Below are 51,656 nucleotides of genomic sequence, written 5' to 3' on the forward strand. Positions count from 1 at the left end.
CCCCTGCCTCCCGCTTACTTCAAAACTGTTCTGTGCATTTGCCAGGCGCTTTCCCTACCGAACTGCACACAAACTTTCTGTGCATCTCATTTGCGTGCAATTTCCTTTGAGCATTGATTGCTATTACTTCATTGTTCAGCTGTGGCTATAAATGCACGCAGCTATTGGTGACTTTTAAGCAGCGGCCCCTGAGACGTTAGGGTGGGGTGTGGGTGAAGTCATGATTTATGCTCATAATGTACATGCTAATATTTGCAGCTGCTCTTGAGCAGGTGTAGTATCCATGCCTTCAATCTAGATGTGATTTCTGCAGGGTCTGTTCTAGTATTTTATAAAGACACCAGTATGTCTTATGTGTTTTTTTTTAATAGCTTAAAATAGGTATCTTACTGCCCAGTTAATGTAAGTGCCCTGTTAGAAAATTACTCTCACAGTATGTACCAAATCAGAGTGCAGGGCCATTTAATGAGTATTTGATGGTATGCACTGGTGATCATCCAACCACCATTAACCACTTTCTTGGGATCACAAAAGAGCTTTTATCTGATGGACCACAATTTTTTTACATTCTGTAGGGCAGCAGTTCACAAAACGTACCCACTACGATCCTGTTTTTTAATACCTGAAAAATCAGATGATCCCATTTGCTGGGCAAAACAAAATAGGAAGAGGTGGTCAGCAGGGTTGTGAGTCAGTATGCATTCACAGACCCTATCCCTCTGCACCAAGTTCTAGTCCAGGGATGGGCAACCAAGCTCCTTAAGGAGTTATTCAAAGTCGTTAAATGGCGGGAGGATTGTGTAAAATTGCAAGAGGACCTTATGAGACTGGGCGTCTAAATGGCAGATGACTTTTAATGTGAGCAAGTGCAAAGTGATGCATGTGGGAAAGAGGAACCCGAATTATAGCTACATCATGCAAGGTTCCACGTTAGGAGTCACAGACCAAAAAGGGATCTAGGTGTCGTCATTGATGATATGTTGAAACCTTCCACTCAATGTGCTGCTGCGGCTAAAAAAGCAAATAGAATGTTAGGTATTATTAGGAAAGGAATGGAAAACAAAAAATGAGGATGTTATAATGCCCTTGTATCGCTCTATGGTGCAACTGCACCTCGAATATTGTGTTCAATTCTGGTCGCCGCATCTCAAAAAAGATATAGTGGAATTAGAAAAGGTGCAGAGAAGGGCGACGAAAACGATAAAGGGGATGGGACGACTTCCCTATGAGGAAAGGCTAAAGCAGCTAGGGCACTTCAGCTTGGAGAAAAGACGGCAGAGGGGAGATATGATAGAGGTCTATAAAATGAATGGAGTTGAACGGGTAGATGTGAAGCGTCTGTTCACGCTTTCCAAAAATACTAGGACTAGGGGGCATGCGATGATGCTACAATGTAGTAAATTTAAAACAAATCAGAGAAACCTTTTCTTCACTCAACGTGTAATTAAACTCTGGACTTCGTTGCCAGAGAATGTGGTAAAGGCGGTTAGCTTAGCAGAGTTTAATAAAGGTTTGGACGGCTTCCTAAAGGAAAAGTCCATAGACCATTATTAAATTGGACTTGGGGAAAATCCCCTATTTCTGGGATAAGCAGTATAAAATCTTTAAAAAAAATTTTTTTATTTATAACCATTTAAATCTTTACAAGCGACAAAACAACTTGCTGGAAATACAGAGAAAGTAATATGTAGGAATTATTTCAGTCAGGTAATTCTATTCTCTTTCTTAGACCACTAAGTAGGGAGAGTGAAACAAGATAAGGAGATCAATTAAACAGTAAACAGAAAAAAAAAAACGTGGTATTAACCTGATTATCCCCAGATATTACTCGTCTAATTCATTATTCCACATTGATCATCTGGTTGGCTTCTTCAAGGCCAATACGGTGTATAGTGAAATCATAGTATAAAATCTTTCCTACTTTTTTGGGATCTTGCCAGGTATTTGTGACTTGGCCACTGTTGGAAACAGGATGCTGGGCTTGATGGACTTTTGGTCTTTCCCAGTATGGCAGTACTTATGAGGGCCACAGCCCAGTCAGGTTTTCAGGATTTCCACAATGAATATGCATGAAATCTATTTGATTTGCACTGGGTTGTGGCCCTCAAGGACCGTGGTTGCCTACCTCTGTTCTAGTCTAATAGGAAGCCGTGTGGGAAGAATAGATGGGACCTTTGAGTACATGTTGACTATCTGTGGATGGACAGCTAGAGCGAAGGAGGAATGGGGGGTAAGCCGGCTAATCTAATGGTCATCCAGAGAGGGCAGAATGGATGTCCGCATTGGTGGGGTGGAGGGGGAAATCTTGTTTTCCCTGACTCCACCGATTTTCTGACCCCAAGTGGGAGTCATTACCTACAGTCTGGGAACAAACTGCATTTGCCCTTTTAGTTCAAGTAAATATCTGATGGGTAGTGTCTGCCCTCTTTTTTTCTTTATAACATTTCTAGACTGATATGATGGACTTCAATATTTGTTCGGTGTCAACCTTTTCACTCTCATACTGTCATTGCTGAAGTTCATTAAAATGCTCTCTCGTGGGTTTTCTGAATCTTTAGAAGCAGCCACTTTAGCAACCGTGTCAACAATTACATCACATGTGCATTGGGACTGATCATTTCATTTTGTATATTGCTAGTGTCCTTCAAATCTGGCTGTGCCTAGAGAGCTGCTTGGTGGGGGTGGGGGGTGGGAGGGGTTGAGCATCTCTAAGCTACTGAAGGGAAACCTATTTGTGGCTGGAGAAAGTCAAAGAAGACATCTTGCCGCATTTGTTATTTCATCAGTCTTATTTCACTCCGTTCACCTCTAAAAAGACAAATCACCTCAGCAGTATGATTAAAAATATAATTTGTTGAGTGATATTAAAAAAAAAAATAATGGTTCATCTGTTATTATACGACAAAAATGGAAAAAATAAAAATGAAAAAAAAAAAGTTTCAGAAGCTGAAAATTAAACTCGATCTTCTGTCTTCTTCTCTCTGTGCTTCTCCTCTCCCTGGTAGACTTCTTCAATCTGGGTCCTCTTCTTCCAACTTTCTTCTCTACTGTCTCCACAGTAAACTCAAATGGATGGGTTTCTTGTAGGTGAAGAAAGGCTTGGTCCCCTCACCTTGCCATGCAGGTGAAAGGAGGCAAGATCTGTACTCCTCCTTAGCTGTGCTGTCTACCCTGGGCCTTAGCACCACAGGTCCCTACTGACTAGGGAAGCTCTGCACCCCCTCATGTCCCCTGGAATAGGGAAAAGAACAATGACATAACTCCTCTTTTTAGGGTGTCTCCTGGTATCTCTATTGGGGTGCAGATTTCCCTGGGATCCTGTTTGTATTCCCTTGCCACCCTTGGTTAGTGCTTGGGGTCTACTCTCCACAAGGACTAAGTCCTTTGACTCTTGGGCACTCGATCGCTTGCTGGGAAGTACACAGAGAGGAAGGAAGAAGACAAGATTCCCTCTAATACTCCCTTTTATTAGGACTGTGAAGGAAATCATAGGTCTATGTTTACTGCTATTATGAATTGTACAGTCGGTGAAGGAATGTTGAGGGGGTATGGTAGCAAGGCCGTGGCAAGCATACAAGGGGGGGGGGGTCTGCTCAAAAATGAGATGATCTTGTAGAAGTTATGTAAATAATGGGGATGTGTCTTGTAAAATACCTGGCATATAGTGTAGCCCTATCATACAGGTACAAACTGATTTTTGGGCAGAATTTGTTTTTCTCAAAAGTGTGTGAAGATGTGAGAGGTCAGACATTGATCTCTTCAAGCTACCTCTTGACTGACTTTTGCTAACTACGTAGATCTAGACTGTATCATTTTATGCACCTTCTACCAAAATAGGATGTCGCTCATTAGTGAAGTGCAGTTAACAAGATTAGCAAGTGTATGCACTAACAAGCCATGTATGTATTATCCTGGGTTATACTTATGGAAATCACAGTATTGTAACGCTATATAAGGTGCAGCACTATGCTTGTTAGTTCAGATAGAGAATCTGATTGCTGAATCCCCGTTTCTCAGTGCAGATACAATAAACACTTTCTTATAATGCTATGGCAACTGGTTATTTAATTCTCTACCAGTGTTGGTAGATAGGAATCTGGAGACTTTGAATTGGACTGTTTCGGATTGACCAGGGATACCGGTTACCGCTTGGCGCCAGGTTAGAAAATGTCTTCTTACTACGGTGCTGTGTATGGCTGGGTTTTCTCTGTGGTCTCTTCAATACCTCTTGATCTCTCACTTTCTTTCCTCCTAGTACAAAGCCAATATAGCATTATAGAAACATTTAAGGTGGTTTATTTCAATTATTTGGCCAAATATTTCAGCTTGCACTTTTGTTATTTGCACCTCACAGCTGGGAATTTATCTGTTCTTATCTCAGTGTTTCAATCTCAGGGTTGATCTCAGTCTGAACGATGTTCGAACCCCCCCTCCCCCCTCCGGGTGATGGCCCTCTTTTCTGGTTGAGGGGCTCCTGGGTCTGTCCCATCAACTGCTACATTTCTAACTCTTCCACTGACCTTCCAGCTAGAAACTTCCTCACACATACTCTTGACCAGATTCTGGGGTAACTAGTACCCCTGCCAGACAATTTAATTCATTTATCTACAGTATTCTAGAAAAAGCACAATTGCATGTACTGCTTAACACTATGACATATGGAGGTGTATTTTCAAAGCACTTAGAATTACAAAGTTCCACACCAGTACATAAGTATTGCCATACTGGAAAAGACCAAAGGTCCATCAAGACCAGCATCCTGTTTCCAACAGCGGCCAATCCAGATCACAAATACCTGGCAAGATCCCAAAAAAGTACAAAAGATTTTATACTGCTTATCCCAGAAATTTTATACTGCTTATCCCAGAAGTCTAAGTGCTTTGAAAATAAGCCCCATAGTGACCACAAGGTTATAATTAACAAGAAAGTGCTTGCTTGATAGAGGGTAAGCAGTACCTCTTGCTGAAATACTACATAGGAGTTTCTTTACGTTCAGCAATCATTGTTGTGACTTGACTTCTGATTTTTCTATTTGGAAAGCACTGACGTGTAAAGTGCAGTCATGATCATGGGTGGCAGATCTGAATAGTGCTTGTTACTTTACCTCTTCAAGGTGAGATGGTTTGTGTGTGACAGCCATATAAAAGAAGCTCTCCCCCTCCCTCCTGCTGCCGGCTTTAATAGTTTGGGGGTTGGAGGCAGTGGCTGGACACTTCTCATTCTCTTTGTATGTTCCCTTGTGATGTCTTAGCTAGGCTTCTGACAAGCTGTCCAGCAGTCTCTCATCATTTGTTTCAAACCTCATTAATGCTGCAAATACAAGTTCATTGAAGGTCAGCTTGGGAACTTCTGAAATGAGACCAAAAAAATCCCATATTGCTTTTTATTCAGCCAGCTCCAGTGTATTCACTGTTTTTCTCTGCTCTCTAGTACCCCCCCCCCCCCCCCGTCTCAATTTGTGCATTTTCTCTTCTTCCCCCTCTCCCCCCAGCTCAGCCAGGACAGTGTAGCATGAGATTAGCCAGCTTGTTTTACTGCCTCCTCTGCTAGGAGCTGTTTTCCTTACCATCTTTAAAGGGGCTTTAGTGGCTGTATGAAGATATTAATGAAGGTCCATTGATTCCCCTGTCCTCAGCCTTTTCCCCTCAGCCTGGTCCAGCTAAGGACTTTACATGACAGGAGCTGTCTTCATACAGTAGATGTCTTGAACTTGCCCTCTTCCTCAGCAGTAGCATCAGAGCTCTTCAGAGCCAGGTTCCACTGCACTCATTCAACTCCATCTTCCAGTACCTCCCTTACATCTACAGTTAGAGCCCCTGAGCAGCTATTGATATTTCATCCTGTTTTATTTTATTTATTGCATTTGTATCCCACATTTTCCCACCTCTTTGCAGGCTCAATGTGGCTTACAATACATCATGAATAGTGGAAATATATAAGAAGATATACATTTAGTATAACAGAAGGATCTTGGGTAACATGATAGTAGTTTGACAAGCAAATATTGGACGGCAGTTCTGGATATATGTATAGGAGTTCATATTTGTTGATCTTTGTTGTATGCCTTGTTAAAGAGATGATGTTGCAGCAATAGGAGCAACATACATTTTGAGATAATTTCAGGAGCAATGAAGAAAATTTGATCTAGCCTCTTATGTTCAACAGCTATTGGCCTGATTTTGTTCTCATGGAAGGGTAATCAAGATCATGGACCTGGTGCATTCATTTTCAGTCCAGGTGGTAGACCAAGGGATATAATTATGAGAGCTCATTACTTCTGAGCAGTGTTTCTGTAGCCGGTCCTGTAGCATCCTCTATTAATGCTGGTTTCCCAGATTATTTACAAAATTTGCATGCACATCTATCTCAAGCAGGATCGGCTAAAGGGACAGTGGCGCCTTTAGCCAACTTTTGGTTTGATGCCCTCCCATTGGCACGTACCCCCCACCTCAGGCCATCCTCCCTCCCCAGATTACCTTTAAAGTCAGTTCCTCCTCCTGAATGCCAAGAACATTTTACCTGATGCTACCTGCATCGGCTCCTGCATCTTCCCTCTATCGTGGAAACATGAAGTTATGTCACAGAAGGGGTGGGGTGTGGCATGGCAGAAGGAAGACGCCGGGGCTGGTGTGGGTAGTGTTAAGTAAAATGCTGTCAGTATTTGGGAGGGGGAAACTGCCTTTAAAAGTAGATGGGAGGAAAGTGGCCTGAGACAGAAGAAGAGGGTTGCTGGCTCTTTTGTTCCTGCATACACAATGCTGCCAGGTAAGCTCCGGCCCAACTTAACCTATAAGGGTCAGTGACATCACGGGCTCAAGCATTTGGTGCCCTATATCTCCAGCGCCCTGGGCCAGAGCCTCACCTGATCCATAGGTTAAGTCGGCCCTGATCTCAGTTATAGTTGTGGGAATCCTGAAAACCAGCCCTGCTGGAAGAGGAAGCAGGTGTTAATTCCAGGACTGGCTTGAGGACCATGGCCTTAGAGAAGTCAATATTGTGAAGATATGCAATAATTTTAACTTTGAAGGGCAACATCTTGGTAGTAGTTATAACCTTAGCATAGCTGTGCTGCCCTGTCCCAGCCCCTTAACACTCTGAACCCAAATTAATAAATAACACATTCCTATTGTAATTAAGTGGGAGCAACTTGGTCGCAGCTTTATTAAAAGACACCAATCAAAAGCAGGATACCTGAGTCACACTGTAAGCTGTTAAAAACTACAATTAAAGCACCTAGGCCGCCGCCATAAGCAAGACTGACAAATGCGTTCTGTGCTGTACCCAGGACGGTCCTGCCATGCATCAAGGCGTGTCCAACCCAGGTGCAGCGAAACCATCTGCACCAAACTGCAACTTGATGAATTAGCGCTCCTTCAATCACTCAGGCTTTGGTATTCCCGCCCTCCAAGTTGCGACATGTATAAAACAACAGAAACAATAAATAAGCAAGGGGTGGGTGGGAGGGGAGGCTGCTTCCGTTTGTGTCCTCGGGGACGAAGAAGGTGCACCCAGCAACCCTGTGAGCTTGAAGCCCACCACACTGGCCCCTCCTTCCTAGCAGGGAGCCCCTTTAGGGGCAAACGCTCTCTTCCAGCTGCCAGGGTTCCCAGCCTATCACAGCTCGCCCTCCCCCTCAGTCCAGGGTATGGGTGCATGGGTGGACAGTGCCATGTTATGGGCAGCTCTGTGCACGCTGGCCCTCCATCTTATTATTTTCATTGTGAGAAGGATAATATGATTCTTTTCCCAACTGAAGTTAAAGTATACTTCTTGGAATTTGTTTTGCCTAATGAACATTCATACTAAGAAGAGGAAACAATTTGAAATGTGGAAGAAATGGACTTGCTCAAATTGTGCAGCACCTCTCCCGAAGCAGTCAGCCAAAAGTGTTCAATATGTGTGTGTGTGGGGGGGGGGGGGGGGGGGGGCAGCAAGGGCTGTGGAGGAGACTCTGGTGAACAACTTTCTCAGTCTGACCCAGACCCAGGCGTTGGATAGAGTGTGGATAATAGTCCTCCATTCCTCTTGGTCTTCGGTGACATAAATGGGTAGGCTTGCAGACTCGGTACAATCAAATTTTTCGCATACATATTTATTGTGGATAGCCTGGAAACCCAACTGGTTGGAGGGTCACCAAACAAGGGCTGGGCTTTTTTTTTTTTTTTTTTTACTAAGCTGTGATAAGGTGTAATGTGGAGCAAGCTTGGACGTTCTGCTGTAATTTCAGCATGTGCACTTAACGCCACTCATAGAGGTGGTGGTAAAGGCTTCCTTGCACCCCCTGTGGTAAATGTTTTTTAAAACTCCAGAAGCGCCGGAAATGGCGTGCGCTGGAGGCGGAACTACCGTCGGCGGCTGCATTAGGCAAGTGATAATTCTGGATTGCTACGCAGCAACGCTTTAGTAAAAATAGGCACTTGCTTCCTTTTGCCATTGCAAGGCAGAACTGTCCATTACTGGCAGTTTCCCTACTGCTAAACTTGTAACTAGACAGAGCTAATTTTGAACCTCTATCTATAAAGGCATCTTATGTGAGACTTACATAACAAGAGAAATAACCAGACACTTTATTTACATTCTGAATCTTGTCTTATGTTATTTTTCTTTACATTATTTCTTTGCTACAATTACTGTTAGGTAAGAATGGATTTTTTAAGCTGTTTTCTTTGCACGATGATCTGCGGTCTGTATTTTATAGTCTGTGGAGCCTGGCTTGATAGATATTGTAATAGTTGTGACATCGTTGTCTTTTGCTTTCTTATTGCAGGATATTGTAACCTCTGTTTTTTCATTGGTATTCACACTTGAATTCTCTGTATCCCTGTAAAAAAGCACATAAGCAAAGAATTCAAAAATATATAAATTTCCCATTTCATCTTTCTAAAAGTACACAACTGCAGGAAATGTTGATCAGTTTGCAGTATTCCCTCACACTTACAAGACTGGGGGCTGCTCCATTTCTACATATAGGGGTGAATTCTATATATGGCGCTGAAAAAAAGCGCTATTCTATAAGCCACGCTTAAAGTTTGGCGTGGTTTATAGAATAGCGTTTATGCTCGGGAATTGTGCCTAACATTAGGTGCAACTATTTGCACCAACTGAAATGTGCACGCAAGTGTACACTTACCTGCAAAAATGATATTTGGTAAATTCACGTGTAAGTGCGTGCAAATGCAGACGCCCAGTTACAGAATTGCCCTTATAGGGGGAATTCTATTATTGACATTCAAAAATGGGCACCAGAAAAGACTGGCGCTTCTATAAAGAGCATGTGCCATTTATAGAATAGTGCTTAGTACAGATTCCCGTGCCAAACTTACGCCTGCTGATTTCTGCTGTAAATGCTGGCACCCACGTTGGGCATGGAGACCTATTATTCTGTAACACTGTGGGCAACTGTTTGGAATGACCCTGACCCCGCCCATACAGCTCGTGGTCCTAGAGAAAATAAATTATTTGTAGACTGAAACCTTTTAAGAGATAATGCCTTAGTTTTGACCTAGTAGGTCCTCCTGCTCCTTTATCAGTCCAGCCCAATCAGAACTAGCATTGGAATCTGGCACTGCAAGCCTTCATTTGCAATAACCTGGAGATTTCCCCCATATTTTTATCCCTCTCCCAAAATACCTCACAGCAGTGATGATGCTGGGGTGGGGACTTCACACTATGATGCCTTCCAGGGCACTGCGATAATTGGCCTTTAATCCAGCTGTTACATGTCAGCCTTAAGCAATGACTAGGACTGCCGTCTCTGGGATGCAGAAGACAAAACTTGGGGGTTTAACTAGGGTCAGTGAATGGCATGCACCACTTCCTGTAGGCTCTTTCTAGCAATAATCCACGGATGGCATACTAAAGGGGTATCTCTCTTTTTTTTTTTTTCATCTGCAGAAGGATAGGAGCCAGTTCTGTGGGTGCTTGAGCACCCCCAATATTGAACAAGCTCCTTGACTATGTCCAGTAAGAGGTCATTTCTGTTGGGTTTAACACCCCCCAATAATTTTGAAAAGTTGGCTTCTAATTATCTGAGTGTTCTTAAATGTTGTGCATATTGTCATTGTTGGAGTAATTTTATGCTAGCTCAGTAAAAAGGAAGTCCTGCCTAGAGGATCTTTTCCTGGGGAAGCACTTGGGCTTGATGCTTTATGGATGTTGGTGTCTAACCTTTCCCGCAGCCATTTTGAGACCAAGCCATGCCTGGAGGTATTTGGAATTTCTCCTGAAGCAGCCTTTTGGCGAAACTCTGCTGAGAGCGACTGCTACTTTTGTCTTTATCTGGGATTTGTTTCATTAAGATGATGATGCTTTGATAAATACCACTGTTTGGCTGTGTGTAGACATTTTTCCTGATGACAGACTGTTTTTAATCCTCTGAGTTTTGGGTGGCTTTGTACTCATTTCATATGCATTTTGACATTTTTTGTATAAGTCTAAGTGGAGTCTTGTTTTTTTGACTGATGATTGGCCTTTGCATGAGGTTGGCTTTTGGCTGTTTTGCAGTTTTTTCTGAGGTCTTTTTCTTCTCCACTTTTTTGAGGGGAGTTAAATTTATATTGTTGTGCACATTTGATGTGTCTAGTCACTCTGTATATAAGCTGCAATTGAGCTGGATTTTCTTACTTATTCCTATTATTGCTATGCTTTCCTTTGGGTAATTTTATAACAGAGCATCTATGTGAAAAGTTTAAAATGATGCCTATTTTATGGAGGCAACCTAGATGCCTTGGTGCTTTTATAAGATTGGCGCATATGATGAGCCCCTGTAGAACACAAATGTTCTCGTACAAAATTACACTTGCACTGAGGAAGGTGTAAATATATATGTGTTCTCATGTATGAAGCAGGACCCACATGTTTTCAGTGTAAGGGATGAGGAAAATTGTGGAGTCACTATTTCTACCTTCAGGTTAGAGGAATGGGCTTCCTGTCTAAATAAGTGGTTGCTCCTTGTATTGGTTTTCGGAAGGAACAATGTAAAGCCTTATTTTTTTTTTAATATAGAGAGATTTTGAATTTGCTGATGACGGAGAGGAGTTTTTCCTATCTACGGTTGGTTAGACCTGGAACCTAGGGGAGAGCCTCCCAGGCCTAACCAGTGGCATTTAAAAGGAGTAAAGACCAAAGCGAGGGTCTGGAAATGTGGAAGTCCAGGCAAGTTTGAAGAAATTTGGAGTCAGCAGGGAGTCTGGTGGGATCTAGTCAGCAGCCTCTCAAGGATTCCAGGTGGTGTGTGATGTTTCCTTAGGGGCTGGTGGGACCTGGTCAAGGTGCATCCCATTAGACTGTTTCCAGAGTAGATAATGTGAGACCAAACCCCTGGTGCTGGGTCAGTCACATAAAAGACCATAGACCCACCCTTGGACACCTTTCCTAATTTAGGAGTAGTACCATCAGTTTGATTTACAAAAAGCAATGAATAGTGCACTCATCCACTGAAATTGCAGCAGGACAGGACTGCTAAGAGGTCATTTGACTTTGCCAGCTGAAAGCTATTCATCAGCATTGGGCTATATCTGTCAGAGCCCATTCCTACCCCAGAAGGGATGTATAAAGTTGGCACAGACTAAGAAAGTGAACTCTTGCACCTAACCCATATACCTCAATTACCACCTATTGAGGGTCTTACAAGAATTGGGCAATGCTGAATATTGCCCACCAAAAAAGAAAATTATTACAAATATGCTGACCAAGTCAGTGTCCAGAGACCACAGCAGTTACTTCAAAGAGATGATAAACCTTGGGAATAATCCTGCAGCTATGAAGAAGGTGTGTTGGAAAACGTAAATAGATTATCTCCACACAGAGAGGATGATACAGTAAACTTGCATTAGAGCTGTGCATTGACAGCTTAGTGCACAGTTTCCTAACACAAGCATATTGTCAAATTTTTGCTCACCTACGCAGTAGGCAAATAATACAGCAAGAGCCTCGATAATCAAGGGAGAGAAATTCTGGCGAGGGACAGAGATCATATCAAATACATAATATTCCACAGTTTCAGAGCCACCGTCCAAGGTCCCAAGATGGACCACGTTGCGTATAGGCTTCATCAGGGAACCTTTTACTCATGTCAGCACTCCTCAAAAACCTTCTCCTACTTCTCTCCATTCTGTGGAAGGACGAGTAAAGGTTCCTTGAATCTTATGCAAAACATGGTCCATGTTGGGACCTGTGTATAGTGGCTCTGAAATCTCATAGAGGCATTTAAGATAAGTATATATTTTTAATAGCAATTGAAAATGAATTTAAAAAATTGAAAGTGTGCTATGATTAAAATATGTTGAGATGTTCAAGTTGAATATAAACTGGGACTACCTTTCAATGTTTATTCGCTTAACATTGCAAACTCAAACTCTGGGCCCGATGCACAAAGGGGATCATATGCAAATAATCTGCATGGATCTCCTTGTGCATTTGTCTCTGTTTGCAACTCCGAGCTGTCAAACGCATTTGACAACTCCAATGCAGACCCTGACCCCCCCCCCCCCCCCCCCCGCTGACCTCCCCACTGACTCCCCTCACACTGCCAAGGAACAAATACTTGGTGGTCCAGTAGACCCCTGAACCCCCCACACCTGCTCCCGGCCCCTTATGCAAGCAATCCCTGTTGGTCCAGTGAACCCCGACCCCCTGCACCCCATACCAACCCTCCCCTCTCAAAGCAAGGATAGCTCTGGTGGTCTTGTGACTATTTGCATAGGGTTTTCGGTAGCTGCTAATGGCACATATTAGAGCCACAGAAAACCCCTTTGTGCATTACTGGCTAGATAACATTTGCTTTAGGCTGGCTACAACCAGTCTAAAGCAAATGTTAACAGTACAGCAACCTTTGTGCATTGGGCCCTCTGTGTGTTTGGGAGGGAAGGAGTTGCCTAGCAAACCTACCTAACTTCTCTTCCTTCACCAGTTTTTCTTTGTTGTTTATCCCTTACAATACTAATTCAATGTTAGCTATCTTATCCTAAGCTGTCTAGTTCAGTATGTTAATTACGAAGTCCATTTAAGGCCATCATCTGATTCTTCAAACCATGGGTGCCAACATTTCAAAATTAATGGGGGGCACCAAATACAGTAAAAAAAAAAAAAAGATTCCTCCCTGGACATAGTGAAGGGGTTTGTTCAATACTGGGGGTGTTCAGTACACACTGGCACTCACAGAGGTGGCCCCTATGCTCCAAACATAATAGCTCTGAGAATACTCTCTTAAAATATATAGAGGGGTAATGGGTTCTATATGGGTTTAATGAAGTGGCATAACCATGGGGAGGGGGGCCTGGGCCCCCTCACTTTCAGCTCGGGACCTGTCTGCTTTAGGATGCCAAGCCCCACCAACCGAAGACCTCTCCTGCCTGAGTCATGCCTGCAGCAGCACTTATTCAACAAGTGCACTTCGCTGCCAATGCCAGTTCTCTCACGCATGTTCAGTTCAGGTCTGATTGAGCATGTGTGGGGGAGCTGGCATTAGCGGCTGCTACAGGTGCGACTCAGGCAGGAGAGGTATTTGGCTGGTGGGGTTTGAAATCACCACCAGCTCAGGGGATTTGGAGGGTGGAGACTGGGGTGGGGGAGAGAGAATTGCATGCCCATCCACCTTGGGCTAAGGCCCACCCAGAATTGGCCATCTGGCTACACCACTGGCTTAATGATATCAGGCTTGGGGTATTATGGTTTTCATTACCATCTTTACACTGATGACTCTCAGATCTACATCTCCACCCCTGAAATCTCAACCTTAATCCAGGACAAAATCTCTGCCTGCTTGTCTGACATTGCTGCCTGGATGTCTCAACGCCATCTCAAATTAAACATGGCTAAAACTGAACTTCTCATTTTTTCCCCTAAACCCTCCTCCCCTCTTCCCCCATTCTCTATCTCTGTTAATGGCTCTCATATCCTCCCTGTCTCCTCGGCTCGTAACCTTGGAGTCATCTTCGACTCCTCTCTCTCCTTCTCTGCTCATATTCAACAAATCTCCAAAACCTGTCGCTTTTTTATCTTCAACATTAGCAAAATTCGCCCCTTCCTTTCTGAACACGCCACCAAACCCTTATTCACACCCTTGTTACTTCTCGCTTGGACTATTGTAATTTACTTCTCACTGGTCTTCCACTCAATCATCTTTCTCCTCTCCAATCTGTCCAGAATTCTGCAGCTCGACTTATTTTCCGCCAGAATCGTTATGCCCACTCCTCAAGTCACTTCACTGGTTCCCTGTCCGCTTCTGTATACAGTTCAAACTCCTCTTACTGACCTTTAAATGCATCCACTCTATGACCCCTCATTACCTCTCCTCTCTCCCTACACTCCTCCCCGTGGACTCCGCTCTCTGAACAAATCTCTCTTGTCGTCCCCCTTCTCCTCCACCGCTAACTGCAGACTTCGTTCCTTTTGTCTTGCGGCACCTTATGCCTGGAACCGTCTTCCCGAACCTGTATGTCTAGCTCCATCTCTACCTGTTTTTAAATCTATGCTGAAAGCTAACCTTTTCACTACTGTCTTTGGCTCCTAACCGCTACTCATTTGCCCTCCTCCTCCCCTGGTCCTCTTTACCCTGTATTTCCCTTGCCCGTAATGTCTTGTCTGTCTGTTTTATCTTGATTGTAAGCTCTTTGAGCAGGGACTGTCTCTCTGTGTCAGGTGTTCAGCGCTGAATGCGTCTGGTAGTGCCATATAAATGCTATTAGTAGTAGTAGTATCAGCTGCAAACACAGACCTGTCAAGGTCATCTTCAGTATCGTCTTGCCTCATTACGATAGCCCCAATTTTCTGCAGTATCCATTCCAGATAATACTGTGTGCTACTGTACACGCCGGGGCTCTGGGCACTGGCACAGTCACGGCCCCAGCTGGTAATCCCTATTACATAGTACTTGGAAGTGATGGGGTCTTCACACATTAGTGGCCCTCCACTATCTCCCTAAGAAGAAAGAGAGGCAGTCATTGACGGGCAGAAGAGGAGAGAGTCAACATCATCCCCTTCCACCAAAAGGAAAGTTTTTTAAAGAAGAAATCCAGCAGAATAGTTGACCTTTACAGATGCATATTTCAGGTCTACTATGGCCCTTCCCAATGCCTTAGAACCTTCATCTTCACTCCCTGTCATCGAAGACCACTAATATGTCAGGTTTTTGGATATCTCTAATGAATATGCATGAGAGAGATTTGCATGCCTACTACCTCCATTATATGTAAATCTACTTATGAATATACGTTAGGGGTATTCTGAAAACCTGACCAGTTGGCAGCCCGGGCGTGAAGAGCAAGGTCTTAGAAGACTTGAAAGCTTGTCTCTTTAAACATACATTAGCTCTATACAATCATTTCACAATCCTTGTTCTGTTGACACTATGGACAGTCTATTGCCCTCTACTTAGACTCAGGCTAATATCTACATATCCAGGACTGAGCTTAGATCAAAGTGGATACACCTATATATATATATATATATATATATATGTGTGTGTGTGTGTGTGTGTGTGTACGGGGTGGGTGGGTGTAATTCTATAAGGGGTGCCAAAATGCAGGCTGCTAAGTGCTAATTCTGTAACGGCATCTGGGCACCTAGATTCTGTAATAGAATACTAGTGTAAATCGACATTTATATTCCAACATTTAGGCACGCCCATTTATGCCAGGTCTATAGCAGATGTAAATGCGCATGCCTAAATGTGCCACTTTAGCACATAAATGACCAGTATTCTATAACCTAAGCCTGTAATTGTTTGACATGCCCATGCCCCACCCCTACTGCACACGCCCCCTTGCAGTTACACACTGGGGCTCATTTTCAAAGCACTTAGCCTTACAAAGCTGCACTGTAACCTATGGAAATTTGTAAGTCTAAGTGCTTTGAAAATACACCTCACTATGTCCTGCACGTATATATCAAGTCTACCATTCTGTGCCTAAATCTAAGTGTATTCCATAACAATGCACATAACTTAATTGGCTTAACAAGCCAATTGTTTAACAGTACTTAACAAGCAATCATGAGCACTAATTGGCAATAATTAGAATTTACATGCATAACTTGCTAAGCGTATGCTGTAATGAATTTCCCCTAAATTTTAAAGCACGCAGTTCAAAAGAGGCATGGCCATGGGCGAGGAAATGGGTGTTTCGTGGGCGTTCACAAATTTAGGTGCATTGTTCTAGAATATGGCCCAGTCCACGTAAATCTATGCGCATGGATTTACGCCACATTTTCATTGGTGTAAATCAGTAGTTCCCAAACCTCGACCTGGAGGCGCCCCAGGCAGTCAGGTTTTCAGGATAACCACAATGAATATTAATGGAGAGATTTGCATGTAGTAGAGGCAGAGCATGCAAACTCGTGAATATTCATTGTGAATATCCTGAAAACTTGACTGGCTGGGGTGCCTCCAGGACCAGGTTTGGGAGGAATCACTGGTGTAAATGGATGTGCGTGGTTTTAGGCGCTGGGATATTAACTAAGTGTATTCTATATACTGCGCCTAAATCTTATAGAATACTCTTAGGTGAAAATGATTTGTGCGTGGATTTTCCATATGCCATATATAGAATCTCCCCCTATGCAACTTGTGAGTTCACATTATAGAGTAACACTGTATGCTCACATAGCATGTACGTGACATTCACACTCATACTCACCAATATTCTATAATCTTAACACACAAATGGTGCTTATGTTTAGGTGCTAAGATCATAGAATTCAGGGGATTCTATACATGACACAGAATCCAGGTAACCTTTGAGGGTGGGAGTGTGTACATCTTTGCTGGGCACACTCTGCACACAACACAGATTAAATGAAGGTGTGTACACTCTTTCCACACTGTTGCAGCCAATATGCATATGTCATGATGCACAGGGTAGACATCACGTAACTATCGGGGAACAGTTGCCCTTCTCCATAGCTCTCAGGGCAATTAAATCTGGTAATTGTATAAATGTTATTTTTTTTTTCACTCTACTTTGGTTTCTGTAACTGCAGTGGATTTTATAATAAAGTTACAGCTTTGTTAATACCTCTGCTCTGTGGTCTTATGCATTTTATATAACTGGTATGGTAGTCTTTGGAAACAGACACTGTGCACTTAAGGATTATGGACAGTAGACTATGAGTGTGTATATACATCCATACTCTGCCAAGCGAGCATATTATGGATAGTAGCAAAGGGTTTGTTTGTACGTACACATCCATGCACATTCCGTACATGATACCTTTTACAATATTAAGCCCAGGGTAACAGGGATGGATGTGTATATCCATACTCTTTCTGACCATAATACAAGATATAGAGAGGTAAGTAATGCCACACTGGGAAAGACCAAGGGTCCATCGAGCCCAGCATCCTGTCCACGACAGCGGCCAATCCAGGCCAAGGGCACCTGGCAAGCTTCCCAAACGTACAAACATTCTATACAATCAAGCCATTGTGACATCACTAATGAGGTTGGCTCTTATTGGTGGAATGAGCCACTATGACATCACAATAGGTTAAATCACTGCTCTATGTAATAAAAGTGAGCCAAGTAGAGGACCTAAGTACATAAGTAATGCCACACTGGGAAAAGACCAAGGGTCCATCGAGCCCAGCATCCTGTCCACGACAGCGGCCAATCCAGGCCAAGGGCACCTGGCGAGTTTCCCAAACGTACAAACATTCTATACATCTTATTCCTGGAATTGTGGATTTTTTCCAAGTCCATTTAGTAGTGGTTTATGGACTTGTCCTTTAGGAAACCGTCTAACCCCTGTTTTAAAATCTGCTAAGCTAACCGCCTTCACCACGTTCTCCGGCAACAAATTCCAAAGTTTAATTATGCGTTGGGTGGAGAAATATTTTCTCAGATTTTTTAAAAATTTACTACACTGTAAAGGTGAATATACCTTTACATTCTTTACTTACAATAATACCCTGCTAAACAAGAACATTGTATCTGCAGTAAATCGCATTTCAAGCCCAGGAAATAGGGCAACTTCCAATATTTCTATTTCAGGTCATGCACTAATGTTGGCATTAGCTCATATAACCTGAAAAAAATTGATGAGGGAACACTTACTGCCTCCTATTTAGAAGCTGCTAAGAGATCCCATGTTATGGACGTGCTAACCAGTTAGCACATGGTAATTGGAACGCATTGGCTGGTAAGTTTTTTTTTTTTTTTCATGTGCACCAAGGCTTAACATCCACATTAGTGCTTAACATCCTTTAATAGATATATTCCTTAATGAACTTTGCTGTACTTTGTCATCAAATAAGCAAACAGTTAATATACAAGCCTATGATGATAAGAAACATAAATTACGCATGTTGATTAAAAAGACATATGTCTTGTACTAGTGTGTTTGTTCTTTTGTTAACAAGTAATGCATTATATCCACCGACAAGACCTGGGACATGTGATGTTGCCACCAGATTATCTAATTTGTTCAAAGTATCATTTTTCCCCTTTTCTGGTATTCCTTTTGGAGCAGTACAAGCAGATGGAACTGGTACAATTCCAGAGTTCATAATGTGAGCATTAAGGAAGAATCGCTTCAAAGTCAGGGGCCATGAAAGTCTGTCTTTGTAGGTTAAAGTCTTGTGGACACACACAACCTTTATATACACCATGTTGCGCGGGTACGGTTATGGAACAGAGCAATTTAGTTTGCAGGATGAATGATCTGACCAATCCTGAAAATCAGCTGCCCGCTCTGCGTTGGGTGATAACGTTGCTGGAATTGGCACCCTGGGCGCAGGACATGTGGTCATCAACATCATACACGGTCTTTGCCTTCTTCAAATGCTCCTCCACCTGGTGATGAAATGACTCTGCAGACTTGAATGTGTGGCCTGATTCAAAGCATTTAATCTGGACTATCCGTGTCGAAATCTCAGTTCCATTCACTATTTGTGAACAAGAAAAGTGAAGAAAGCCAGTTTTTTTTTTATCTTGCCCTGAGCAATTACCAACCCATGGTGTGTCAATATCCTGATCACGATGCTGCAGAAGAAATGCACAAAATGTGCTTCCTGTATCTTCTTTCTTCCAACAAACTATAGCTTCATGCCAGAGAACTTGCTAAGGGACGATGATCACTTTTCACCACGAGGCACTAAAACTTTCATTGAATGCAATAAGGTGCCTCATAAAAAAAACAATTTATCTGAATGTTTCTATTCATGGCAGCGTTATTACATTTTGTAGATCTGCAAAGAAAACGGTTGCAGTTTTTAAATCACGATCCCTGTGATACTCATCTCGGCTAGTTTGCTTTATAGTTTACAATTGATTTCTGCTTCCTATACTGCCTTTACTGACAGGCAGGCCAAAGTGGTGTAGAGACTAAAATAAAAGGAAATGAGTGTCAGAATATAGAATAAGACAGAAAACCAGCCAAATGAAAAAAACATGCATTGAAATTGCAATAACATTTAAATAAGACCAAAATAAAAACAAACCCCAAATCTAAAACAATATAGTAAACATTAAATTTAAAATGAAATGTAGAAACAGGTTTGCTCCAGGCATGCTAATCAACACACTCATCCAATGCCTTCTTAAACAAACATGTTTTCAGGGTGGCCTTAAATTTTTTTGAATGATAATTCTGCCTGAATTTCTAAAGATAGACCATTCTAGGATGCTGGTGTGACAATAAAAAAGCACAGTGATGTATAGATTCTTGTCTAGAAATTGCTGGAAGAGGAAGGACCAGCCTAAAATGAATGAAGTAACCGTGGTGAACAATATGGTATTGTGAGGGAGGCAAGATACTGTGGGCACCCCAGACGCGAAGCCTGAAAAGTAAGGGACAAGACCTTAAATTGAATCCTAAATTTTACTGGAAGCAATGATATTTAATCAACAATCAGGAAACATGATCAAATTTGCAAGCATAACTGAGGCGTCATACAAATGTACTGTGTTAGATTTGAAGTTCTTAAAGGTTTATTTTCAATGTCCCAGAATAAATCACATTACAATAATCCAATCGAATTCAATAAAGCACATATAAGTGAATGGAAGGCAGAATCATCAAAATAGTGCCGGACAGTCCGGAGTTGTCTGAAAATGAAAAAGTCTGTTCTCAATAGAGCAGACATTTGTGCATTAAAAGTAAGTTGATAGTCAATCAAAACTTACAGATATGTGAAAAAATCTACTGGGGAAACCAAAGAGTCAAATAAGGACAGATTAAAAGACAGCTACGATGGTTGGCCAATAAGCCAACAAGCTATTGTCTTTTCAGGATTTAGAACCAGTCAATGATTCTGAAACCAAGAGGCAAGAACCTTTGTGAGAGAACACAATGTAGGAAGCTGGAAACAGGTCCAAATAATGGAACTTATAGATGAGGTAGTATTCTCTGATCCATCTTTTTTTTTTTAGAACGGCCAAATCACTTAAGCCAGCCAGATCATTGTGAGACATGGAAGCCCATAGCAATGAAATTTTTAAAAACTAAAATAAGAGGCTAACTGATCACAGGAGGGCAAAACCCTGGATGAATCTCTTATGGCATTACTTGTCAAATCTGAAAAATAGAAAAAAGGTCTTTGGAAGGAATTGAAGAATTTCTAATGAGGTTTGAATAAATAGGAAAAACACAGTGAATCCCTATATATATAAAAAAGGAGGGGATCCAATTAAACCACAACTTAAATGACCTCATAGCTGAAGTGAGCTTTGATGAGAGCTCCAGAGGTTGGCAAGTAAGACCAAAGCTGGGCAGACTTCTATGGCCTGGGTCTCATAAATGGCAAAGTTATTATTATTAACATTTGTATAGTGCTACCAGACGCACGCAGCGCTGAACACCTGACACAGAGAGACAGTCTCTGCTCGATAGAGCTTACAATCTAAAAATACAGACAGACAAGACAATTAAGGGCAAGGAAAGTACTGGGTGAGAAGGAACAAGGATAGGGGAATTGAGTAGTGGTTAGGAACCAAAAGCAGTGGTGAAAAGGTGGGTTTTCAGCATAGATTTGAAAACAGGTGGAGATGGAGCTAGGCATACAGGCTCAGGAAGTCCATTCCAGGCATAAGGTGCCGCGAGGGAAAAGGAATGAAGCCTGGAATTAGCAGTGGAGGAGAAGGGGGACGACAAGAGAGATTTGTCCAGCGAGTGGAGATTACGGGGAGGAATGTAGGGAGAGATGAGAGAGGAGAGGTAATGGGGGGCTGCAGAATTGGTTCAAAGTTGGATCAAGATCAAGGCTGGAGTGGGTTTTGATGGCAAATCCAATAGGTGGGATTCCCAGGGAGAGCTGGGAATGAAGTATGTGCATATCATATCACATTCAAAGCAAATGCTATGATTGCAGGTGCTATGTATTTCTATGGGGAAAGGGGTAGAATCATAAAGTTGGTAGTAGTGAATAAATGAGCAGAGGGGAAGGAGAAGACATTCTTAGGGTTGAAAGCAATGGTATCGTGGTATTATGTTCCAAGATTGCATAATATAGCTGCCCATATGAGGTTGGCAAGGCAAGTTGCCCTCTGCCCTGTTTATGATGCCAATGCTTAACCATAAAGAAGTGGAACATGTGCGGAGGAGTGGCCTAGTGGTTAGGGTGGTGGACTTTGGTCCTGAGGAACTGAGTTCAATTCCCACTTCAGGCACAGGCAGCTCCTTGTGACTCTGGGCAAGTCACTTAACCCTCCATTGCTGCATTGAGCCTGCCATGAGTGGGAAAGCGCAGGGTACAAATGTAACAAAAAAAAAATACAACTCTGGACACCTTGTTGGGCAGACTGGATGAACCATACCGGTCATTATCTGCCAACATTTACTATGTAACAATATGCTCTTTTTGCCTCCTTTAAATAATAGTTAAAATAACACTGCAATTCTTTACAGAACTGATAAGCAAATGCAGATTTAGTTGTTTTTTTCACAACCTTTCCCACCCTACAAGATTGCCACTTTAATAGTTGGAGCCCATCATGAAACCAGGCTTGGCAACATAAGCCAGAACACTTTGAGATGTACAAGGGTGCTATATCATTTATAGTTTATCTTTATCTGAGTACTCAGTTCCAGCTATTTTGCTCATTCATGTAGGGGATATGTGCTAAAATCTGCAGGATACAAATAGATGGGAAAGTTGAGTGGCCCGAAGATGCTGTAACCTTGTGTCCAATAGCTTGATGTGGACACGGGCGAGGGCTAACCATTCTAAGGAATATCACTTTATCAATATGCTCTTCCAAATGCACATCTCACAAGTCACATAGGCATCCTTTTACAAAGGCGTGCTAAAAAATGGCTTGCGGTAGTGTAGGCGCAGGTTTTGGGTGCACGCCGATCCATTTTTTAGCACGCTTGTAAAAAAGGCCTTTTTAAAATTTTTGTTGAAAATGGACTTGCGGCAAAATGTAAATTGCCGCTCGTCCATTTTAGGTCTGAGACCTTACCACCAGCTATTGACCTAGCGGTAAAGACTCACGCAGTAACCAGGCGGTAATGACCTATGTGGGCCAAATGCCACTTGGCGTGCGTCCGTTATGCACGCCAGAAAATAAAAAATATTTTTCACGTGCCAAAAATGAAATTACCACAAGAGCCACGCAGTAGTCGGGTGGCAACGCCATTTTGGTGTGTGTTGGGCGCACATAGACGCTGTGATAAGGAAGAGGCTGTCCTACCCTGGTTAGGCCCCTAGAGGGCGCTGACCCCCCTAAAATGTCCAGGGAGAAGGGCTAGGTGAGTCAAAAGGGAGCCAGAAAGTGGAGGTATAGCTGGAGCTCGCTAGGACCGGGGAGAGTCCTGGAGGTGGAAACAGGTGCAGCCGGTTATGGGCTGGGTCCTGTTTGGGTCCTTATCCACTTAATACCCCACTGAAGTGTGAGAGGAGAGAGCTAGCAGCTGAAGAGGAGAGCTGGTGGCTGGAGCGGGAGCTGGAGATCCCCATGTGAAGTACTGGCTGAGCCCTTTTGACTTGTGGTGAACTGGGTGCAAGGCAGGGAAGCTGGCTGGGGTAAGAAGGCCCTAGAGTGCCAGGATAAGAACTATGTGTTCACAGAGCTACTGTGTGTCCCAGATGCCAAGGCTGTGTTTAGAACAGTGAAGAGGTACTGTGTGTCCCAGAGTAATATTGAGAAGAGACTGGGTGTGTAAAGCGGTGTGCTACAAGGAGGGACTGGGTGTCCTGGACTGAGCTAGTACTGAGCCCAAATGCCAGTGGGAAAGGGCTCAGGGGAAGAAATAAAGGGACATTGGACTGTGCAAGAAGAAATGTTTAAACTGTAAGATTGCACTGAGAGGAAGAAATGAAATGGTTAAGCTGGAAGAACTGTTGAGCTTGTGAAAGTGTTTTAAGCTAAGAGAGGTGTGCCCCATGGGCTGGAATAAAGATTTGTATGGAAGAAATCCTGTTGATAAGACCTGACTCGGTTTGCTTTTTTTGAGAACCAGGTCACCCCGAGTAAGAAGGGGTAGGATCTGAATTTGCATAAAATCTGCATACTAAGAACCAGCTCACCCTGAGTGAAAGAGGGACCTGGGAGCCTGAGGTGGGAGCTCCATCTTCACAATTAACCTCATCATGTTTACAACGCTTACACGGCTTAGTAAAAGGACCCTATAGTTTTTCCTTTGTGTGACTTCATCATGAAGGTCAGATTCTTCACACAGTTCACACTCTTCGTGTCCCAGCTGAGTAAACGATATCATCCCATTTCCAATCTTCCCCTCTTTGCTAAATTACATGAAAAAATAATCTTCACTCAACTAACTTCTTTCTCAAATAAAACATTTTCTATATCCTAAGGAGGCTGGATTACGTACCGCCCATAGCACTGAAATTCTTTTTTTTGCATTCTTCAATAAAATATGTACTTCTTTATATCAAAAATCATCAGCTGTTGTTTTTTCCCTAGACCTTTCTTCAGCCTTTGATTTAGTGGACCACATGTTTCTCCTCCATCATCTCTCCTCTCCTTTCTTGGTTCTCTTCCTACTTATCTTACCACTCTTTTCAGATCTCAACTCATAATACCCTTTCTAAGTCAGCCAATTACAACCGTGGTGTCCCTCAAGGATCCATTCTTGCACCATTACTATTCAATCTTTTCCTCTCACCACTAATCACTCTTATTCAGTCCTCCGGTTGCAGTCCATATTGTTATGCTGATGACATTCAAATATTATATACATATACTAATAATACTATTGATTGCACTATTAATCTCTGCCTCAACAATGTCTCTTCCTGGCTCCATGACCATCGTCTGTTTCTCAATATCTCTAAATGCAAATCCATTCATTTTGAATATGCATGAGGTAGATTTGTTTACAAGGAAAGTAATGCATGCAAATGTATCTCATTCTCATACATATTCATTGTAGATATCCTGAAAACCTGACTGGGTAGGTGCGTCCTGAGGACTGAGTTGAGAAGCCCTGCTCTACATAACGCTGGATAACAGGATGGTCAATTTTATTCTTTGCAGGTACTTTTCCTCTAGCATCTGCCTTTGGTGCATTGCTGTCTTTTGGAACGGAATGAAGTGCATGCTGCCCGAATGAGTCATTATTTTTTTCAAACCCAAGTAAAATGTTTTGCAAACAGACACTGTGTCCTCACCAGCATTCAAGAAATACTGGATAGTTTGGCACGGTGTGACTCTTCTGCTGTATACCTTTTCACAGTCTGTTCTCTGCAACTATTAAAGACAAACAGTTTGTTTTGATATCGGTCAACTTGCCAGACCTCATGATTAAGTTTTCAGTTCTGTTTCTCTGAGAATTTAGTTGGACGCAGCAGCTTTCAACCTTCATGGCAAGGTTCTCGAACTTTGTGCTTTTAACTGTTTTCTTGCCTTTGGTGATCGCAAACTTTTCTTCCATTTTCACATTGTGGTTGATGAGGTTTGAAGGCTTGCTGGCACTCTTCTGTGGTTGTGTTGACCACAAGGCTTGCTGGCACTTTGATTGGTTCAGTTGAGGCTGTGCTGTCAGGAAAGCTCAAAGGTACTGCAATGGAAATGTCTGCTACTCCATCTGAAAGACTGCTTAACAGCAGTGTTGGAGTACTATCAGAAACCACAGTGTTCAATAATACTGATAAGGACAGATTAACTTGTATTCTTCCTTACTCGCGCCAAGCCATATCTATCAAAGATGCTATTATCAAACATTGGCCCCTATTGTCCATCCACGGGATCCATCAGCTTCCCTATTTTGCACATACTAGGAGTCGGAATTTGGGAGAAATTTTCATCAACTCAAGAACACATCAGAATAGTACAGCGGAACCCACGGACCATAAACCATGTCTTAACTGTGTCTATTGTAGATTTGTTTGGGAGACTTTAACAGTCCAGAATCCGAAAACTGGGCGGATGTTTAAGTTTATTACATCTACAAATTGCAACTCTACACAGGTCATCTATGGTATTAGATGCCTGTGAAATAAATGGTACACAGGCCAAACAAGAAGAAGGGTAAAACAGTGCATTGCTGAACATGTCAACAACATATGTGTTCGGAAAAATGATGCTCCTCTGGTTGAACACTGGGAATGGACGAGGCATTCTGAACAGGATCTCAAATATGTAGTACTTTCTCAAATATGTGTGCCAAACGGGGGGGGGGGGGGGGGGGGGGAATGTTTCATCTCTCCTAATAAAAAAGAACAACAATTCATTTATCGTTGGGACACAGTGAGGGGCATAATCGAATGGGGTGCCCAAGTTTTCCTGAGGATGTCCTCGCAGGACGTCCTGGCGAAGGGGCGGGGAAACCTGTATTATTGAAACAAGATGGGCGTCCATCTTTTGTTTCAATAATACGGTCGGGGACGCCCATATCTCAACATTTAGGTCGACCTTAGAGGTGGCCGTCCCTAGAGATGGTCGTCCCTGGTTTTCGGTGATAATGGAAACCGAGGACGCCCATCTCAGAAATGACCAAATCCAAGCCCTTTGGTCGTGGAAGGAGCCATCATTCGTAGTGCACTGGTCCCCCTGACATGCCAGAACACCCTAGGGGGCACTGCAGTGGACTTCAGAAATTGGTCCCAGGTGCATAGCTCCCTTACCTTGTGTGCTGAGCCTGCCCAACCTCCCCCAAAACCCACTACCCACAACTGTACAACACTACCATAGCCCTAAGGGGTGAAGGGGGGCACCTACATATGGGTACAGTGAGTTTCTGGTGGGTTTTGAAGGGCTTACATTTACCACCACAAGTGCAACAGGTAGGGGGGGATGGGCCTGGGTGCTCCTCCCTGAAATGCACTGCACCCACTAAAACTGCTCCAGGGACCTTCATACTGCTGTCAGGGAGCTGGGTATGACATTTGAGCTGGCAAAAAATATTTTTAAAGTTTTTTTTTAGGGTGGGAGGGCGTTAGTGACCAGTGGTCATCTGGTCAGTTCAGGTACCTTTTTGAGGCTTGGTCACAAGAAAAAATGGACCAAGTAAAGTCGGCCAAGTGCTTGTCAGGGAAGCCCTTCTTTTTTCTATTATTGGCCGAGGACGCCCATGTGTTAAGCACGCCCCAGTCCTGCCTTCGCTATGCTTACGACGTGCCCCCATGAACTTTGGTCATCCCCGCGACGGAAAGCAGTTGAGGGTTCCTAAAATCGGCTTTCGATTATGCCGATTTGTGCGACCCTGGGAGAAGGATGCCTATCTTCCAATTTGTGTCGAAAGATGGGCGCCCTTCTCTTTCGAAAATAAGCCTGAGTGACACCTAGAGGTCTCAACAGAGAGATTGAATGGAGCAAACTGCTTTAAATTTTCCTGCCGGGATCCTATATAAATCAGCAGGGTGCATGCGTCGGCGTCCTTGTTCATCTGTCAGAACTGGTATACTTGGTAAGACTCCATTCCAGATCTCCTCCGCAGCAGAAAATGCTCTCTACATGCTGCATGTTTCGCCAAACTGGCGTCTTCAGGAGAACAAAAATAGGAAGGCGACCATGATGGGATTGTGGGGCTGTCGCCTTCCTATTTTTGTTCTCCTGAAGACGCCAGTTTGGCGAAACATGCAGCATGTAGAGAGCATGAATATTTTTAATCACGAAACATATGAGCACTAATATGGATATTAGCACAAACAGCAACAGAAGAAAAATATAAAAAAAGATATAAGATTGTCAGTGTCGACACAGCCTGATCCCTCACAGGGATCCCGAAGCATATGATCCATCATAACATTTAAAGCTAAGTACCATCTTTTTTGATTTTTCAGCTATTATAGGGAGGGAGGGAAGTTAGTGCTGTGATGTTGGGTCCCAGTGATATGTCATAAGCTGTTTTATGGCTGTAGTACATACACTGCAATCTGAGCACTACAATAATATATTATTATACATCAATTTGCACCCATAGGATAATTAATCTTATATGATGTTGATATGAAGTTTGGTTTCTACCATATTTTTTGTGAGAATGTTACAAGAAACCACATTCAGTGAACCCAGATTATTTTATATTAAGGATAAATCAAGACCAGTTATACATATGAAGTATCACGTACCATATGTAATGAGTTTATCTTGTTGGGCAGACTGGATGGAACATACAGGTCTTTATCTGCCATCATCTACTATGTTACTATTGGGCTCATTTTCGAAAGAGAAGGGCGCCCATCTTTTGACACAAATCGGAAGATAGGCATCCTTCTCCCAGGGTCGCACAAATCGGCATAATCGAAAGCCGATTTTAGGAACCCTCAACTGCTTTCCGTCACGGGGACAACTTTACTTGGTCCTTTTTTTTTACAACCAAGCCACAAAAATGTGTCCTAAATGACCAGATGACCACGGAGGGAATCGGGGATGACCTCCCCCTACTCCCCCAGTGCTCACTAACCCCCCCCCCCCACTCTCAAAAAAAACCTTTAAAAATATTTTTTCCAGCCTCTATGCCAGCCTCAAATATCATACCCAGCTCCATGACAGCAGTATGCAGGTCCCTGGAGCAGTTTTAGTGGGTACTGCAGTGCACTTCAGGCAGGCGGACCCAGGTCCATCCCCCCTACCTGTTACTTGTGGTGGTAAATGTCAGCCCTCCAAAACCCACCACAAACCCACTGTACCCACATCTAGGTGTCCCCCTTCATCCCTAAGTGCTATGGTAGTGGTGTACAGCTGTGGGGAGTGGATTTTGTGGGGCTCAGCACCCAAGGTAAGGGAGCTATGCACCTGGGACCAATTTCTGAAGTCCACTGCAATGCCCCCTAGGGTGCCCGGTTGGTGTCCTGGCATGTCAGGGGGACCAGTGCACTACGAATGCTGGCTCCTTCCACGACCAAAGGGCTTAGATTTGGTCGTTTCTGAGATGGGCATCCTTGGTTTCCATTATCGCTGAAAATCGGGGATGACCATCTCTAGGGACAACCATCTCTAAGGTCGACCTAAATGTGGAGATTTGGGCATCCCCGACCGTATTATCGAAATGAAAGATGGCCTCCCATCTTGTTTCGATAATATGGGTTTTCCCGCCCCTTCGCGAGGATGCCCTCAGGAAAACTTGGGCGCCCCGTTCGATTATGCCCCTCCACGTAACTAATATCTTTGCATCTACAGCAAACATTATGTTTTAACTACAAACCAGGGCTGGCGTGGGGTAAAGAATCCAAAACTGGATATTTATTTATTTGTAACATTTATATCCCACATTTTCCCACCCATTAGCAGGCTCAATGTGGCTTACATAATATCATAAAGGCGATCGCCAAGTCTGGTAGATGTTAAACAAATACAATTTAAAATAAGGGTTAGGTAAGGTTAGAGTAAACAGGTACAAAAAGGGACAAGGAATATATAATGTCCAATGCGATGTAAGGTATTGATGCATTGCAGAGTTGAGGCATTTAAGTAGGGCCGGTAGGGTAGGCCTTGCAAAACAGATAGGTCTTTAATGATTGCCTGAAGTTTTGATGGTCGTGGATCGCTTTCACACTCTTTGGTAGTGCATTCCACATTTGTGTACTTAAGTAAGAAAAATTGGATGCACAGGTTGATTTGTATCTGAGTCCAATGCAGCTTGGATAGTGGAGGTTCAAATAAGTATGTGACGCTATGGTTCTGTTTCTGGTCGGAAGATCTATCAAGTCGATCATATATCCTGGGGCATCACCGTAGACAATCTTGTGGACCAAAGAGCAGATTTTGAAGGTAATGCGTTCCTTGATTGGGAGACAGTGCAGTTTTAATCGGAGAGGTTTAGCGCTATCAAATCGTGTTTTATCGAATACCAACCTGGCAGCTGTGTTTTGGGCTGTCTGGAGTTTCTTCATACGCTGTACTTTACATCCCGCATATAATCCATTGCAGTAATCTGCGTGGCTCAGAACCATTGATTGTATCAAGTTACGGAATATTTCCCTCGGGAAGTAAGGTCTTATACGTTTAAGTTTTCACATAGAATGAAACATCTTCTTTATAATGGAGTTAACTTGGCTGTCAAGTGTAAGATGGCTATCAATAGTAACACCTAAGATCTTGAGGCTATCAGAAATAGGAAGAGAATAAACAGAAGTGCTTAGGGTTGTGGGTTTATAATTATTGTATGGGGATGAGAGGATAAGACAATGTGTTTTTTCGGTGTTTAGTTCCAATTTAAATGAGTTAGCCCATGAATCCATGATATTCAGAAAGTGCGTGATTTCATTGGAGATTTCAGAAAGGTCATGTCTGAAGGGGATATAAATTGTGACATCGTCTGCATAAATGATCGAGTGAAGTCTTTGACTGGATAAGTAGTTGGCCAAAGGGGTGGAGGAGTAGCCTAGTGGTAAGTGCAGTGGACTTTGATCCTGGGGAACCAAGTTCAATTCCCACTGCAGCTCCTTGTGACTCTGGGCAAGTCACTTAACCCTCCTTTGCCCCTGGTACAAAATAAGTACCTGAATATATGTAAACCACTTTGAACATAGTTGCACAAACCTCAGAAAGGCAGTATATCAAGTCCCATTTCCATTATATTGAAGAGTATTGGTGATAATGGGGAACCTTGAGGTACTCCACAATGTGCATTCCACGGTGATAAAATGTTTGTGTTTGATTTAACTTGGTATGTTCTGGTGGTTAAGAAACCCTTGATCCAATTAAGTATATTACCTCCAATCCCGAGGTGTTCAATTAAACCCAAAAGTATACTGTGGTTTATCATGTCGAATGCGCTCGACATGTCGAATTGGAGGAGGAATGTACTTTTACCTATGGCAATTTCATGTTTGAATTTAGCTTGAAGAGTGACTAGTACAGTGATATAGTTCATATTGTGCAATTTTGGCAGATACAATGTTTTTCCGTTGGAGGGAAGAATATGTACTACACAGTGAGCCAGAAGTACAAATACACGCCTGCAGCCTTTGTACCTGCTACAAGTTACAGCTAGAAATGCAAGGGCATGAACGTATACCAATACACTCTGTGCATGATAAGAATTAGAGGTAGATGTAAGGATTGCATGTGAATAGACCTGATAGATCTGCATACCTGGCAGCTGTCAACTCCGCCTTCTTCATAGCCAGCACATAGATTAAAGACTCCGATGACCCCATCATACCAAGATGAAGAATTACATACTTCGATATCGATCTGGTTCACACGAGCCTCCTGTAGGATATCTGCAGTTTTTAGAGCTGGAGGGAGAAAAGGAATATTATATTAATTGTTAAAGCAGCCTCCTCTTCCCTTTTTACAGAAGAGGCAGAGGTCTGCATTACACTCACTATAAGGTCATCTTTCCTCCCTTTCTACAGGAGAGGTAAAGATCTGAATCGCACTCACTATAAGGGCATCGTTCCCCCCTTTTCTACAGGAGAGACACAGATCTGCATTTCACTCCTTTGCAAAACAGTTTTCTGTATTAACAAAGAAAATTGGATTCTTTTTAGGTTATGATATATATATATATATATATATATATAATTTATTTTACCAACATTAGAATTATCCAAAGATAGGTTTTCTACATTTGGTCCTTTATAAGTCTTTTCTTCAGATGTCACCAGACATCTTTCCCTGCACAAGTCTGTAATAGACTCCTCTCTCTGTCCTTTCTGGAGCCTCCTCACATGCCTGTGATTGTGACAGACTCCTCTCCCTATCCTTCTTTGAGTCTCCTCGATTTGTGACTGTGACAGACTTGTCTCCCTGTCTTTTCTGTAGCCTCCTTACTTATCTGTGATACAGTGACAGACTCCTCTCCCTGTTCAACCTGGAGCCTCCTCATATGTCTGTGATTGTGACAGACTCCTCTTCCTGTTTTTCTTGGAGCCTCCTGATGTCTGTGACTATGACAGACTCTTCTCCCTTCCTGGAGTCTTCTCAATCAGTGACTGTGATAGACTCCTTTCCTTGTCTTTCTTGGAGCCTCTTCACATATCTGTGATTGTGACAGACTCTTCTCCCTGTTCTTCCTGGAGCCTCCCCACGTGTCTGTGACTGTGACAGAATCCGTTCCCTGTCCTTATTGGACCCTCCTCACATATCTATGACTGTGACAGATTACTCTCTCTGTCCTTTGTGGAGCCTCCTCAGTCTGTCACTGTGACAGACCCCTCTTTCTGTGCTTGCTGAAGCCTCCTCACATGCCTGTGACTGTGACAGACTCCTCTCTCTGTCCTTCCTGGAGCCTTTTCATTTCAGTGACTGTGACACTCTTCTCCCTGAACTTGCTGGGGCCTCCTCATGTCTGTGACTGTGACAGACTCCTCTCCCTGTCTCTTCTGGAGCCTCTTCACATGTCTGTGACTGTAACAGACTCCTCTTCCTACCCTTCCTGGAGCCTCCTCACATGCCTATATTTGTGACTGTGACAGACTCCTCTCCCTGTTTTTCCTGGAGCCTCCTCACATGTCTGTGCCTGTGAAAGAGTCCTCTCCCTGTCCTTCCTGCAGCCTCCCCACAGATTTGTGACTATGACAGACTCCTTTTCCTATGCTTCCTGGAGCCTCTTCACATGCCTCCTTCACAGTCTGTGACTGTACACACTCCTCTCCCTGTCCATTTGGCCGCTTTTCCACAGGTTTGTGACTATGATAGAATCCTCTCCCTGCCCTGACTGCAGCCTCCTTGGTCTGTGACTGTAACATACTCCTCTCTCTCTTCTTCCTGGAGCCTACCCACATTGTGAAAGACTCTTCTTCCTGTCCTGGAGCCTCCTCACATACCTGTGACTGTGACAGACTCCTCTCCCTGACCTTCCTGAAGCCTCCCCACATGTCTGTGATGGTAATTGTGACTGGACTATGCTCCCTTAACATATCCATTCCTCTTGTGGCATACTCCTGTCCCTACATGTCTGTGGTAGAATAAAGGAGTGGAGTCTCACTGTTGTCCTCGGTGATGCCCCAACCACTGATGTAGCATGGGAAGAATTCACTAACGAGCATCTCGCTGTTGGGCAAACAAGCGGGCTGTGTGACATAATTGTACTCGACTGGTGCATTTAGCAGAATGAGAGCAATATCGTTTGCCTCAGTATGGGGGCTGTACTTCTCGTGAATGAGGAAAGACTTGATGTGGCGGATCTGCACATTGTCATCCAGGTCTGATAGCTGATAGGCTCCTATCAAAAGTTTCCAGCTGGGTGAAGATCTGAAAAAAATAACAACATTCTACACTGTGTTATCAGTATTATAGCAAAGTTCTCTGTTGTCTGGGTGATGGGGCTGTTGGTGGAACCATTAACTAAGGCAATACAGTCCTCTGAAATACAATTCTATTGAAAATTCTTAAAACTGACTCACCTTCTCTCATGTCTAATCAATGGAAGGATCATTCCATAGGAAAGGCATAAGCAGTGGTGTGCTGGAGCAGGCTCTCACAGGCTCGCAAGAGCCGGTTGTTAAGTTTTTAAGAATTTTGGGAGCCGGTTGTTAAAGTAAGGCCGTCCATGGCTACTTTAACAACTGGCTCCCAAAATGTGGGCTTGGGCCCCCTGCTGAATTCTCTTTTACTTTGCTGGTGGGGATGCTGAGCCCTGCCAGCCAAGTAAATAGACTACTGCTGCTCCCCTCTCCTTGTTTCCAGCTCTGGGCAGCAGGCTGAGACTTCTCGAGCATGTGAGAGAAGTTCCAGCATGCTGCTCAGAGCAAGACGTTGGGAGTGGTGGCTGCCAGCAAAGGTATGCCTAGCGTGCCCGCACGAAGGGAGGGAAGAGAGAGAGGCAAGTGTTGCCCCCCCCCCCCTGGCCACCCCTGGCCCTTCCAACTGCAGAGCTGGCTACGTCTGGAGAAAGAGCCTGTTGTTAAAAATTTACCAGCACACCCCTGGGCATAAGCATGGGTGGGCTGTAGCCCATTCTGTAGGTCTCATGGGCCTGCTTAGACCTAAGGTTAAAGAAGGCACTGGCCTGTTTATCATCAATGAAGTTCTGCAGCAGGCCAAATAGCTACGAAAATCAGCACACACTTAAAGGCTTTGCAGCAGTCCCACCCTCTCCTCTTGAACAGACTTCCTGTAACCAAGGAAACCCATACAAGAGGCAGCAGGGTTGCTGCAAGGTCTAAGATGGCTCAGGATCCTGTTCTAATTTTATTTCCTGCTGCTGCTCAAATGCTGCCATCCCCATGCATGGACTAGCCAAAAAGCTAAAACAGAAGAAAACAGGAAAAGAGCCATGGGCCATGTGGGGTGGGGCGGAGGAACAGAGAACCTGTGGATGGACCAAGGGAAAGTGGGAGGAGGAACAGGAACCACAAAGGGATTGGATACATAGGAGGGAAAAGGAGCAGAGGGAATCAGAGATAGAGGATCCAGGAATATGTCAATGGGGAGAGAGGGAAGCCAGAAAAGGGACCATGGGGGAGGGATCTGAGGAGAGGCATAGGAGAGAACGGGACCATATGGAAGGAAAATAAGGAAGAGGGGTCAACGTGGTTAGAGAAATGAAAGTGAGAGGGGCCATAAGGTGTGTGCGTGGGTGGGGGTGGGGGGGGAGAGAACTGGAAAGAGTTCTGGAGGTCGGCAGGAAAGAGTTCTGTGGGAAAAGTAGGAGGAACAGCAGTTAAAAAAGGACCATGGGATATAGGAGGAAGACGACTCAGGAAAAAGTCATCAGAGAAGTGTGGAAAAAGAAGGGAGAGGACCCAGTGCGAGGAGACCCAGATCCAGGGCCCTCTTCCATGTTAAAATTGGGTCCTATAAAAAAATAAAAAAGCTTGGCTATCCTACTCTAATTTCCTTCCTTGTAAAATGTATGAATGGGGCTCTCTCAACATCTGAGGCACAGCCATTCTCTACTTTCAGATGATTATACGAGCACCCATATCTCTTCTTTTCCATCTCTGCACAGTAACTCTGCTTCAAGCATCCCTCCCTCCCTATATGTTTATTAGGTATTTAAAAATACCGCCTTTCGGGGCTAGAATCAAAGTGGCGAACAAACAAAAGGAAAAGGAACATAATATGAAACAAGAAAGTACAAAGAGAAGAACAAAAAGGGAAGGTCAAACACTACAAGAAACTAATAGTGATTCTAGCCTACAAGGTTTGCAGGTTCTGCAGGGTGGCAACAGCTAATGCACCCGGGATCAGGTTACTTCTGGAATGCGTCAATTATTGACTTTGTAGGAAATTTTATTGGGGATTTAATTTAGGGTAGGAGTGTGTGGTTAACATCTATGTCTAATTTTAACCAAATATTTTTGGAACAAAGTGTTAGCTGAAATATATTTTGTGCATGTTTGAACATTAGTCATTTTGTATATGTGTTTAATGATACTGATTAATGTATGAGTAGGCAGCCCTTTATTGTATATTAATGAATATGCATGAGAGAAATTTGCGTGCCTACTTCCTCCACTGAAAACCTGACCTGTTGGTAACTCTAGAGGACTGGGAATGAATATCAAAGCTGTATAACATATTCAATGACAGCTAAAAAAACATTACCTTCCCAGAGGTGGATATTACAACAGCAACAGACCCGGAAGCTGACAGTATAAGAGCAGCAGCACCTCCCTCCCAACAACATGGCTTTTGCAATAACAGCAGCCCTGGAGGTGCTTCCAGCAATGAATATTATAATACTGTACCTCCTGGAGGTAAATATTAGAATCAAGCCCACACTGTTTCCTAGCGCTGGTACTTCACACTGTCCTGGTCTGTCTCACCCTTTCATGTTTCTGAAACAGTGGGCTGCAGTCAGCACCCAGTGATTGTTGATGAGGGACCCCCCACATGAGTGTCGATGTCCTTTCCTGGAAGGGATCTGGATGCTGACTAACCATGGCCAGGCTCCAGGCTGGGCATTCACTCCACCGATAATGCGCATATTGCCAAAGTCTGTCACCAGAGGACGTTGCCCACACTCTGCAGGGGGGGAACAAAGAGAGAAGAATGAATCTTACAGCACAATCCAGCTTATAATCGAACGACAAAAACGCCTATATTGCGACCTAAATCGGGAGAAAGGCGTTTATCTCCCAAAAATGAATAACGTGGTATAATCGAAAGCCGAACTTGGACGTTTTCAACTGCACTCCATCGCGGAAGCGTACAAAGTTGACGGGGGCATGTCGGAGGCGTGGTGAAGGCGCGTGGTTATCGGGCGATCAGAGATGGGCGCCTTTCGCCGATAATGGAAAAAAAAGTATGCGTTTGTAGCGAGAATTTAGGGCACTTTTCCTGGACCCTGTTTTTTCACGAATAAGGCCCCAAAAGGTGCCCTAAATGACCTAATTACCCCCAGAGGGAATCGGGGATGACCTCCCCTGACTCCCCCAGTGGTCACTAACCCCCCTCCCACCACAAAAAAATGATGTTTCACAACTTTTTATTTTCACCCTCAAATGTCATACCCACCTCCCTGGCAGCAGTATGCAGGTCCCTGGAGCAGTTGTTAGGGGGTGCAGTGGACTTCAGGCAGGTGGACCCAGGCCCATCCCCCCCACCTGTTACAATTGTGCTGCTTAATGCTTAGTCGTCCAACCCCCCCAAACCCACTGTACCCACATGTAGGTGGCCCCCTTCACCCCTTAGGGCTATATACTTGTGGGCAGTGGGTTTTGAGGGGGATTTGGGGGGCTCAACACACAAGGGAAGGGTGCTATGTACCTGGGAACTCTTTTACCTTTTTTTTTGTTTTTGTAAAAGTGCCCCCTAGGGTGCCCGGTTGGTGTCCTGGCATGTGAGGGGGACCAGTGCAGTACGAATCCTGGCCCCTCCCATGAACAAATGCCTTGGATTTATTCGTTTTTGAGCTGGGCACTTTCATTTTCCATTATCGCTGAAAAACAAAAGCGCCTAGCTCACAAATTGTTGAATAAAACATGGACGTCTATTTTTTGCGAAAATACGGTTCGGTCCGCCCCTTCACGGACCCGTTCTCGGAGATAAACGCCCATGGAGATAGACGTTTTCGTTCAATTATGCCCCTCCACGTCTCCAAATGGGTTAGTTTTGCACATACCATGGTAGTAATGAATTTCGCTCCTAAGCCAGAGTATGATCTCAATCTCTCTAATTTGCTGCTAGCAATTGCTGCCAGTAATTGTATTGTGTCAAACAGAGCTTCTCTCTGGAGTTCTAAGGAATTCCTCTTTCCTCCAGACAGTGTTTGGCAAATTCTCAGTATACCACCTTTTATTTTATTTTTTTAAATATTTTTATTGAATTTTTCAAATATATAGCAAGCAATTTCAAGACAAAACAAAATATATACATAGTAACATATAGTAACATAGAGGGGCATAATCGAACGGGGGCGGCCATCTATAATGACGATCTCGTAAAGTGGCGTACCCGACTCTATTATCGAAACAAGATGGCCGGCCATCTTTCGTTTCGATAATACGGTTGGGGATGCCCAAATCTCAACATTTGGGCCGCCCTTAGAGATCGTAGCCATTGGTTTTCGCTGATAATGGAAACTAATGGCGGCCATCTCAAAACCGGCCAAATCCATGCCATTTGGTCATGGAAGGAGCCAGCATTTGTAGTGCACAGGTCCCCCTCACATGCCAGGACACCAACCGGGCACTCTAGGGGGCACTGCAGTGAATTTCACAAATTGATCCCAGGTGCATAGCTCCCTTACCTTGTGTACTGAGCCCCCCAACCCCCCCCCCCAAAGCCCACTGCCTACAACTGTACATCACTACCATAGCCCTTAAAGGGTAACAGGGGGCACCTAGATGTAGGTACAGTGGGTTTTGGGCGGGTTTTGGAGGGCTCCCATTTACCACCACAAGTGTAACAGGTAGGGGGGGATGGGCCCGGGTCCGCCTGCCTGATGTGCACTGCAGTACCCACTAAAAACTGCTCCAGGGACCTGCATAGTGCTGTGATGGAGCTGGGTATGATTTGAGGCTGGCATAGAGGCTGGCAAAAAAATGCTTTTTAATTTTTTTTTGGGTGGGAGGGGGTTGGTGACCACTGGGGGAGTAAGGGGAGGTGATCCCCAATTCCCTCTAGTGGTCATCTGGTCAGTTCAGGCACCTTTTCAAGGCTTGGTCATGAACAAAAAAGGACCAAGTAAAGTCGGCTAAATGCTCGTCAGAGCCAGCCTTCTTTTTTACATTATCGGCCAAGGCTGGCCATCTCTTAACCATGCCCCTGTCCCGCCTTCGGTACGCTGCCGAATGCCCCCTTGAACTTTGGCCGGCCCTGTGACGGAAAGCAGTTGAAGCCAGCCAAAATTGGCTTTCGATTATGCCAATTTGGCCGGCCTTGGGAGAAGGCCGGCCATCTCCTGATTTGTATCGGAAGATGACTGCCCTTCTCCTTCGAAAATAAACAGGATAGTAACATAGTAGGTGATGGCAGAAAAAGACCTGTATGGTTCATCCAGTCTGCCCAACAAAATAAACTCATATGCGCTACTTTATATGTATACCTGACCTTGATTTGTATCTACCATTTTCAGGGCACAGACTGCAGAAGTCTGCCCAGTACTAGCCCCGCCTCCCAACCACTAGCCCCACCTCCCAACCACTGGTGCTGCCACCCAATCTCTGCTAAGCTTCTGAGGATCCATTCCTTCTGAACAGGATTCCATTATGTTTATCCCACGCTTTTTTGAATTACGTTACCGTTTTCATCTCCACCACCTCCCTCGGGAGGGCATTCCAAGTATCCACCACTCTCTCTGTGAAAAAATACTTCCTGACATTTTTCTTGAGTCTGCCCCCTTCAACCTCATTTCATGTCCTCTAGTTCTACCGCCTTCCCGTCTCCGGAACAGGTTCGTTTGCGGATTAATATCTTTCAAATACATGAGTACATTGTACATTTACTAAAGCTGAGATTTACAAACATCACCATGGGGTCGTTTTACTAAGGTGCGCTGAAAAATGGCTTGTGGTAGTGTAGGCATGGGTTTTGGGCGTGCGCTGATCCATTTTTCAGCGTGCCTGTAAAAAAGGCCTTTTAAATTTTTTTGCCAAAAACGGACGTGCACAAAATCAAAATTGCTGCCTGTCCATTTTGGGGCTGCTATCTAACCACCAGCCATTGACCTAGTGGTAAAGTCTCATGCAGTAACCAGGCGGTAATGATGTACGTGCATCAAATGCCACTTGGCGCGCGTCTGATACACGCGTCTGAAAATAAAAATTACCGCAAGAGTCATGCGGTAGCCATGCAGTAACTCCATTTTGGCGAGTGTTGGGCTCACATAGACGCTTACTCGGCTTAGTAAAAGGGCCCCTATATGACTAAATAATAGGAGATAGAAAAAGATCTAAAGTTTCTATTTCTTAAGTCTAGCTGGAATACCCACTGAAGTATAGGCAATAGACTGTTCATATTTTTTGTATAATAAAATCAAATTCCACCAAAGATAGACATTCACTTGAGAGTTGTCCTTCCAATGTGAAATAATCAATTTTAAAGCAACAGATATTAGAAAATCAAACAATAATTTATCTTCATCTGAAAGAAAAAATGGAATACAAATGGACTTCCAAATTATATATGTTGGTAAAGATGATGCTTAGAAACCAAATATCTCTTTTAGCTTATTCCAAACATCAGACCAAAAAAGAACAACAGTAGAACATTCTAATAAGAGATGTATAAGAGTTCCTTTTGTAGATAATAAACACAGTTATGTACCCTGGAGTAGAGTCAAAGGGCAAAGGCCATAAATCGTAAGGCCCAGGAACTTATGATCTGATCTGATATCCTTATGGGCAAACAGGCCTGGGAAAGGAGGAAGCATAAACAAACATGAGAATGTGGTCTAGCAGGTGAGCGAAACCAGATAGTTTTGAAAAAAGACCAGATGATCCCGAGTAAGATAACTTGCTGAAGACTTGTAAATCATTGTTAAATACAAGTGTATAAAAATAGCTATTTCAGTTCAGTATGTTAGAGTGATAGATACAGAGAGCATATGTATGCAGCAGTTCTATCCTCCGATGAGAAAATATTAATTGTATCAATACTTGGTAAGTAAATAAATTACTTTTCTCATAAGCGGCAGCCTCGGTCTTTTATCTCTACAATTGTATTTTTTGCATGACCAGCAGAGGTCAAAGTTTGAGGAACCAGATGCTTTACTTTTTTTTGGAGTCCAGAGAGCTCTATGATACATGAAGAAAAGAGATTGTGTTAGAGCAGCTGATAAAGAGGCTCTTGAACCAGTTGACCAAACTTGAGACCGTTGAGTTTCTGATAATGAGTCATTGAGATCTAACTCCCATACTTGTTGAGCAGAAGTAGGAATTCTACACTACAGGAAGTAGTAGTGTAGGATTGCATTGATCTATAAAACAATGAGGCACTTTAACCTACAATGATCTTCAACAGAGCTAGAAAGATCCGAGATGTGATTAATATACATAAGATTCCATTTTTTGGATTTAAGTACACTACACAGTTGGTACCATTGTAACATTTGAGAATTGGGAATATCAAAATCTGCTTGTAATTGAGCAAAAGTTTTAAGACTACCATCAGATATCAATTGACTCAAAAATCAGATATTACATTTTTGCCAAATAGGCCAATTTATGGTCTTGTCTCTAATCATCAGTTTCTTATTGTTCCACAAAACAATATTAGAGATATTTGGAGATTTGGGGAGAAAGTTTGACAAAATTGAAAAAGCTGTTACAGTTGTAGTTATAACAAGTCTATTAATAAGGACTGGAAACCTATAGCTTTTAGGATCCGACTTTGCTAAAACATTCGGAGGAATAGGGTGTGATAAAGACCTTTCTAACTACAACCATGAAGGAGTACAAAAAGAGTAATCATCAAAGAATCAAAACTATCCCATAGAGAGAGTGAAAGAAGTATGATAAAAAATAAAATCAGGAAAATTGACTCCGCCCTTCTGTTTAGGTAACTTAAGGGTTCAAATGGATATTTCGGGGAGGTTTGGAGTTCCACAGAAACTGTGAAAGAATTCTTTCAATTGACAGGTAGTTGTACTGGAAGAATACTTAATAGATAATTTATTCTAGGGGTGAAAGTCATTTTAATAGTAACCAGTCTACCCCACCAGCTTAGAAACAGTGGAGACCATTTTGAAATGGAAATCTTTATTGAATTTGTGATGAACTCAATATTCTTATTAATGGTGTCATGAAGGGATCTACACAAGCATATTCCAAGATATTTTATAAATGAAAGTTGTGTTTTAAATGGAAAAGAACCCAATTCTTGAGCTGTTATTTCATCATGCAATGGAAGGCATTCAGGGGCCCTTTTACAAAGACGCACTGAAAAATGGCTTGCGGTGGTGTAGACGTGCATTTTGGGCATATGTAGGATCATTTTTCAGCGCACCTGTAAAACGTGCCGTTTTAAAAATTTTCCTGAAAATGGACGTGCAGCAAAATGAAAATTGCTGTTTGTCTGTTTTGGGTCTGAGACCTTACCGCCAGCCATTGACCTAGTAGTAAAGTCTCACGCGGTAACTGGGTGGTAATGACCTATGTGCATCAAATGCCACTTGGTGTGCGCCCAATATGCACGTCAAAATTATTTTCAGACGTGCGTATTGGACGCGCGCCAAAAATGAAATGGTAGCTGGGCAGTAACTCCATTTTGGCGCACGTTGGGCCCACGTAGATGCTTATGCAGCTTAGTAAAAGGGCCCCTCTGTTTTTCCCCAATTTTTTTTTAATTTTTAATTTATCAACTTTTTATTTTAAACAAACTCCTAAGAGTCACAGAAATACAAGCAATTTCAAGTGTCCTTCCAGAAAATATATAAACAGAAATAATTTTCCTTTAACTATCGACCATAAAATTAAGGCAAATTGATCCAAGATTTAAAGAAAATACAAAAGTATAAGATAATAGTTGCTGCTGCCAAGAAGATCTCCCCCCTTAGCCTATCTAGCAGTGTCGTCTGGTGGCCCGACTGTTACATTAACATCCTCTTTAGAAACCAAAAAATCTATCAACTGTTTCGGGTCAAAAAACTGAAACATTTTTGTTTGATACACAATTCTACATATACAGGGAAATTTTAAAATAAAGTTAGCTCCTATGGCGAGAGTTCTCGGGCGTAGTGCCAAAAAAGCACTTCGCCGTTTCTGAGTTTCTCTCGCCAAATCTGGATATAACCTTACTTTTGAGCCAAAAAAAAGGTTGATTGTAAATGCCTAAAGGAAAGCCTCAAAACAGTGTCCCGATCCATTTCCAAAGCAAAAACAACTAATGTTAATCTTTGTGTTACAACCTCCAAAGAGGATTCTAGAAAAGATGTCAAGTTCATCTCATTCCCTCTATTGAGTTGAGGGGTATTATTCTCCGCACTAATTTTGTTAGGCAAATATTGTGCTTGCACAATAGGGGGTAAGTTTTCACTCGACATACCCAAAGTCTCAATCAAATATTTTTTTTACCATATCCCCCAATTTATTTTAAAACCAGATAGAGTACAGAAAGAAGAAATCAAAGATAAAATATGTGTTATTGAAGGAATGTTAGTATATAATAGTAAATCATCAGCATACAGAGATAATTTAATAATGCATGAACCTATTTGAAAACCTGGTATATTTGGATTTGCCCTAATAGCTATTGCTAAGGGTTCTATGGCTATATTAAACAATAACGGAGATAAAGGACAACCCTGTCTAGTCCCTCTAGATACAGAAAAATATGAAGTTAAACTACTATTGACAAGGATACTCATTTTAGGATGTTGGTATAATAGTTTCACCATATTTATAAATATAGTTCCAGATCCAAAGTCTTGCATCATCAAGAACAGATATCTCCATTCAATTCTGTCAAATGCTTTTTCTGCATCTAGAGTAAGTGCCACCAACTTATCCTTATGTTGATTAGCCACAGGAAGAATATTACAAAATAATCTTGCATTATCACTTGTGGATCGATTATTCATAAAGCCACATTGTTCAGGGTGAATGATATCCGGCAATACATTTGATAACCTAAGTGCAAGTAACTTAGCATAAATCTTACTATCTAAGGGGCCCTTTTACTAAGCTGCATAAGCGTCTATGCACGCCCAACATGCGCCGAAAATGGAGTTACCGCCGGGCTACCGCGTGGCTCTTGTGGTAATTTCATTTTGGGTGCGCGTCCAATATGCGTGTCTGAAAATATTTCAGATACACCTATTGGGAGCGTGCCAAGTGGCATTTGATGGGCATAGGTCATTACCACCCGGTTACCATGTGACACTTTACTGCTAGGTCAATGGCTGGTGAACAGAATACTGAGGAAATATACCCAAAGAAACAAAGAACACAAGGATCCCGGTTGCCATTAACTTATGTGAAGGGGCATAATCGAACGGAAACGTCTATCTCCATGGGCGTTTATCTCCAAGAACGGGTCCGTGAAGGGGCGGACCGAACCGTATTTTCGAAAAACATGGACGTTTATCTTTTTTTGAGCTGGGCGTTTTTGTTTTTCAGCGATAATGGAAAATGAAAGCGCCCAGCTCAAAAACGAATAAATCCAAGGCATTTGTTCGTGGGAGGGGCCAGCAGTCGTAGTGCACTGGTCCCCCTCACATGCCAGGACACCAACTGGGCACCCTAAGGGGCACTTTTACAAAAAAAACAAAAAAGGTAAAACAGCTCCCAGGTGCATAGCACCCTTCCCTTGTGTGTTGAGCCCCACAAATCCCCCTCAAAATCCACTGCCCACAAGTCTACACCATTACTATAGCCCTAAGGGGTGAAGGGGGGCACCTACATGTGGGTACAGTGGGTTTGGGGGGCGGTTTGGAGGGCTCCCATTTACCAGCACAAGTGTAACAGGTGGGGGGGGAGGGGATGGACCTGGGTCCACCTGCCTGAAGTCCACTGCACCCCCTAATAACTGCTCCAGTGACCTGCATACTGCTGCCAGGGAGGTAGGTATGACATTTGAGGGTGAAAATAAACAGTTGTGAAACGGCATATTTTGTGGTGGGAGGGGGTTTGTGACCACTGGGGGAGTCAGGGGAAGTCATCCCCGATTCCCTCCAGTGGTCATCTGGTCATTTAGGGCACTTTTTGGGGCCTTATTCGTGGAAAAACAGGGTCCAGGAAAAGTGCCCTAAATTCTCGCTAAAAACGCATATTTTTTTTTCCATTATCGGCGAAAGGCGCCCATCTCTGATCGGCAGATAACCACGCCCCAGTTCCGCCTTCACCACGCCTTCGACACGCCCCCACCAACTTTGTCCGCATCCGCGACGGAGTGCAGTTGAAAACGTCCAAATTCGGCTTTCGATTATACCGCTTTATTCGTTTTTGTGAGATAAACGTCTATCCCTCGATTTGGGTCACAATATAGGCGTTTTTCTATTTCGATTATAAGCAGGATAGTAACATAGTAGATGACGGCCGAAAAAGTCCTGCACGGTCCATCCAGTCTGCCCAACAAGACAACTCATGTGTGCTACTTTTTGTGTATACCCTACTTTGATTTGTACCTATGCTCTTCAGGGCACAGACCGTATAAGTCTGCCCAGCACTATCCCCGCCTCCCACCACCGGCTGTGGCACAGACCGTATAAATCTGCCCAGCACTATCCCCGCCTCCCACCACCGGCTGTGGCACAGACCGTATAAATCTGCCCAGCACTATCCCTGTCTCCCACCACCGGCTCTGGCACAGACCGTATAAATCTGCCCAGCACTATCCCCGCCTCCCACCACCGGCTCTGTCACAGACCGTATAAGTCTGCCCAGCACTATCCCTGCCTCCCAACCTCCAGTCCCGCCTCCCATCACTGGCTCTGGCACAGACCGTATAAGTCTGCCCTGCACTATCCCCGCCTCCCAACCTCCAGCCCTGCCTCCCACTACCAGCTCTGCTATCCAATCTCGGTTAAGCTCCTGAGTGCAAGGTGTTTGATTTTTTTTTTTGGACTTTCTTCAATAAAGGCTCCTTTTAGAGTGCATGGTCCTTGTGTTTCTTGTCTCTTTATATTTCCTCATTTCTAGGATAAGCAGCATAAAATCTGTTGTACTGTTTTGGGATCTTGCCAGTTACTTGTGACCGGGATTGGCCACTGTTGGAAACAGGATGCGGAGCTTGATGGACCTTCGGTCTGTCCCAGTATGGCAATACTTAAGTACTTATGCACATAGAGACAAGTGCCTCAGCACTCTATACTCCAAAGTACCCATCCTGTCTTAAAGCGCAGCCAAGAAAGCAAACAGGAAAGGAGGTCACTGCCTGAGTTTATTACCCAAAGCAACTGAAGAAAAGGTTGCAACAGAAGATCCAGGTCTAAAATATGCTTAGTTATAGTCTGCCATAATGAATCGCCTGAGAAATAAATAGGGATATATCACTAACCACTAACCTTTGTCTTATCCAATATAAACAAGGATGACTCTCCATACAGCTCAGAACAGGTGCAGAAGTCACAGAGACAATGAAGATATGAGCAAACCATTATGCGATTGAGAACATCTTCTAATCATTCCTCACTTATAAAATGGAACCAAATACTTTTGAGAGTTATCATTGTACAAGATTTAGATGTTCAATGCAGTTTAAGTTTATAAAAAGCTATAATCAAATGCTAAACAGTAGGAGTGAAATTCTTTTATTAAAGGCTGACTTAGTATTATCTTTACCTAAATCCTATAGCCAATCATATCCCACCTTTGGATCAAAATGTTCTCTATAAGCCATTTTCAACTTTACCCTCTAAGCAAAAGAAGTGAGAACATCAGAGGTCCCACACAGTCAAAACGGTGGCATTATGTTCCCACTGACCACTTCTGGCTGGGTGTAATGAATCAACGCAGTGCAACAGTGGCACAGACAGTGAAATGTTGACGATGAATAAAGGGAGGCTGTGTGGTGTGCCAGTGCAATATGCAGTGAGATGCTAGTTGGGAATATGAGACTGTGTGGAAAAGCAGTACTACAGCCATGAGATCAGAGCCAGGTTAAGGCCAACTGATGCCCTAAGCACAGCCCAACAATGGTGCTCCTCAGCCTTTCCATGCTTAACTGACAAGACACTAAGAGGGGCGTTGTTGATGCGACGTCTAAATCCAATTTTGGACATTTTGCAAAAACGTCCAAAAATCTAGTAGCGTACATGGCCATTTTTAAACCAGAAAAATATCCAGCTTTTTGTTTCAAAATGTTTTTGTGCTCTGTGCATCTATCTTTTAGGACCATTTTTGAAGAAAAAAAAACTTGCAAGTGAAAAACACACAAAAACAAGCTATTGGGATGTATGGGGGGGGGGGGGGGAGGGGCAGCATTCTTAGTAGACTGGCCACATAGACATCCCATCAGAGCAGTGGGACACCCTAGAGGGCACTACAGTGCACTTCACATTAAAGATCCCAGATACACATCTCATTGTTACCCCCTTATATTGTACGGTGAGCCCTCCAAAACCTAACAAAAAACTACTGTACCCAACTGTACACCACTAGAATAACTCTTGTGCCTGCAGGTGTCACCTATATGTAGGTACAGTAAGTTTTTGGTGGATTTTGCAGAGCTCACGCTTTCCACCACGAGTGTACTTGCTAGCGTGAGATATGGGCCTGAGTCCTCTTCTTTACAGTACACTGCATCGACCACTTGGCTATTCCAAGGACCTTCTTGCTGCTTTAATAAGACTGTTTATAACATCTGAAGCTGTAATACAGGCTGATGTGTACTGTTTTTTTCATATCTTTGGGGAGGTGGGAGGGGGTAAGTGACCACTAGGCAGGTAAGGGAGTTATGCCTTAATCCCTCCAGTGGTCATTTAGGGCACTTTTTGATCACTTAGTCATGATTGAAACAGATCTAGCCCAAAACATCTTAATTTTGGCCTTAGATTTTTTCATTTGTTTCCATTATCCTGCCCAAAACACGCCCCTGACATGCTCCCTTGAAATTTGGATGAACTGTGGAGCAAAACATCTAAAACTGGGGTGTCAAAAATTGCAACTTGGATATTTTTGAGAGAATAACATCCTTCTGCCACCTTATGACCTTTTTTTGGACTTTTTTTTGTTTTGAAAATGAGGCCCTAAATAAATGCTGAGAAATATCATTATTGTCGAAACAAAACCTCATATTTATAATGATTTGAAAAACATTGAAATTCATGTTGGAGAATGGGCATGACAGATTTAATGGCATAATAGCTAGGGGGGAAAAAAAATCTGTGGTGCCCCCCTTCCTTTGGTGTCTGTCCTAAGCACATGCTTATTTTGCTTAATGGTTAATCCATGGTGCATGAGATTTTGGCTGGGTATTTAAGGCTGTGTGATAAAGCAGTGGCACAGACTAGTCTAGCAGCACAAAGTTCTAATTTTCACATTCAGACTCAGCTCCTTTACTTACGCTGTGGGATGAAGCTGAACGATGTTGGTAAGAACATCAAAGGAAGTAGAGCGATGGGGACCGGTGAGCCCCCCATCTCTAGAGAACGGGCAGCTGACTCATCCATGAAAGCTTTCACTCAGTTACCTGCAGAACTCTTTGACCTCACTGGACTCAGATCTTAGAAGTGACATCACAAGGCCACATTATTCTACTGGTAATTACATAGTAACATAGTAGATGACGGCAGAAAAAGACCTGCATGGTCCATCCAGTCTGCCCAACAAGATAACTCATATGTGCTAATTTTGTGTATACCCTACTTTGATTTGTACCTGTGTTCTTCAAGACACAGACCGTATAAGTCTGCCCAGCACTATCCCCACCTCCCAACCACCAGCCCCGCCTCCCAACCACCGGCTCTGGCACAGACCGTATAAGTCTGCACAGCACTATCCCTGCCTCCCAACCACCAGCCCCGCCTCCCACCACCGGCTCTGGCACAGACCGTATAAGTCTGCCCAGCACTATCCCTGCCTCCCAACCACCAGTCCCACTTCCCACCACCGGCTCTGGCACAGACCGTATAAGTCTGCCCAGCACTATCCCCGCCTCCCAACCACCTACTGGTAATTGTTGCTATGTGTTTGGTGGTGAGATACTGGGAGTATGTGGGACAGGGAAGGATATTCTTTAAGAAAGATCTGCATTCAAGATGGCGACACGCAGCTGAACGAGGATAGAGCCTTACTCATATCGATGCTGACTAAAGAATACTTTTTTCTAAGATGCCTCATACTAAAAGAAAGGGAGCGGTCCGGGAAAAAGCTTTGATAACCTGGACCTCTTCCCCTTGTCAAGCGTCGATTGAAAAGTACACCTCGCGAATTTCTACCCAGGAAGCCGTGAGGAGTCCGGCTGTCCTCAATCTAGGGGAAAACCTTGAGGACTTGGACTTAGATGTCACCCTTTCACCTCCGGTGCTTCATCCGCCTCCCCTCCCGACAGCCGCCAGAACCAGAGAGGATCACCCGGAACCGAAGTGTTTGCTGTGGCGACCTCGATCGAAGGTGCTGGAAAGGCGGTTTGTTCCGGAGAGCTGGAACCAATGAGTTCCGGCGTTGAATTGAAGCTATTGAAACCTGCTTCGGGAACGGTGTCATTGGAGAGCGTTTGGATCGTTCTCCAACAGTTGGCAGCTACCGTAGAGAAATCTACAAAGGAAGTTTCTACACTTGTGAGTACCATGAACACCTTTTCTGAGTCTCTGGCGAATATTAGAACTGACTTTTCAACACAAACTACGAAGATTAATCAAGATGTAAAAAAGTTACAAGACTTATCCTCAGAAATGATTAAAGATAGACTTATAATTAAAAGAAGGATTGAACAAATCGAAAATCACAATCGGAGACTTAATTTGCGTATTTTAAATTTCCCAAGAGAGATAGGAATATCACCATTGGAAGCCTTTAAAAAATACCTGATTGAAGTCTTGAGATATTCCCCTGAAACTCTTCCTCCGGTGAATAAAGTTTACTACATCCAAAACAAGAATTCCTCAGAAAAAAAAATCTTGGAAGGAAATTTGAATATATCTGAACTGTTGGAAGTTTCTTTATCTGAACACTCTGAAAGAATGACATTATTTGTTCAACTAGTTTTCCAACAAGATATTGAAGCGATAAAAAAAATATATTTCCGAAAAATGAATGATTTGTTTTATGGTAAAACAGTACGAATATATCAGGATGTTACAAAGCACACACAAGAACTTAGGAAATTGTTTCTGAGTATGAGAAAAGAAACTTTAGATATAGGTGCTTCGTTCTTTTTGAATTATCCTAGTAAGTGTGTTTTGAAATATCGAGGACTTAAATATATATTTTTTCTGCCAGAGCAGTTAAGAGTGTTTCTGGATTCAAGGAAATCATCTGCGGCAGCTGACAATTGATTAGAAGTAGTTTAAATAGGTATGAAAATGCATGTTAAGCCTATTCCTGAATTTATAACCTGTTTAGATTTCCCTTTCTATGTTCCATGCCCCCCTTTATATGCTTATTAGTGATTTAAAGAAGACAAACAATATAAGATTCTAATTACTTTCTAAGGATAATTTATCCTAATATTTTACTTTGTCTGATTTTCTGTAACAAGTTTTTCTTGTGATGTTAAAATTTTGAAATTATAAATAAAGAAGTAAAAAAAAAAAAAAGAAAGTTCTGCATTTAGAATTTGTACCACAAGCCTTTGTTAACTTGAGTCAGAAATGCAGTAATGCATTACAATAGGAATTACACAGATCTTCAATTCATATAACAGATAAACACGCAATGATCATAGACTCCAATAAGATGGATCCATGAAAGGAATCCTGGGAGGCATGCCACTCATGACTCAAAAAAAAGCAGAAGCATCCCCTAAACAAACAGCGAAAGAAACAAAACAGAAAAAGATGGGGGTATACCACTGTTGTTCCAATATGAAGGTATTTATTAGCAGTTAATCAAATTCAAACAATAAAATGACTCAATGCAGTACTGCGTTTTGGTGCCACAGGCGCCTGCCTCAGGAGTCAAGTAATTCAAAAAAGGCTGACTAGTTGGAATCGGTATGACAAGGCATCCAAGAAAGAATGCAAAAAATCTTCAAAATGCCTAGTGTGTCAACCAAGGACAGGCTTTGTACAGTTAAACATGATATGAGGACCTGGTCTAAGTTGCAGGGTGTGCAGCAAGATAATTCAGGTGCGGAGTGAGTGTATATGGTCAGTCACCACATGTATTAAAGGCTTGTGAGAAGAGCCAGGCTTTCAGCTACTTCCTGAAGTAGAAGTAGTCTCAAGTTAGACGTAAGTTCCAGAGTGTGGGGGCTACTCCTGAGAAGGCTTGCTGGCAGGTATCGCATTTTACAAGTTTTTGATGGTACAGATAGTGATGCTCCTTGAGAGGACCTTAGAGGTTTCAAAGGTGTGTTGAGAGCTAACTTATTCTATAAGTACTCTGGTCCATTTTGGCTGAGGACCTTGCAAATTAAACAGAGTTTAAGATGTTGTCCTAATTTACCTAAGAAGAATGATAATTGAGTATTGCCTCTTTAAACACTAAAAGGGCCCAGGACAAAGGTTCGTGGATGGCCCTTTAGTGAATCTTACTTGCCTAGGAGAGAGAGAGTGTGTGTGTGTGCAGGGAGTGGGGGAGGTGAGCAGTGCCACAGCCTGATATTGTGCCAATACATTCTCTACTTTCTCTTCATCACCCTACATTACCTCTATTTCAGCCACTAAGCTTAAGCCGGAACTGTGGGAAGTGAAGTAGATCTTGACCAATTGGTGAAGAGCTACTCAAAGTAGACAGAGTGAAAAGGCAGAGTGGATATTCATGAGGGTATTTGATAGAACTTAGGAAAACTCTGGCAGCAAAAGCCTCTGACATGTTTAATTCTTCTGTAGACGCATGAGGAGTTCTGGAGGACTGACAATGGGAAGATATGGCTCCTCTTCACAAAAATGGATGTAAGGAGACTGATTGGCCTGTGGTTTCAGTCTAACCTCAGTGGTGAATGAATTGATGAAATTCCTGCTAAAATAGAAGTTAATATCGTTTCTGGAATTCAATGGATTACAGGATCATGGTGTTACAAATAAATATAGAAAATGACGGCAGATAAAGACCATGTGGTCTATCCAGTCTGCCTATTCTTACCATCCACTCGCCTGCACCTACCCTCCTCTCCTCCTTCCTGTACACATTGATTTGATTTGCTTACTTTATTTTTGTCTATTAGATTGTAAGCTCTTTGAGCAGGGACAGTCTTTCTTCTATGTTTGTGCAGCGCTGCGTACGCCTTGTAGCGCTATAAAAATGCTAAATAGTAGTAGTAGTAGTAGTAATCTTCCTCTCCGTTAGAGATCCTATATGTTTGTCCTATGCATTCTTAAATTTGAATATTGTATTGGTCTCCTCCTCCAGAAGGCCATTGCACACATCCACCATTCTTTCCATAACGATGTTTTTTTTTATTAGATTACTTCTGAGTCTATCCCATTTCACCTCCATCCCTTGCCCCCTCATTCCCATGCATCCTTGCAGTTGAGACTCCCCTCCTGTGTATTTTTGCCACAAAGATATTTAAATGTCTCTATCGTATTTCCCTCTGCTGACTTTCTTCCAAAGTATACTTCAGTGGTGTAGCCAAGGGTGGGCCTGGGTGGGCCCAGGCCCACCCACTTTGGGCTCAGGCCACCCAGTAGGAGCACACCTATGGTGTGGCTGGCAGGGATTCCCGAGCCTCACCAGCTGAAAACTCTCAACAACTGTCCCTCCTGCATACCTTGTAAATAGCAGATGGCATGCAGGCAAGACAAGGAGAGACCAAATCACCTGTGGGACAGGGAAGGGTTCTTCTGCCCACCCATCTTGGGTCCAGGCCCACTCAAAGTTGGGTGTCTGGCTACGCCCCTGGTATACTTATTGAGATTTTTAAGTTTGTGTCCATATGCTTTAGGATGAAGACCACTGACCAATTTACTATCTGCCTTTTGGACTGACTGACTCCATCCTGTTTATATCCTTTTGAAGGTGTGGTCTTCAGAACTGTACACAGTACTCTAAATGATGTCCTTCAACTAAACCTAGAGGGAATATATCAACAGTTACAGCAATATGCAACTTCAATAACAGAAAAACCGTTAAAAAAATAAATGTGGTAGAGTGCTTGATGTAAAAAAAAGGCCAGAAAAAAAGGATCTCTATTTGTAATGTTCTCCTTAGGATAAGCTCAATTGAAGGGGATAGGGTGTGGATTAAGCAGACTGTAGAGGGAATGTCTTGACGAACTTCATTGACTGGGTAGATCAGGAAATAGTATTGCTTTGTTTAACTGTCTGATGAGACCTCCTGTCACATGGTGTTGCTTGCTGATCGGTTGGCTGTTTCTTTGTTCTATCTGTGGATTAACTTGTTTTTATAACCACGTGTATATACATAAAGGATT

At 43.1% G+C, this 51,656-nt stretch overlaps 1 protein-coding gene across 1 annotated transcript; it reads right to left on the reverse strand.

The window, feature by feature from the left end:
* Positions 1–8,595: 8,595 nt before the first annotated feature.
* LOC115479025 (acrosin-like) lies at positions 8,596–46,758 on the reverse strand. Its single transcript, XM_030216734.1, has 6 exons — positions 46,683–46,758; positions 35,063–35,261; positions 32,278–32,543; positions 30,438–30,583; positions 14,717–14,919; positions 8,596–8,821 (listed from the first exon to the last, which is right to left on the reverse strand). The coding sequence occupies exons 1-6, from the start codon at positions 46,756–46,758 to the stop codon at positions 8,653–8,655; spliced, it is 1,059 nt and encodes a 352-aa protein (XP_030072594.1). The 3' UTR covers positions 8,596–8,652.
* Positions 46,759–51,656: the final 4,898 nt, after the last annotated feature.

The sequence above is a fragment of the Microcaecilia unicolor genome, chromosome 10 (genome assembly GCF_901765095.1).
Source record: "Microcaecilia unicolor chromosome 10, aMicUni1.1, whole genome shotgun sequence".
In the NCBI taxonomy this organism is placed as follows: Eukaryota; Metazoa; Chordata; class Amphibia; order Gymnophiona; family Siphonopidae; genus Microcaecilia; species Microcaecilia unicolor.

What these genes read in the sequence shown, in the direction of transcription:
- LOC115479025 (XM_030216734.1), bottom strand. Translation starts at nt 46,758, where the DNA reads ATGGGGGGCTCACCGGTCCCCATCGCTCTACTTCCTTTGATGTTCTTA. An exon ending in TGTTTCAGAAACATGAAAGG is followed by an intron (nt 32,544 to 35,062) that starts GTGAGACAGACC and finishes TATTTTTTTCAG; the next exon opens with ATCTTCACCCAGCTGGAAAC. An exon ending in GCGGAGTTGACAGCTGCCAG is followed by an intron (nt 14,920 to 30,437) that starts GTATGCAGATCT and finishes CTTTCTTCTTAG; the next exon opens with GGAGATAGTGGAGGGCCACT.